The sequence below is a fragment of the Salmo salar genome, chromosome ssa18, assembly GCF_905237065.1.
Source record: "Salmo salar chromosome ssa18, Ssal_v3.1, whole genome shotgun sequence".
NCBI classification, from domain to species: Eukaryota; Metazoa; Chordata; class Actinopteri; order Salmoniformes; family Salmonidae; genus Salmo; species Salmo salar.
The window spans coordinates 69,004,942-69,077,030 of NC_059459.1; the positions used below are offsets into that span (position 1 = coordinate 69,004,942).

General features: G+C 41.0%; 1 protein-coding gene and 1 long non-coding RNA gene across 2 annotated transcripts in view; both read left to right on the plus strand.

The window, feature by feature from the left end:
- Positions 1-13,183: 13,183 nt before the first annotated feature.
- On the plus strand, positions 13,184-37,010 carry LOC106577835 (uncharacterized). The gene is made up of 5 exons (XR_001322206.2): positions 13,184-13,388; positions 30,589-30,733; positions 30,822-30,866; positions 30,983-33,017; positions 33,163-37,010. It is a non-coding gene; the product is annotated as an uncharacterized lncRNA (long non-coding RNA).
- A 33,883-nt stretch (positions 37,011-70,893) lies between these two features.
- The window catches only part of LOC106577833 (interleukin-8-like), a 5,480-nt gene continuing 4,284 nt past the window's right edge, over positions 70,894-72,089 (plus strand). Inside the window, exon 1 of the mRNA XM_014156195.2 lies at positions 70,894-71,155. Coding sequence (XP_014011670.1) covers positions 71,092-71,155 — 64 coding nt within the window. The 5' untranslated portion in view covers positions 70,894-71,091. The remainder of the gene's footprint in view (positions 71,156-72,089) is intronic.

Here is a 72,089-nt window from a genome sequence, read left to right on the forward strand (position 1 = left end):
AATTAAAGCCCAGCTGGCAACAGTTTAGAGATTGGACTTGTTTTGTTGTTTTTATATATGGATCATGTAGCTACACAAAGAGGCAACATTTTCTAACTATCAGTGTAGTTCAATCTAAACAACAGTTTATAGAACGGGCTTGAACATTAATGCATGGTTCAATATATGATCATGTTGAATTACAATATATTGACATTTTTAACCACAATATGCAACTTGTATTGATGTTGATAAAAGGTTAAATGTCCTTGTTTTATTTTCTCTTTTGACTTCTATGCAAGAAAAATATTTAAATAACCCAAATTAAAAAGATTAAAGTTAACAAAACGAACATATACAGTATATACTTTTTATAAATGTCCAGATAAGATCATGTGAAATCAAATAATTTCTTATTGCATTATCTTGTATGCCTACTTTGATTTCTATTCAGTAAAATGGATTGATGCATGCTGTCAAAATGGTAATTCTCTGACCATACAGTTCTTAGTTGTACAGCTCTGTGCTAGTTTCCCATCTGCCCTCTTTACAAGCCTTGTGGTGAGAGTCTCCCTAAAAGTAGTCTGGCTGATACCAAACTCAAAGTCCTCCAGACTCTCTCCTCTCTCTGTGTCATGTGGTCTGCACGTCAGCCAGGCTAACAGTATTCTCTTTTCCCCTCAAAGTGCCCATCAAAAGCCCTAAACCTAACCCTTATTCTAAACCTAACCCATGTTCTAAACCTAGCGTACTCCAACAGTAGCCTCTTTCCCCTCGGAGTGCCCAACAAAGGCCACCATGATATCAACTTCTTTCATGCTAAAATCTCTATTTATATTTATTATACCACAATTTAAAAATGAGCCTTAACTTCTTTGGGATGGGGGCAGTATTTTCACGGCCGGATAAAAAACGTACCCGATTTAATCTGGTTACTACTCCTGCCCAGAAACTAGAATATGCATATAATTTGGATAGAAATTTGGATAGAAAACATTCCAAAGTTTCTAAAACTGTTTGAATGGTGTCTGTGAGTATAACAGAACTCATATGGCAGGCCAAAACCTGAGAAGATTCCATACAGGAAGTGCCCTGTCTGACAATTTGTTGTCCTTCTATTGCATCTCTATCAACATTACAGCATCTGTGCCGTAACATGACACTTTCTAAGGCTTCCATTGGCTCTCTAAAGCCGCCAGAAAGTGGAATGGGGTGTCTGCTGTCTCTGGGCAAAGTACAGCAGCTGAGTTTAAGTGGTCACCCTGGGGACAGTGAGACTGGAGATGCGGCGTTCACGAGACTTCTCCATTTTTGTCTTTCAGCCTTTGAATGAAAACAATGTTGCCCGGTTGGAATATTATCGCTATTTTATGAGAAAAATAGCATAAAAATAGATTTTAAACAGTGTTTGACAGGCTTCTATGTACGGTAATGGAATATTTTGAATTTTTTTGTCACGAAATGCACTCGCGCGTTACCCTTCGGATAGTGACCTGAACGCACGAACAAAATGGAGGTATTTGGATATAACTATGGATTATTTGGAATCAAAACAACATTTGTTGTTGAAGTAGAAGTCCTGGGAGTGCATTCTTACGAAGAACAGCAAAGGTAAGCCAATTTTTCTAATAGTAATTCTGAGTTTAGGTGACCCCGAAGTTGGTGGATGTCAAAATAGCTAGCCGTGATGGCCGAGCTATGTACTCAGAATATTGCAAAATGTGCTTTCGCCGAAAAGCTATTTTAAAATCGGACATAGTGATTGCATAAAGGAGTTCTGTATCTAGAATTCTTAAAATAATTGTTATGTATTTTGTCAACGTTTATCATGAGTAATTTAGTAAATTCACCGGAAGTTTTCGGTGGGTATGCTAGTTCTGAACATCACATGCTAATGTAAAAAGCTGGTTCTTGATTGAACAAAACATGCATGTATTGTATAACATAATGTCCTAGGAGTGTCATCTGATGAAGATCATCAAAGGTTAGTGCTGCATTTAGCTGTGGTTTGGGTTTATGTGACATATATGCTTGCTTGGAAAATGGGTGTCTGATTATTTGTGTCTATGTACTCTCCTAACATAATCTAATGTATTGCTTTCGCTGTAAAGCCTTTTTTAAATCGGACAATGTGGTTAGATTAACGAGAGTCTTGTCTTTAAAATGGTGTAAAATAGTTGATTGTTTGAGAAAATTGAATTGTGGTATTTTAGTTGGTTTTGTATTTCGCGCCGTGTGATGCCATTGGCTGTTGGCTAGGGGTTCCGCTAGCGGAACGTCTGTCCTCAACAGGTTAAATATGTATTTATATTTAGAAATTGAAGCATGATGAAAATAAGTGTCTCAAAGTGAAAGTACAGTTTGTTACACAAGTAGCACAGCACTGTCTTCATCTTCATGAAACATACCCTACAATGTGGTGAGACTGTTGGTCGATGTGTATCCTTGCACCTGCACAAAGATGCTTTGCAGACATTTGCAGCCGTTTCTGTATTAGAAGACGGTAGAAAGCTATTCTAAACCAACTCTAGCCACATATTTCTGAGGAACTAGTCTTACATTTTTTAATATATATTGTGCCAAATAAGGGTTATTTGACTCGTAACGATGGCAGAACCCTTCTTGGTGCTCTACCTTTTTTAAAGGTTCTGTAAAGAGCCATGCTCATAAGGTTCTAAATATAACCTTTATGGCACTATAAAGAACCATTAAAAAAAGGTTCTATATAGCACTAAAAAGGTTTCCGCTATTGTTACAATCAGTTTTGGTGCTGTACAGAAACCTTTTTTAAAAGATCATTTAAAGAAACTTTATGGAGGATGGTTCTATAAAGAAATCTACTTCAAGAACCACACAAAGTTTGAGCATCACTGATTTAGATAACAGTTATAACACAAGGCCTTCACACAGCTTTAACAAGATCCCATAACTGACTAAAATCATGTTTTAAATATAATCACATAAATTGGAATAACACTCTCACTTACGGTTGAACAAAAAGAGCTGTAAGAAAACTACGCCCCAAAATATTCTAATGAGTCGCCGCCCCTAGATTTTAACTATCACTAAAAGAGGAAAGAACCCTTTTCTCAACTGCAAAGAACCATTGAAGGACTCAAAGGTCATTGTGGTTCCATATATAACCATATCCCTTACCAAAGAATCAATAAAGTTTTTGTATTTTTTTTTAAAGTGCGCATAGAGAGGACTATATATATATATATATATATATATATATAGACAACGCAGCGTCAAAAGGTTAAACCACACCCTTCCTCCCTCATACAGTAGCAGAAAACCTTTAGACACAGCTGAACAGATTTTACACATGACTGTGTAATACCGGTTATAAAACATTGAATTTGGAAATATTTGAGATCTGTGTGTTCGTGCATGCATACTTGTAGGTTATTTATTCATTATTTTTATTTAACCTTTATTTAACTGGGCAAGTCAGTTAAGAACAAATGATTATTTACAATGACTGCCTACACCGGGTTTATGGGAGTATGCTAGTCAGAAGTGCATGGGTCAGACTCAAACCCATGTGGACTTTGGTAGCCTCTGTACATTCCACAGATGTTAATACTGGACCACACAGGCCCCTCTATTCCAGTTTTTAACCTGTTAGGGCTAGGGGGCAGTATTTACACGGCCGGATAAAAAACGTACCCGATTTAATCTGGTTACTACTCCTGCCCAGTAACTAGAATATGCATATAATTATTGGCTTTGGATAGAAAACACCCTAAAGTTTCTAAAACTGTTTGAATGGTGTCTGTGAGTATAACAGAACTCATATGGCAGGCAAAAACCTGAGAAGATTTCATGCAGGAAGTGGCCTGTCTGACAAGGTGTTGTTGTTCTTGCCTCTGTTTATTGAAGGGTCAGGATCTTAGCTGTAACGTGACACTTCCTACGGCTCCAATAGGCTCTCAGAGCCCGGGAAAAAGCTCAACGATGTCGAGGCAGCCCCAGGCTGAAATACATAATCGCCTTTGCCAAGTGGCCGATCAGAGGACAAAGGAATTAGGCGCGTGCCCGAGTCGACCCCATGCTGTATTTTCTTTCGGCTGTTTACCTAATTGCAGATTCCGGGTCGGAATATTATTGCTTTTTTACGAGAAAAATGGCATAAAAATTGATTTTAAACAGCGGTTGACATGCTTCGAAGTACGGTAATGAAATATTTAGAAATCTTTTGTCACGTGACCCTTATTTACCATTCGGATAGTGTCCTGAACGCACGAACAAAACGCTGCTGTTGGAACATAACTATGGATTATTTTGGACCAAACCAACATTTGTTATTGAAGTAGAAGTCCTGGGAGTGCATTCTGACGAAGAACAGGAAAGGTAATCAAACTTTTCTAATAGTAAATCTGGTGAAGGCTAAACTTGGTGGGTGTCTAAATAGCTAGCCCTGTGATGCCGGGCTATCTACTTAGAATATTGCAAAATGTGCTTTCACCGAAAAGCTATTTTAAAATCAGACATATCGAGTGCATAGAGGAGTTCTGTATCTAGAATTCTTAAAATAATTGTTATGCTTTTTGTGAACGTTTATCGTGAGTAATTTAGTAAATTGTTAGTGAATTCGCCGGAAGTTTGCGGGGGGTATGCTAGTTCTGAACATCACATGCTAATGTAAAAAGCAGGTTTTTGATATAAATATGAACTTGATTGAACAAAACATGCATGTATTGTATAACATAATGTCCTAGGTGTGTCATCTGATGAAGATCATCAAAGGTTAGTGCTGCATTTAGCTGTCTTCTGGGTTTTTGTGACATTATATGCTAGCTTGAAAAATGGGTGTCTGATTATTTCTGGCTGGGTACTCTGCTGACAATCTAATGTTTTGCTTTCGTTGTAAAGCCTTTTTGAAATCGGACAGTGTGGTTAGATTAACGAGAGTCTTGTCTTTAAATAGCTGTAAAATAGTCATATGTTTGAGAAATTGAAGTAATAGCATTTCAAAGGTATTTGAAAATCGTGCCACAGGATTCAACTGGCTGTTACGTAGGTGGGACGATTTGGTGCCACGTAGCCCAGAGAGGTTAACTGCTTTATGAAAAGTCCCTGCTTTTCTCTGAAGCACAGGGCACCAAATAAATATAACTGATCTGTGGTACTGTCATGATGTTGCCCTCTTTGGACACAGCGAGCACCATCCCCCTACCTCTGCACCATCTCCCTCTGTCTCCTACACCCAGACTGCTGTGGTCAGAGAGGTCGTAGTCTCCTCCAGGAATTTATCTCCTCATGGCCACAGTATAGAGAGAGAGTGAGTTTTCATAGAGAAACCAAAGGAATTTCTTCCACCTCACAGAACTGGAGGTCCGAACAATATTTATGTTCTGGAGAATGTATAAAAGATGGGTGAAGAATCCAGCTACGAACTGGTCCGTTTGGTACAATTTTGTGAAACTCATGAGAGACAATACGGCCACATTACCATAATGCTGTTTATATAATAGCCTCAGTTATGAGGCTTACATCTAATTGTTGTATAAAATGAATGAATAAAGATGAAGCTATTTGTGAGATGATGGGATGCTGTCACGTAGAGTAGGCCAGAAGGCTAAACTGGAAAACCTAACCTCTATAAAAAGAAAAAGATGGCAGAGCCGCAAAAGTTCTTCTGTGCAAAGGTGTTTATTTACATAGTGATTCCGGAACAAAAACAACAGTACTGCCATCAAACGTATACCTTATGGGACAGCTTAAAAACAAAGCTGCCCCACCCACAGCTCAATCCAAAATGCCTCTCCATGAACTGAAAGAGAGGCTCCTTTTGTAGGGGTAGCCCCTCCCCTCAGAACAATTAACACTAATTAATTAAGCAATTACCTATTCAACCTACAGTTTCCATTTATCTAAACATACCAAAATATATACATTGCAACACGTTTATGAAACAACATCATAATATAACATTTACAAAATTACATCACTACTGACTGTCTTCCAATATGTCCATTTACATTAATGAGCTATTCCGGACAGGCACTACAAAGTAAGCCCAATTCCCTTAGCTCGGGTCCTTATCCAGCATACCTGGAAGCTACAGAGATGGAGAGAGAGAGGAACAGAACAAACAACGTGCTCATCCATAACATCGATAAGTATACTAAATATTGCTTATATTAAATATGAACACCTGTCTGTTTATTTCTTTATACCATAACCGGTTACTGAAGTAAGTGTGAAATGTATGTACTAAGATAGAGAAGCTAACTTGTGTGTCGACCCACATTGTTAACTTATCTGATAATGGAGCAGGGAGGAGTGATGAATGTGTGCGTGCGTTAAAGTACCAAATGCTGCCCGCGGCCAGTGACGGACTTCTACATCACATTACCTTCCTCCTCTCCTAAAGCGACCAGGTTTGGGAGCCTGGATAGGTAGTCTGCCGTGACATTCTCTTTTCCTGCCTTATGACGGACACAGAACCTGAAGGGCTGGAGCTCCAGATACCACCTGGTCACACGAGAATTCCGGTCCTTCATGGTCTGGATCCAGGTCAGTGCTCTGTGGTCTGTGTGCAGGTCAAATTCCCTCCCAAGGAGGTAGTAACGGAGGTTATCTAGGGCCCACTTTATAGCCAGGCACTCCTTCTCGATTGTCGAATACCTGGTTTCCCTCGGCAACAGCTTCCGACTCAGGTACAGTACAGGAAGCTCTTCTCCTGGCTCCCCTTGGGCCAGTACAGCTCCAATTCCCACAGCCGAAGCATCCACCTGCACGAGAAACCTCTTCTGAAAATCAGGGGTCTGGAGAACAGGGAATGAGCACAGTCGTTTTTTCAGTATCATGAAGGCTTCCTCACACTCCTCAGTCCACTTCACAGGGTTGCTGGCCACCTTTGAAGTGAGGTTGGTCAGAGGGACAGCGATGGTCGAAAACTGCGAAATGAATCTCCGGTACCATCCTGCCAGACCTAGGAAGGACTTCACCTGTGTCTTGGTTCTGGGTTGAGGGCTGTTCCTGATGGACTCCACTTTGTCCACCTGAGGTCGAACTTCACCCTTACCCAGCTGGTAACCCAGGTACTTTGTCTCCTGTTTTGCCCACTCACACTTCAGGAGGTTAAGCGTGAGGCCTGCATCATGGATCTTCCCCAGGACTCTGCTAAGATGCTGTATGTGCTCCTCCCAGGAGTGGCTGTAGATCACCACGTCATCCAAGTAAGCAGCACAGTAATCGTCACAGTCCTGGAGGACCTTGTCCATAAGCCTCTGGAAAGTCGCAGGGGCCCCATGAAGGCCAAACGGCATGACCTTGAACTGGAACAGGCCCATCGGTGTCCGGAACGCAGTGTAGGCCTTGGATTGTTCGTCCAGGGGCACCTGCCAGTACCCTTTGCAGAGATCCAATGTGGTGATGTAATGAGCTCTACCGATTCTCTCCAGTAAGTCGTCAATGCGGGGCATGGGGTAGGCATCAAACTGGGAAATGGCATTCACCTTACGGAAGTCCATGCAGACACGCAAAGAGCCATCCTTCTTTGGGACAATGACAATAGGGCTGCTCCATTCACTTGATGATGGCTCGACAACATCCATCTCTATCATGGTGTGGACCTCTTCTTTGAGGGCTACCACCAGCCTCTCAGGCACACGGTAAGGATGCTGGCGGACAGGGTTCTGGCCAGGCTTCAAACGAATGACGTGTTCCAGGACTTTGGTTCTTTCTGGCCTCTGACTGAAGAGGGCCGGATACTTGCCAAACAGCTGCTTCAGCTCATCTTGCTTGTCTTCTTCTAGGTGAGCCAATATGACCTCTGCTCGTCCTTTCCATGCCTCTGTGACCCCATCCGATTCATCCTCTTCTTCTACTCTGCGGACCAGAAAGGATTTTACCTTGGAGAGTTCCTCTTTCTCCTCCCAGTCTGTCTATTCTGAACACCATCCCCCTCTCTGGGCACATAACAGTAACCTGAGAGCTTGGATTTACGTAGCGGACACATTGAAGCCTTGTGCTCCTGCTGTCGGCAGTAAAAACAGGTCAGACCCCTCCCATCAGAGCGAACTGCATGATCCCTTACCTCCCTCCTCCCAGACACATAACCCCCAGAGTTACCTCCACCATCTCGGGTATCTCTGATGTCACTTGTGTCTCGAAGACTCCTTGGAGCGGGTGCTGCAGGTCGTGGTGGGCCCCCTTTACGTGCATTAAGGTACTGCAGCGCAAGCTTGGCCGCCATAAGCCCGTCCTTGGGCTCGTGCTCTCGAACCCAGGTTCGAATGTCGTGTGGTAGAACTTGTAGAAGTTGCTTGAGGATGATGACCTCACCGATCTCGTCCTGTGTCTTCTCCTCTGGTCGAACCCATCGTCGGTAGAGACCCTTGAGGCGGTGGTACGTCTCTGTCGGTGACTCACCTGATGGCGGCGATGCAGCTCTAAAGCGTTGACGGTAGGTCTCCGGGGAGATGTCAAACTTCACCAGCAGCGCTTCCTTCAAGCCCTTGTAGACGTTGGACAGCCCCTCATCCATTGCTGTGTAAGCCTCTAAGGCCTTGCCCGTGAGCAATGGGACAAGCCTGCAGGCCCACTCTGCCTCCGTCCACTGCCACGTCTTGGCCATTCGCTCAAACCTCAGCAAGTAGTTTTCAATGTCCTCCCCCTGCTGGTATGAGGGCATCTTTGGCTCCTTCCTCAAGAATGCTGGAAGATGAACATTAATCTCTATGGGCTAGGTGGGACGCTAGCGTCCCACCCGTGGTGCACTCCATCAACAGCAGGTGCATTTCAAGAGCGGCAAATTTGAATCCAAATAAATGTCAAAATTCAAATTTTTCAAACATACAACTATTTTACACCCTTTGAAAGATAAACATCTCCTTAATCTAACCACGTTTTACGATTTCAAAAAGGTTTTACGGCGAAAGCATAAATTTAGAGTATGTTAGGACAGTACATTTACAAGAGTTGTGTGTAATGTTTTGTCAATTCAAAGACAGGGTCACCAAAACCATAAAACCAGCTAAAATGATGCACTAACCTTTTACAATCTCCATCAGATGACACTCCTAGGACATTATGTTAGACAATGCATGCATTTTTAGTTCTATCAAGTTCATATTTATATCCAAAAACAGCGTTTTACTATGGCATTGATGTTGAGGAAATCGTTTCCCTCCAATAACCGGCAGTCAAGTCAACACCACAAATTAAATAATTAAAATTAGAAAACATTGGTAAAATATTATATTGTCATTTAAAGAATTATAGATTTACATCTCTTGAACCCAATCAACTTGCCAGATTTAAAAATAACCTTACTGGGAAATCACACTTTGCAATAATCTGAGCACTGCGCCCAGAAAAATACGCGTTGCGATACAGACTAGACGTCATGTTGGGGAGATCTAAAATCGAAAATACTATGTAAATAATCCATTACCTTTGATTCTCTTCATCAGATGTCACTTCCAGGTATCACAAGTCCATAACGAATGTAGTTTTGTTCAAAAAAGCTCATCATTTATGTCCAAAAATCTCCGTCTTGTTAGCACATGATCTTAGCCAGCCGGACTTCTCGTCATGAACGAGGGGAAAAAATATATTTACGTTCGTTCAAACATGTCAAACGTTGTATAGCATAAATCATTAGGGCCTTTTTTAACCAGAACATGAATAATATTCAAGGTGGACGAATGCATACTCTTTTATAACATATTGGAACGAGGGTACCCAACATGAACTCGCGCGCCAGGTGTCTAATGGGCCATCATCGTTCCATGGCTCTTGTTCGGTCAGATCTCCCTCCAGAAGACTCAAAACACTTTGTAAAGGCTGGTGACATCTAGTGGAAGCAATAGGAAGTGCCAAAATATTCCTCAGCCCCTGTGTTTTTCAATGGGATAGGTTTAAAGGTAATACAACACATCAGGTATCCACTTCCTGTCAGAAAATGTCTCAGGGTTTTGCCTGCCAAATGAGTTCTGTTATACTCACAGACACCATTCAAACAGTTTTAGAAAATTTAGGGTGTTTTCTATCCATATGTAATAAGTATATGCATATTCTAGTTACTGGGTAGGAGTGGTAACCAGATTAAATCGGGTATGTTTTTTTATCCAGCCGTGTCAATACTGCCCCCTAGCCCTAACAGGTTAACACTGCTGGACTGGTCTCCTGGTGCTGGGGCTGGCCTCATTACTGCTTGGGGATCCTGCTGTGGAGTTGAAGTCCCTGCTGCGTCAAGCCTTTGTCGTCGTGGTGTTGGCAGACCCAATCTTGGGCTCTCACTGACGAGTTCCGCTTGGTGAGGAGCTGTGAGGATAGATTGGCGTAGGACCCGGAACTCCTGCTTGAGGTCTTCGTCCCTCTTCTCAAGGCAGGTGAAAAGTTGCTGGAAAAGGGCTACCATGGTTGGGTGTGGTTCTGGTCCCCCAACTGCTCCTTCAGTCAGCTGGTCTCTTATGGCTGTATCTGCTGGTTCAACCGGTAGTTCAAACAGTTCTGGTTGTGTTTGGCCCCTTGGTCGGGCTCCTAGTTTCTCATAATTAACCTCTTCACGAGAAGATTCCATGGTATTCCACCAAGTTTCAACTTCAATTACCTTTTCTGACAGTTGATGCTGCTGCTGAGAATGCAATCCTGAACGCATTCCTTTACCTCTCTTGTTGGAATTCACTGATTTGCGGTGCGCCATCCCACTGCTGCCACCATATGTCACGTAGAGTAGGCCAGAAGGCTAAACTGGAAAACCTAACCTCTATAAAAAGAAAAAGATGGCGGTGTAGCCGCAAAAGTTATTCTGTGCAAAGGTGTTTATTTACATAGTGATTCCGGAACAAAAACAACAGTACTGCCATCAAACGTATACCTTATGGGACAGCTTAAAAACAAAGCTGCCCCACCCACAGCTCAATCCAAAATGCCTCTCCATGAACTGAAAGAGAGGCTCCTTTTGTAGGGGTAGCCCCTCCCCTCAGAACAATTAACACTAATTAATTAAGCAATTACCTATTCAACCTACAGTTTCCATTTATCTAAACATACCAAAATATATACATTGCAACACGTTTATGAAACAACATCATAATATAACATTTACAAAATTACATCACTACTGACTGTCTTCCAATATGTCCATTTACATTAATGAGCTATTCCGGACAGGCACTACAAAGTAAGCCCAATTCCCTTAGCTCGGGTCCTTATCCAGCATACCTGGAAGCTACAGAGATGGAGAGAGAGAGGAACAGAACAAACAACGTGCTCATCCATAACATCGATAAGTATACTAAATATTGCTTATATTAAATATGAACACCTGTCTGTTTATTTCTTTATACCATAACCGGTTACTGAAGTAAGTGTGAAATGTATGTACTAAGATAGAGAAGCTAACTTGTGTGTCGACCCACATTGTTAACTTATCTGATAATGGAGCAGGGAGGAGTGATGAATGTGTGCGTGCGTTAAAGTACCAAATGCTGCCCGCGGCCAGTGACGGACTTCTACGTCACAGATGCTATGTAATGATGTTAATGTGAGAGAATTGTATTTCTGTTTAAAGTTTCACTAAGTCATTGGCACGCCCCCAGGGGCACAGACAGGACTTGGCGTCATGAGACAACCCTTCTCGATGTTCCGAATAAAACCCCCACCTAGGTTTTCTATCACCAGACCAGCTTACCTCGATAACGAGAGGGCCAAGGTTTGAAAGGAGACCAGCTTACCTCCATAACAAGAGGGCCAAGGTTTGCGAGGAGACCAGCTTACCTCGATAACGAGAGGGCCAAGGTTTGAAAGGAGACCAGCTTACCTCCATAACAAGAGGGCCACGGTTTGAGAGGAGACCAGCTTACCTCGATAACGAGAGGGCCAAGGTTTGAGAGGAGACCAGCTTACCTTGATAACGAGAGGGCCAAGGTTTGAGAGGAGACCAGCTTACCTCGATAACGAGAGGGCCAAGGTTTGAGAGGAGACCAGCTTACCTCGATAACGAGAGGGCCAAGGTTTGAGAGGAGACCAAGCTTACCTCAATTACGAGATGGCTAAAGATTGCAGAGCATGCATTTCTCTTGCTGAACTTTTAACCATACCATGTGGTTAAACTCTTAGACTATCGATACCGACAGAATAAGAAGAAGTCTTTGATATTAATTACTAGTCTGCAGCTAGGAATTCGGTATCATTGAACGCGAAGACCGACAACCGCCGAAACATCTATTCTATAACGACATGAATGAATGAATGTCACTCTGAACTATCCATTCTGAGAGAGAGAGAGAGAGAGAGAGAGAGAGAGAGAGAGAGAGAGAGAGAGAGAGAGAGAGAGAGAGAGAGAGAGAGAGAGAGAGAGAGAGAGAGAGAGAGAGAGAGAGAGAACTTTTCAACAGAGATCACGACAACACACTGAGCGTAAATATATATATTGATTGCGATTATTCCCGAATGAGTGAGCGTTCAGGTGCAAAGGATTAGCATTTCAATTGTTATAATTATCAACTCTGTAGCGCCTTCTCAGCTGACCCCACTCCCCTTTTGTCTCACAAGCCGCCATACCAGTTTAGCCTACTAGGGGACATTCCTCTATCATTTCTTTGTAACCATATCTACTGTTTGTTATGCATTTCTGTGAATTACCCAAATAGTAAATAAATGATTTTAAGACAATTGATGTATGGATGACTCATAGTGAAGACTGGGTTCGTGCAGATAACCAACAATTTACGACGTTTGGAATGAGACTAACGTGAGGTAAATAATAATTCATTAATTCCAAGACTAATTGATCAGATATTAAAATATCTGAAAGTTATATTAGGAAAATTAATAACTTTGTAATCTGAATATTTTCCTTGGTGCCCCGACTTCCTAGTTAATTACAGTTACATGATTAATCTGTTTAATCGTGTAATAATAATTTCAGAGTTATTTGATAAATAAGTCTTCAGTTTTAATGATGCCAAAGACACCATGCCTAATATCAAAACAATGATTAAACATTTGCCAAAATAACAATTTAATTAGATTACACTATTGTATCTTTAAATATCCAAGGCTTATCCAAAATAATTACCCAATACTTCAAATCCTATACTTCTATTTGTAAAACCATTATCTACACATGCAAATAAGTAACAAAGTAATTTATATTTGTGCTCTTAGTGCAGATTTATCAGAGTGTAGCAACTGTTTAGGTTTTAAGATGAGACAAACCTCAATATGTCTGTGGGGGATATGAGAAGTCATGTGACTACGGGGAATTAGGAGGAGGAGAGAGCGATACAGGTTTCAACACGCCCTTCAACACGCCCAACACGCCCTTCCTCCGTCACAGCAGAATATGGAATATCCGTCATAAAACATTGCTTTAAAAAAGTTGAGTGAATGTTCTGTTATAGTAGAGGATACTTGTCTTCATGAGAAGATGGCTTCATTGTCTGGTGAGTGCCTGTTGATTGTGTTGAACAGATAATTAAATATAACATATTTTATATAACATTATGGGGTGTTTTCCCAGACAGAGGGTGTTATTTTGTTGTCATATTGTCAACAAATCAACATGAGAGAATTATTATGCCTAGTTTTCAAATTACCGGTTGTTTCTTTGAGGAAGATGTATAAAGTGATCTGTGCATTTGAAAAACAGCATAAATACACCAATTTCACATTTGCATGTAGAATCACCACTGTAAAGTTAGTTCTATTTTTAAAGGGATCCACTATGACTCCAAGCCAAATGACTGTTATTTGGTACTTTATACAGTAGAACATTATTGTGTGTAAGATGCAATGTGTGTGATAATTACAATGTAGAGACAGCAGGTGGCTTAAAAGCGTTGGGCCAGTAACTGAAAGGTCGCTGGTTAGAATCCCCGAGCTGACTAGGTGAAAAACAGATGTGCCCTTGAGCAAGTAACTTAACACTACTAGCTCCTGTAAGTCATTCTGTATAAGAGTGTCTGCTAAAATGTAAACAAAAACAAGTACGTCTTTGTGTGTCGGCCCAGGTCACCTTCAAGCCGTGAGCAACACAGGAGACAGGCCAGCAAGCAACGTTTTAGAGATCAGGGTTCTTTTTGTTAACTTTAGTAAATGGATCATGTACTGTAGCTTCACAAAATAGGCAATATTTTCTAACTATTCAACTTTTATTGTTGTTCAATGTAATTGTTTTGTTCTCACTTTTATACCTGTAAAATAATAACATTAACCACAATATGCATAATTTATTAAATTAGTTCAATGTCATTTTTTTGTTGTCTTGTCAGTAGGTGAGTGTAGCTGGTGCATGAAGTCAGGTACAGGAGAGCAGAATGAGTGAGTAACGTACTTTACTTAAAATAAAGGCACAAGGTAACAATACACTTGACCAATAACAATACGGTAAATATTACGCACGGGTGAAACACAGCACCCGTCGAAAAACCCAGCCATCATAAATCGAACTGAACGATAAATAACCCCACATGGGGGAAACAGAGGGTTTAAATACAGGAACAAATAATTGTGAAATGAAAAACAGGTGTGTGAAAACAAAGACAAAACCAAAACCAAAGGAAAAAGAAAAGTGGATCGGCAATGGCTAGTAGACCCGAGCGCCGCCCGAACAAGGAGAGGAACCGACTTCGGTGGAAGTCGTGACATGTCTCTTGGCGTTAAGGCAAAAAAATACTTATATCAACAAAATGATATCAAATCATTAAAATAATACATTAATATAATTGTGTGTGTTTAATGTGTATAATAGTTATCTAGGAATAAGTGTCTGCAAAAAATATTGTGTACGTAAGGTTTAGAGGAGTATGCGAGTCAGAAGTGTATGGGTCAGACTCAAACCCATGTCGTCTCTGGTAGCCTCTGTACATCTCACGGCTTTAACCACTGGACCACACAGGCCCCTCTAGTCCCCTGATGATGCTTTAACTGCTTTATGAAAAGTCCCTGTTTTTCTCCGATCACAGAGAACCATAAAATACAGCAACTGATCTGTGGTACCATGCATAAATGTATTAAAGCAATAATGAACAACTAATCAAATATAAACTTAATCAGATTACACTATTCCTGTTTTTATACATCGAAGGTTTATACAAACAAATTATCCAATACGTATAATCCAATACATCTATTTGTAAAACAATTATCTTATATTATATTAAATAAAAAAGTAATTCATATTTGTGCTCTAAGTGCAGTTTTATGATCAGAGTGAAAGCAAAGACACTGTACAGACTGTAGCAACTGTTCCTGTGTTCAGGCAAACCACTAAATGTCACTTGAAGTCACTTGAGTACGTGGAACGACAAAGAGAACTGGGGTCAAAATGTTTCATAGCAGAAAGATTTTTCACATTTTAAAATGACCTGTTGTTTCTTTGGGAAGATGTATAAAGTGATCTGTGCATTTGAAAAACAGTATAAACACACCAATTTCACTTTTGCATGTAGAATCACCACTGTTCTGTTATTTTTAGAACAAGCAACACACAGCCAGCTCACGGGTCTATCGGTGCCATAAGCACAGGGAAGAAGCACAGATAAGACAAGAACGCAAGAAGCACAGATAAGACAAGAACGCAAGAAGCACAGATAAGACAAGTGAAAACAAATGATCTCACTGGGGATGACTTGGGCACAGAGACATGTTTTTTTTTTTTGTCCTACCAGATCGGCAAGAAAGTTCTAGTGTATTCCTTCTGTCCTTCGACTGATGTTGAATGTAGACAAAGAGAAAAAAATCTTTGATATGGATGAAAATTGATTTTCCTAGTGTTTACTCTTTACAAACATTTAACTCAGTAGGTTAATACATTTTTAATGTACTGTAGATATTTTGAAAATGTTCCATGCAACATCTTCCAGCATTTAATCTCAAGGGTATTTAATCTCAACAGCTATAAACTAAATGTTATCACACAACTCTAACCATTTTGTTTGGTTTTATGGCTGTCATATAACCAAGGTCAGTGGTACTGTATGACAAGTTATGTAATTAATTGGTTCTACAGAGAGAACAAGGGAGACAATGGCTGTGTTTCATTCCAGGAAGATGTTCCCTCCCTTATGCTCTCATCACCTCCTCACAGACTGGATATGCCAAAACAATGTGGCAGGTTGTCTCAGATCTGTGATGTGGAGTGAAGAACGAGGGCATAGTGAAGTGAAGATTTTCCTGGAATGAAACACAGCCAACACCTGCATGGAACACTGACAATCTAAACATACTTTGTTTACATACTTCAGTACTAGTTGAGTTAAACTCTAATGGAAAGGATGTATGATGTCTACAAGGACCATATATATATATATATATATATATATATATATATATGAGAGAGATTTAATTTTGGAACATGCAGACACATCACATTTTCAAAAGCCACACCAATCCTACCTCATAACCGACAACCTTTAGACACAGCTGAACAGACTGTAAATCACTGTGGAATATCCATCATAAAAATCAAATTCAGTTTTACGTTCACGTTCTGTCATTTGAGTAGAGGATACTGACTTCTAGACTGTGGAGTCCTTGACTAGAGGAACTAGATTCAGATGGTTATTACCTGCGTTTTTTTAGAAGTCTGGGATGGACTACAAATATTTAATTTTCAGAAGGCTGAAAAATAGGCTTTTTAGGTGAGCTCTGATGCCGCCCTATGATAAGTAGTTCCCACTTTGTCAAAAGCAGGGACACAAAAGAATGATCTTGTCCATTCCCAGCGCCTCTCCAGGGTGCTGTTAGAGAGACACATCTCTGCAGCGCTCCACCAACGTTACGTCGAAAAAGATTTCTAACATAAATCATGTAGCAGATAGAGGATATGGTAGAAAGAGTATGTGGCCTTTTCTGTAGCCTACAGGCTGGAGATAAAAATGTATGACAATGTAATGAGACAGAAACTTTTTACATCATGCAGGTTTCTCCGATCAAATAGGCTAACCTAAATGGCGCCCAATCAAATAAATGTGCTGACATGTTAACAAACAACATATCCTAATAACAGGACAGGTCAAAGTAAAATGGACAATATGGAATGGACAATTAGGCTACTCACAACTGCTGTGTACGAGCTTCATCTCGTGGGCTAAATTGTCATGATCAGTGGTTTCAAGTTTGTATCTGTACATTTTTTACGAGCTGATCATAGTGAAAAATAAAATACTTCTGCATTTCCCACTGTGTAAACACATTACAAATAGGCTTGTGATAAATCCAGATAAAGTTAGATAACTGATATTCAGAGATGAAATAGCCAAATTGATTAGTCACAGGAATCAGGACTAATAAAGCCAATGCAATTGCCTGTTTTACAAACGGTGGGCCTATCACATGGATGGGAATACATAAAGTTCCATTGCAGGAGACATGGTAGGCTACACCCCAGTAAGCAGCAGGGGCGGCAGGGTAGCCTAGTGGTTAGAGCGTTGTAACCGAAAGGTTGCAAGTTCAAATCACCTAGCTGACAAGGTATTAATGTGTCATTCTGCCCCTGAACAGGCAGTTAACCTGCTGTTCCTAGGCCGTCATTGAAAATAAGAATTTGTTCCTAACTGACTTGCCTAGAAAAATTAAAGCACGGACTGACGCTGAGGTCTTTTGTTTGTATCCAGACCGGCCATTGTTTTTGGGGGTGTTTTAGAAATGGTAGGCCTACCATTCCTAAAATTACATTTCAGGCAACACTGTCCTCTAGGGCTTGATTGGTGTCACACTAACACATCTGAAACCAATAATCAACTAATCATGATCTTCAGTTTAGAATGCAATTAGTTTAATCAGCTGTGTTGATTAGGGACGGGAAAAAGTGTGACACCACTCCGGCCCCCGAGGATTGTAGATTTTGGGTTCCATGTAGAACCTTCTGTGGAAAGGGTTTTACATTAACCCAAATAGGTTTGTACCTGGAACCAAAAGGGTTCTACCTGGAAAAAGGTTCTTCAAAGGGTTCTCCTTTGGGAACAGCTGAAAACACTTTTAGGTTCTAGATGGCACTTTTTTTTTTTTTAAAGCGTGTACTACTACGACTACAATTAACAAAAATAATAATAATAATGAATGGGATTTATATAGTGCTTTTCAAGGACCCAAAGTCGCTTCACATTAGTTTTAAAGAAACGCAAGAAACCAAAAATCTAAACAAAAACAGTGCCCAAATAAACAGAAGAAAAACAGAAAGTATGAGTGCATGAGTGAGTGTGTGGATAGTGGGGGGGGGGGGGGGGGGTTATGGGTAGGCCATGGTGAAGAGATGGGTCTTGAGGTGGGACTGAAATAGAGCGATGGAGGGAGTTTCAGACTCTGGGTGCAACGCTGGAGAAGGCGCTGTTTTCAACGCTCCGGAGCTTGATTCTTGAAATGACAAGGTGGCCTGTAGTGGTAGAACGAAGGAGTGAGTGTACAATAGTTTCTGCTATTTATTATAGATTTTAAAGACAAAAGGTAAATCACATGAATAATTTTAAATTGTACCCTTAAGGTTCTCATGAATATAGCAAGAATCCTACGTCACAGTACTGTCACGTTCGTCGTACAAAGTAGACCAAACCGCAGTGGGAATGTGAGTGCTCATCTTCTTCTTTATTTAGAAGTTACGTGATACAGAAACACTGAAACAAAACAACAACGAAAAAACAGTCCCGTAAGGACAAAATGGCTATACGGAGAAACGACTACCCACAAATCCCAATGAACAAATACCCCTATTAAATAGGACCTTCAATTAGAGGCAATGAGGAACAGCTGCCTCCAATTGAAGGTCAACCCAATAAACTAAGCATAGACATAGAAGAATAGACACAGACATAGAAATAGACTAACATAGAACATTGCCCAAAAAACCCTGAAACACACTAAACAAACACCCCCTGCCATGCCCTGACCAAACTACAATAACAAACAACCCCTTTTACTGGTCAGGATGTGACAGTACCCCCCCCCCCCAAAGGTGCAGACCCCGGATGCACCTCAAACAAAAACAAAAATAAACCCCAAAACCAAAATAATCCCAAACTAAAGGGAGGGAAGGGAGGGTGGCCACCGTCACCGACGGTTCTTGTGCTACACCCCACCCTCCCCAATCCTCCTACTATGGAGGTGGCTCAGGCTCCGGCCCTAGACTCTGGGAGCTCCGGACTGGAGGGCGACTCTGGGAGCTCCGGACTGGAGGGCGACTCTGGGAGCTCCGGACTGGAGGGCGACTCTGGCTGCGCCGGTTCCGGACTGTAGGGCGACTCTGGCTGCGCCGGTTCCGGACTGTAGGGCGACTCTGGCTGCGCCGGTTCCGGACTATAGGGCGACTCTGGCTGCGCCGGTTCCGGACTATAGGGCGACTCTGGCTGCGCCGGTTCCGGACTGTAGGGCGACTCTGGCTGCGCCGGTTCCGGACTGTAGGGCGACTCTGCAGGCTCCGGACTGTGGGCCGTCTCTGCAGGCTCTGGACTGTGGGCCGTCTCTGCAGGCTCCGGACTGTGGGCTGTCTCTGCAGGCTCCGGACTGTAGAACATTGCCGGAAGCTCTGGACGGGGAACTGTCGCCGGAAGCTCTGGACGGGAAACTGTCGCCGGAAGCTCTGGACGGGGAACTGTCGCCGGAAGCTCTGGACGGGGAACTGTCGCCGGAAGCTCTGGACGGGGAACTGTCGCCGGAAGCTCTGGACGGGGAACTGTCGCCGGAAGCTCTGGACGGGGAACTGTCGCCGGAAGCTCTGGACGGGGAACTGTCGCCGGAAGCTCTGGACGGGGAACTGTCGCCGGAAGCTTTGGACGGGGTACTGTCGTCGGAAGCTTTGGACGGGGTACTGTCGTCGGAAGCTCTGGACGGGGACTGAGCACTGAAGGCCTGATGCGTGGGGCTGGCTATGGAGGCGCCAGACTATTTACACGCACCACAGGGCTAGTGCGAGGAGCAGAAGCAGGATGAACTGGACTGGGCTGATGCACTGGAGCCCTGGTGCGTGAGGCTGGTACTGGAGGTACCAGACTGGAGACACACACCCCAAGGCTAGTGCGAGGAGCAGGAACAGGACGTACTGGACTGGGCTGACGCACTGGAGGCCTGGTGCGTGGGGCTGGTAGTGGAGGTACCAGACTAGAGACACGCACCTCAAGGCTAGTGCGAGGAGCAGGAACAGGACGTACTGGACTGGGCGTGCGGATGGGCGAGACCGTGCGCACTTCCGCATAGCACGGTGCTCTCTTGATCCGTCGCTCCTCGTAATAAGCACGGGAAGTTGGCTCACATCCCATTCCTGGCCTAGCCAACCTACCCGTGTGGCCTCCCCAAAAAAGTATTGGATGTGCCTCTCGGGTTTCCTTGCCAGCCGTGTCCCAGAATAGCGTTTTCTCCAATCTCCTGCTGCCTCCGCTCTCCTGGCTGCCTCCACCTGTTCCCATGGGAGGTGATCCCTTCCAGCCTGGATCTCCTCCCATGTGTAGGATCCCTTTCCGTCCAATATCTCCTCCCATGTCCATGAATCCAAAGAGCTCCTCTGCTGCTCCTTCCTCCGCTGCTTTGTCCGTTGTTGGTGGGTAGTTCTGTCACGTTCGTCGTACAAAGCGGACCAAACCGCAGCGGGAATGTGAATGCTCATCTTCTTCTTTATTTAGAAGAAACGTGATACAGAAACACTGAAACAAAACAACGACGAAAAAACAGTCCCATAAGGACAAAATTACTATACGGAGAAACAACTACCCACTAATCCCAATGAACAAATACCCCTATTAAATACGACCTTCAAATAGAGACAACGGGGAACAGCTGCCTCCAATTGAAGGTCAACCCAATAAACTAAGCATAGACATAGAATGAATAGACACAGACATAGAAATAGACTAACATAGAACATTGCCCAAAAAACCCCGAAACACACTAAACAAACCCTGCCACAAACAACCCCTTTTACTTGTCAAGAGGTGACAAGTACATATAGGATTTGGAGACTATTGGTGCTCCTGAGTAGAATGGATCCCCATTTTTCTGCAAGACAATGTACAGAAAATTGTGTACAGTGCTATATGTACATTTATAAACTGGGTGGTTCGAGGACTGTTTTTTCTTCTTCTTGTGTTTCTTTTAAACTAATGTGAAGTGACTTTGGGTCCTTTAAAAGCGATATATAAATTGTCTGAATGCCGTATACTACTGGTATGACAAAACATTTATGTTTAATGTTGTAATTATGTTAGTAACGCCCCTCGGGGTTTGTGGTATAGTATATGGCCAATATACCACGGCTAAATGATGTATCCAGGCAATGCACGTTGCGTCGTGCATCAGTACAGCCCTTAGCCGTGGTATATTGGCCATATACCACAACCCTCAGGCCTTATTGCTTAAGTATATTCTATACACACAGCTGACTGCATTTCAGCTGATTCTACATATCAAATAAAGGGCTGAAATAATAGTGTGTGTACTCTGTAGAATTGGGTGTGTAATCTCTGTAGATTTGAATAGACTGTTTGTTGTCTTGAGTAGGCCCTACTGGAAATGGTTTTGTTGAAGGGAGCTTGTGCCCAAGAGCAGTTCTACCAGGTACTGAGAGAAGCAGACCCTTTCCTGGTAAAGGACCTGGAAGAGAAGACATGCTGACAAGAGCAGGCTGGTGTGTAATTAAGGATTCCAAACACAACCACTGAATTATATCTTAGTGATCAATAAACCATTATACTGTATATATTTAACCATTTAGGTATGACATTTATTTAATCAAATACAGTAAATGTTAGTCAGTTTTGTCACTTTCTTTTATATTTTGTTGTATTATGTATTTTCTTCCGTAGCCTATTCTGCTGTGTGACACTAAATAACATTTTTTTTAATCAAGAAATCATAATATATTTACTTAATGAACCATTCAGGAATGCAAATATTGCTATCATTACTTTTGGGGTGTAAACTTTGGTCAGGGATTATGGGTCATGAACCCAGATTGAGTACAAGGGTTTGGGTCATTCTTTATTGAAGCAGAGAGGAGGAAGAAGCAAAGCGAAAGGCTCCACTCCCGTCAAAATCTATTCCTGCAAGAATACAGAGATAAACCGACCAAGTGGGGATTTTTTGTATATACAGTTGAAGTCGGAAGTTTACATACTTAGGTTGGAGTCATTAAAACTCGTTTTTCAACCGCTCCACAAATTTCTTGTTAACAAACTATAGTTTTGACAAGTCGGTTAGGACATCTACTTTGTGCATGACACAAGTCATTTTTCCAACAATTGTTTACAGACAGATTATTTCACTTATAATTCACCGAGACCCAAAATCCTGTGGGTCAGAAGTTTCCATACACTAAGTTGACTGTGCCTTTAAACAGCTTGGACAATTCCATAAAATGATGTCATGGCTTTAGAAGCTTCTGATAGGCTAATTGACATCATTTGAGTCAATTGGAGGTGTACCTCTGGATGTATTTCAAGGCCAACCTTCAAACTCAGTACCTCTTTGCTTGACATCATAGGAAAATCAATCAGCCACGAAATTTTGTTGACCTCTACAAGTCTGGTTCATCCTTGGGAGCAATTTCCAAACGCCTGAAGGTACCACATTCATCTGTACAAACAATAGCACGCAAGTATAAACACCATGGGACCACTCAGCCGTCATACCGCTCAGGAAGGAGACGTGTTCTGTCTCCTAGAGATGAACGTACTTTGGTGCGAAAAGTGCAAATCAATCCCAAAACAACAGCAAAGGACCTTGTGAAGATGCTGGAGGAAACGGGTACGAAAGTATCTATATCCACAGTAAAACAAGTCCTATATCGACATAACCTGAACAGTGGCGGTTCTAGACCATTTCAACTGGGGGGCTAAGCTGGGGTCAGTTGTACTGTTAGAGGGGCCAGTTACATTAGACGTTATTGTTGTCATATCGTTTTCTTCACTGCATTGCAGGCATTAGCAGGCAAAAGACCATGTTCATAATTATTAGTGTTCCGTGTTGCCACAGTCTAATTACGGATGTAAAAAAAGAACGATAGCAAAAATTAGTTCTGTAAAAATTATTTCATACCCACCCCCCCCCCCCCAGAACTGTCGGTTTTAGATTTTAGTGATGTTATATATATGCAGGCCTCATCCACTACCCTGAGAGCACTTGATTCAGTGTATCATGCAGCCCTCAGGTTCATTACAAATCAGAAACGTCTAACACACCATTGTGATCTCTACAGCGCTGTTGGCTGGTCGTCATTGACCTTGCGTAGGCTTAAATCAAATCAAATGTATTTATATAGCCCTTCTTACATCAGCTGATATCTCAAAGTGCTGTACAGAAACCCAGCCTAAAACCCCAAACAGCAAGCAATGCAGGTGTAGAAGCACGGGGGCTAGGAAAAACTCCCTAGAAAGGCCAAAACCTAGGAAGAAACCTAGAGAGGAACCAGGCTATGAGGGGTGGCCAGTCCTTTTCTGGCTGTGCCGGGTGGAGATTATAACAGCACATGGACAAGATGTTCAAATGTTCATAAATGACCAGCATGGTCAAATAATAATATTCACAGTTGTCGAGGGTGTAACAAGTCAGCACCTCAAGAGTACATGTCAGTTGGCTTTTATAGCTGACCAATGAGAGTATCTCTACCGCTCCTGCTGTCTCTAGAGAGTTGAAAACAGCAGGTCTGGGACAGGTAGCACGTCCCGTGAACAGGTCAAGGTTCCATAGCCGCAGGCAGAACAGTTGAAACTGGAGCAGCAGCACGGCCTGGTGGACTGGGGACAGCAAGGAGTCATCATGTCAGGTAGTCCTGAGGCATGGTCCTAGGGCTCAGGTCCTCCGAGAGAGAGAAAGAGAGAAAGAGAGAATTAGAGAGAGCATACTTAAATTCACACAGGACACCGGATAAGACAGGAGAAATACTCCAGATATAACAGACTGACCCTAGCCCCCAGACACATAAACTACTGCAGCATAAATACTGGAGGCTGAGACAGGAGGGGTCAGGAGACACTGTGGCCCCATCCGACGATACCCCCGGACAGGGCCAAACAGGAAGGATATAACCCCACCCACTTTGCCAGAGCACAGCCCCCACACCACTAGAGGGATATCTTCAACCACCAACTTACCATCCTGAGACAAGGCCGAGTATAGCCCACAAAGATCTCCGCCAGGGCACAACCCAAGGGGGGGCGCCAACCCAGACAGGAAGACCATGTCAGTGACTCAACCCACTCAAGTGACGCACCCCTCCTAGGGACGGCATGGAAGAACACCAATAAGTCAGTGACTCAGCCCCTGTAATAGGGTTAGAGGCAGAGAATCCCAGTGGAGAGAGGGGAACCGGCCAGGCAGAGACAGCAAGGGCGGTTCGTTGCTCCAGAGCCTTAAACACTGGTATACACTGATTTATAAGGCCATGTTGGGTAAAATGCCATTTTATCTCTGTTCTTTTTTAGTTAGGTCAGTAAATAAGTATCAATTACAGTCCCATTCTGATTTGCTTCAAACAGTACCAAAAATTAGAACAGGTCATGGTAGAAATAGTTTTAGTTACTGAGCACCGTGGTCCTGGAATTCTCTTTTGAACATTTTAAAATGTGATGATCTAGTTTCGTTGGTGGAGTTCAAACACTTGATCCATGTATATATTATAGAAGAGTGTAATTGTATTTAGGCCAGCTGTTTTTAGTCAAGATGTTTGTATTTTTAAATGTAATATGTTTTTGTTTTACTGTGTGTGTTTATCGTTTTGTTTAATGTTGTGTGAGTGTATTTAATATGGTTTGTCTGAAACGTTGTTCCCCTTGCTGCTATTGGACCAGGTCTCTCTTGGAAAAGAGATATTTATCTCGATGAGAATAAACCTGTATAAATAAAGGTAAAATAAAAAAAATAAAAAATAAATGTACAGAGGCTACCAAAGTCGACATGGGTTCGAGCCTGACCCATGCACTTCTGACTTGCAAACTCCCCTAAACCTTCTGCACGCACGAACGCACCAATCTCAAATTTGTTTTGTCAATATTTTTTTGTGATATTCTTATGCTATAAAGTTATTATCCTCGATTGCTATTATACACATGAGACACATTAAATTATATTTGAGTCTTATTTTATTGATTTGATTTGGGAGATGTAAGTATTTTTTTGACATAGAAGTCAAAAGAGAAAACAAACATGGACATTTAAAATGTAATCAAATTGAATAAATGTTGCATATTGTCATTAAACAAAAAAAACATTACATTGAACTACACTAAATGTTGCATAGTTAGACAATATTGACTATTTTGTGAAGGTACATGATCAGTGTAACAACAACTCTAATCTCTAAAGTGTTGCTAGCTGGGCTGTAACAGGGCTATAACTAGGCTGTAACTGCACTCTTAGAAAAAAAGGTGCTAAGTAGAACCATACAGGGTTCTTTGGTTTGGTTTTTCAAATAACCCCCTGTTGTCACGCCCTTATCCTGCTCCCCCTCCCTGTCGCTCGAGGGCGCCAGGCTGCCCTCATTATGCACACCTGCCACCATCGTTTATGCACACCTGTCGCCATCGTTACGCGCATCAGCGCTTCATTGGACTCACCTGGACTCTATCACCTGTTTATTACCTCACCTATATCTGTCACTCCCTCTGATTCATTTCACGTGTCTGCATTAATGTTGTTTTGTTTCCCCAGTCCAGACACTGTGTTTTGTTTCCTGTCTGTCATTTATTAAATGTTCACTCCCTGTACTTACTTTTCGTCTCCCAGCGTCTGTCCTCACACCTGTATATCATTCTACCTAGAACCATCTATAAATTGTTTTTCCTAGAACCCTCTTTGAATGGTTCTATCAACCTTATTAGCCTTTAAAATGTAATAATTTATGACAATACATTACATATATCATAAGGCCTTTATTTGAGTGCCTAGTTATACCCTAACACAGTGGTGTTAGGACTCTCCTGGTTTACAGGCCACATCAGGCCTGCAAGTCACATTATGTGACAGTAAAACAAATCAATCTGAAAATTGTCGTGGAGTGAGATGTTCATCTCACTTCTGGTCTTCTGCGTCGGTCAATGTTCTTACTAGATTTGCTACCTTTCCAGCTACAGTCTGTTAGGCTGTAATCTAGGACTCACTTCTTGAGTAATCAATAGTTCAGAGTTCATACCATCTCACGTGTGGAGCAAGCTCTCACGTTTTCTGGCCTGTAGAGTTGAAATTAGAATTAGCCCTTTTAAACATGAGGACAAGTCCTCATGGTATTTGGAACTGACATGACTTTGGGTCATGGAGCTTTTATAGAAATGTAGAAAAGGGGTTGGTTCATAATTTCCTACCAATGTCTGTTCACTTGGGTGTGGCCACTGACTGGACACGAGTTACCATTAAAACAAACAATTTTCATTTTAGAAGACTTAAATCACATTATAATCTTTTCAAACGTATTATTACACTTAGTCAAACATGTTATCCAACCTTTAGATGCAAGCCTCATAATTAAGGACCTTGTATAAACAGAGTTGGGTTATTGTGGCTGTGCTGTCTTTTGAGGTGAAACAAAGTGGACGGATCGTAGCTGCCCCCCTGACCATTTACACATTCTTCAAAATAGGAAAATTGTTCAATTCTCAAATTCTGGGAGGTAGTAGAATTGGGCGGCAGAGTCCCTTTGTCTTACTGTGAAACTCTCTCTCTCCATACTGCATGGTCAGGGAGAGAAGAGTCTCTGCACAGAATTTATGATGTTGTTAAAGTCATAAAACTGCCACCTCCTAACAGGGGGGTTCACGTCTCTGCTAGAGGGCTAACCGTTCTTTAAATCATCTTTAAAAAACGGATCTATATATTTTTAGTGCTATATAGAACTTTTTTTTAAAGGCTCCATTTAGAACCTTATGAGCGTGGCTCTTTACAGAACCTTTAAAAAAGGTAGAGCACCAACAAGGGTTCTGCCATCGTTACGAGTCAAATAACCCTTATTTATGGACTCAGATTTGCAACCATCCGCCATTACACATTGTGTACGATTTGATAGGTAATTTATAAACCAGTCTAGAGCATGACCAGTAATTCCACAACATTTGAACCTTTGCACTAACACAGCATGGTCTGAAAAGACATTCCATGGGTGTAAACACTGGACCACACAGGCCCCTCTACTCCACTCCCTGTTTTTCTCTGAAGCACAGAGAACCAAAAAACACAGCAACTGATCTGTGGTACCATGCCTAATATCAAAACAATGATTAAAAATGAATGTGTTGATGAATGTGGACAAAGATAACAAATCTTTGATATGGATGTTTGTTTTATGTCCCATGCTCAATGACAAGATTATTTATTTAAAAGTCAATTACAACTTCCTCTTTAGAGCCATTTGTTGAGTAGCCTACCTGATAAAATGAGCTGAGTGTAATTGCGGCCCGCAAATCGGGACGTTCCTGCATGTGGGCATTCCTGCATCCCCTCTTTATACTTCTATTGGTCCATTTTTAAGTCAGGACCTGGTACATAGGCAGGATGCAGGGGGCTACAGTACAGTAGGCGGCAGTAAAGAACCATAACTTTGGACGCCAACCATTTCCCTTTTGACCCACATTTGAATCACATAGTAGACAATCCGGGGAAATACAGAATATCAAAAGTGTCACACAAGCATGAAGATGGCAAGCTTGAGAGAGGGCGTTCATGCAGGAACCAATAGGATGCTCTAGAGGGGGCGTTCATGCAGGAACCAATAGGATGCTCGAGAGGGGGCGTTCATGCAGGAACCAATAGGATGCTCGAGGGGGGGGCGTTCATGCAGGAACCAATAGGATGCTCGAGAGGGGGCGTTCATGCAGGAACCAATAGGATGCTCGAGAGGGGGCGTTCATGCAGGAACTAATAGGATGCTCGAGAGTGGGCGTTCATGCAGGAACCAATAGGATGCTCGAGAGGGGGCGTTCATGCAGGAACCAATAGGATGCTCGAGAGGGGGCGTTCATGCAGGAACCAATAGGATGCTCGAGAGAGAGAGAGAGAGAGAGAGAGAGAGAGAGAGAGAGAGAGAGAGAGAGAGAGAGAGAGAGAGAGAGAGAGAGAGAGAGGGCGTTCATGCAGGAACCAATAGGATGCTTGAGAGGGGATGTTCATGCAGGAACCAATAGGATGCTCTAGAGGGGGCGTTCATGCAGGAACCAATAGGATGCTTGAGAGAGGGTGTTCATGCAGGAACCAATAGGATGCTCTAGAGGGGGCGTTCATGCAGGAACCAATAGGATGCTCTAGAGGGGGTGTTCATGCAGGAACCAATAGGATACTCGAGAGGGGGTGTTCATGCAGGAACCAATGGGATGCTCGATAGGGGGGGGTGGGGTCATGCAGGAACCAATGGGATGCTTGAGGAATGCCCACAGGCAGGAACAGCCCGAATTGCAACACTAGGTAACTATAGTTGACAAACAAAAGGCCTACCAAATGTCCAAAATTATAATATATGGCCTTCCAAATGTCAGAAATTATAATATGGCCTACCAAATGTCAGAAATTATAAGCAGAAGGTTGTCTAAATTAAGGGTGAATGTAGCCAGTAAGCTATACGGTCCGTTAAACAGTGAATCAATTTTGTTTGGCCTTAGTTTTATGCAAACAAATGGTCCTCTTAAACATCAAACTCCCTTTTGTTCAAAGTTTGTTTGAGTTCAACCATTACCAAAATATGCAAACAAAGTATGTAATGTATTATTATTATTTCCTCAGTCTTCCATTCACGTGTTGGCTGTATTTCATTACAGGAAGATGTTCCCTTCCTTCTACCTTCGTTCACTCCCCTTGCAATAAATAGGCCTACATGTAATAACTTGTTGCCCCAAAAGACTAAATAAGGTAGTGCCCCCCAGAATAAGGTATTACATTGATAGAATGAATGCATTAGTAATCTAGTTAACACTGGTAAAGTTGTCTGTTTTGTTTAGGGACAGGGGAGAAAACGCAATAACTCCTAAACAGTGGAGAGATTGGTCCTGTACAAAATGTCCAAATATCATCAATTTGACCGGTTTTAAGGAAATTAAAAGCTGAGAAAAACAATAAAACATTTCTGATAAGACTTTTGTTCATCTTGGGTGCATAGTTTATGTGGTTGAAATACTGTCTGCTGGCATAACAGAGTCAAAGATAACACAGTACTGTCTGCTGACCTAACAGAGTCAGAGATAACACAGTACTGTCTGCTGACCTAACAGAGTCAAAGATAACACAGTACTGTCTGCTGGCCTAACAGAGGTCAAAGATAACACAGTACTGTCTGCTGACCTAACAGAGGTCAAAGATAACACAGTACTGTCTGCTGGCCTAACAGAGTCAAAGATAACACAGTACTGTCTGCTGGCATAACAGAGTCAAAGATAACACAGTACTGTCTGCTGGCCTAACAGAGTCAAAGATAACACAGTACTGTCTGCTGACCTAACAGAGGTCAAAGATAACAGTACTGTCTGCTGACCTAACAGAGTCAAAGATAACACAGTACTGTCTGCTGACATAACAGAGTCAAAGATAACACAGTACTGTCTGCTGGCATAACAGGGTCAAAGATAACACAGTACTGTCTGCTGGCATAACAGAGTCAAAGATAACACAGTACTGTCTGCTGACCTAACAGAGTCAAAGATAACACAGTACTGTCTGCTGACCTAACAGAGTCAAAGATAACACAGTACTGTCTGCTGACATAACAGAGTCAAAGATAACACAGTACTGTCTGCTGGCATAACAGAGTCAAAGATAACACAGTACTGTCTGCTGACATAACAGAGTCAAAGATAACACAGTACTGTCTGCTGGCCTAACAGAGTCAAAGATAACACAGTACTGTCTGCTGGCCTAACTGATATTATATATTATATTTCATAACCATATCATATTTCTCCACTCCTGTTCCCAAGACAAAATTAACATTTATTGTATAATTTTACTGCTGTTACTCTCCGGCTTGTACGAACTCAAACCCAGTCGCAGAGGAACACAGCAAGCAGAGGTAAGGGTAAATCCAGATCCTTACTAAAGCCTTAAACAGACAACAACCCATCACACCAGCGTGCACTAAACAAAACATAAGACCTGAACAACGCTGCAGGCCAACTGAAGATCCTAAATAGACAGGTGAAGAGAAATGGTAATTAAACACAGGTGTAACTAATGAGAACAGTCAGGGTAACCTGGAAACTGGAAAACCAGGCAAGGGTGCCCTCCAGAAGCAACCCAAGGAAACACACTCAAATAACAGGAACTGTGACAACTGCAAGAAATGCATACATCTGCAAGAGTTAATATTATATTATGCTACATGTGAGAGGTTATATGCCTATAGTCAGTGTTCATATTTCAGTTACTATTCCATTTAACCCATATGAACTTAAATGAGGAATATTCTGTTTATTCATGGACACAGGGGCACTCGTAAGTGGGATACCAAAGGTGCATGTAAACAGCTTATCCCAAATAAGACCTTAAGCAGGATATGAGCTACTATCCAGAATACTGTGTGCATGTCAACGTGGTTAATGATTATGCAACAACATTTAACTGCTGTGGGGAATATCTCAGCATAAGGTTGGTTTGGTGCTGTATCACGTATAAAGGCACCGAGGAGATGACTGACTATAATTCTAAAGCTTTCTTGACTAACTGTCAATAATTATTTCTATTCTCTCCCAGGATTAACATAACATGGAGAAGAACCAGGTTACCATTGTCATCGATTCAATTACCGGTAGAAACTGCAGCCAAACATTAACACAGTGGTTTTGAATTCATTGGGAGTCCTACATTGCAGTGGCTTAAATGGGATGTGGATCAAGTGGTAGGTTTCTTTACTTAGTTGCCACCAACATGTTCAGTTGTTTGTTAATTTATATATGATAAGTAATCCTACTCTGTTCTCTCCATAGCCTCTGAAAACAATCCATTGGTTGTAGAGGATGAGTCAGAAGATGGTATGTTATTTTAACTTATATTGACTTAATCACAATATTCTTTAATTTCTTTAGAAAAAACTTTCTAAAATCAATCTAACACTATTTTTGGTATGGCTTTACCCTGTCACCAACAGTTGTCACTTTTGAAGAACTAGATTTTGTGCTTATTGGTTGCCATGGGGCTAGAAAGAATATACCAGGAAACATCATCCTGAACAAAAAGGAATTCAATTACTGGACATCATGGAGAAAACAAGCTGTGAAGAAAGAGACTAAGCTAGGCAGTCGTAAAATTACTTTGATCCGCACTGCAGGTTGATCTGGGAGTTCATGTAAGGAGGAGACAAAACAGCAGATTATAGAATCTGTCCGGTCCTCATTTACAGATGGACCTAACGCTATCCTCTTGGTTATTAGAATCAGTTGTACAGACTCTCTAAAACCGACAATATCTATTTTCAAGAATGAGGAAGGAGAGAAAAGCACATATGAAGATATATTTATCGAAAGAGCATTGAATAATACAGTGGTGCTGTTCACAAATGAGGAAGAATTGGACAAATTGCATCTAACTATTGTCGTGGAATATTGCTTCAAAAATATAACACTCTTACAAGAACTTGTGAATTCAATATAGGCTTTAATACAAAGTAGCAAAGCCGAGCCCTTCCATGGAAAGACCCTACCACACGCAACAGAGCCGAGCCCCTCCATGGAAAAGACTAAATTCTCATATTACAGAGTCCTATCTTTATAGGATTCTGTCTTTGCATAACGTATAGAGTCCCCTCCCTCTATATGAAAATAGCTTCCCTAGACCGTTCTTCACAATTATCTCTCCGTGTCAGTTCTTGCTTGTTATCGCCTGATGACGCACACATCTGTTCCGGTTTGGATTACAATGGTGGCAGAACCCCCTAGCTTACACAACAAAAATAAATGTATTGTATATTGTTCACATGTCAGTCAATTTGCCACCACTCTTCTCCTGTCTCCTCCTGACAATAGTATGTTAGAAGGTGGAAATGTTATTATGTTCTCAGCTAATGCAATCTCTGTCATGACATCCTACTCAGAGACGGCATTTGCACTGCATGCCCCCACCTCTCTATCCGGCCATTGTACTCATTGTTTACATTAGTGGCTCAGCATATCAGCTGCCCCTAGTAGCCCCCTAGCTCTCTATCCGGCCATTGTACTCATTGTTTACATTAGTGGCTCAGCATATCAGCTGCCCCTAGTAGCCCCCTAGCTCTCTATCCGGTCATTGTACTCATTGTCCTTGCTACTTCCTGCTATTCAATCATGTTCCTTTAGCATAGCAGCTGCATCTAGCTTCTTTACTCCCACACTATTGAGAGATACATTACTGACTATAATCTTGAAGGGTTGATAGAGAAATGTGAAGGAAGGTATTGTGTTCTTTCTGACAAAAAGTCACGTAAGGTTCAGAATTCAAAGCTGATCAAGCAATTAGAGGAAATTATATCTGGAAACAGACATGAGAATTTCATGGACATGATGGAGAGGATAGTGGAGAAGATGACAAATCTAATAACAAACCATGAAAAAAAGATTGCATGACTTGAGGAAAAGCTGAGTAGTTTCAAGATTAACAGTGACTTGGAATCCTGTGAGAGGGAGATAGAAAAACTGCAGAAGACCATTAAGCAGAAGAATAAAGAAATGCAAGAAGTAAAGGCTTGTATTGAAAAGTCCCAAAGTCAAAACAGATAATCAGACACAGGCAAAAGAGGACAACGATCCACAACACCTGCGAGACAAAGCAATCAATAAGGACAACCTGATCAAAGAGTTGAGTGGAACTAAAGCACAGTTGGAAAAAGAGTTGAGGACAGCTGAAGAAGAGTTAAAGAGCACTGAAGGAAAGTGGCGGAGAACTGAAGATGAGTTGAGGAGAACTAAAGCAGAGTTGGAAGAACATCTGAGGACAGCTGAAGAAGAGTTGAGGAGAACTAAAGAAGAGTTGGAAAAAGAGAAGACAGCTGAAGAGACAAAGAAAACCATTGGAACGTTAAGAACAGATTTTTTTTAACTATATAAAGAGTTGAACAGGAAGTCTCCTACCTCTTATTGTATGGAAGAAATAAGTAAGAAGAATATCAAGGTTTGATAGGCCATATGAAATGACTCAACGGTCCTGTATTGGTAAGTATGCAAAAATTATTTTAATTCTCAGTTATTCTGGTAGAGGCAGAACAAGCCTCCACATATTTTTATTCAACAATAAAAATAGAAAAAAAAAGTCAGGTTGTTGCCCCTCTTCTTGATTTCACCCCTGTAACCTTTTCAGCCAACCCTTCTACCCCCACTGGTCAAGCCTTTATCACTAAACACATGGAGTTGGTGAACCGACTACGACTCTTGCTGCCCATACTTACGCGTCTCCATGTTCGAGGAGTTCTGAGTCAAGAGGAGATTGAGGATGTGGAAAGTAAACCCACCAAGTCCAGAATCGACCCTTGCTCAACATGGTTGTGCGGAAAGGAGCTCGTGCCCAAGAGTACTTCTACCTAGTCCTGAGAGAATCAGACCTTTTGTTGGTGGAGGACCTGTGTAACTCGTAAATAGACCCCCAGGTCTCAGGCAAGGTGACGTGACTGAGCAAGGCCTAATGTGTACCAAACAACGTCTGCACACAACACGCGGACACACATTTATCTTGCTCTCTCATCAATTTCATTTTACTTAATGTATGGTATTACTAAGGTTGCAAAGGGAGAGTATATTACTGGTAACTTTCAAAGTTTACCAGTAAACTACCAGAATGTTGGTAACTTTCATTTTATCAGATGACATCTAGTGGCCTTCTTGAGCACTTCAGATTATTACAGGTGTCTGTGATTATCTGTAATTATATCTGGCCCTCTCTGTGGCCTCATCAAATGTAAAATATATAAAATAATTTATCCCACTTTAAATGATGTTCAGCTTATAAATGCTTCAAAAAGCCTTTATAATGCCTTCGTAAGCGCTAAATACATGTGTTACAATGCATCTATAACCGTATGTCATGCTTTATAAAGGGTTCACAAATGTGGCTTAACTGTGTGTCATAATCACCAATGTCAAATGTGACATTGCACACTATGTCAAATGTGACATAAACATGTGCTTTATAAAGGGTGACATGGTGTGCTGCAGGATTACATTACACCTAAGAAACACTGACCTTGATGAAAGTCCCCAACATCAGGAAATTAAAAGTGGCTTTCTTCTGGAACCAAGTTAAAGCTTCCTCAGTACACAAACACACACACACACGAATATAACAAGCCATGCCGTGTGGTGCTGGGCCAAGTCAGGTCTTTGACACATTCACCCTCTCCCCCACTGAAAGATCAGTCACAAAATGTTGGCACCATTGTAACAGGTTGTTATCAAGCCCTCCAGGTAGGACTAGGCCTACTCCAAATCATCTTGGCTCTGACACACACAAACACAAGCTGTACAGGCCCATCAATCCATTTAAATATCTCTCACACCTTACAGTAACCTGTGGCTCATGATTGAACCTTCATAAATCAGCAGAACGTTTATAACCTATTTATTGACACTTTATGTAGTTTCCTGTAATGCTTAGTTTGAAGTGAGACACTTTCAGTCATTCATAACACATCCATAAAGAGTCTATATCGCATGACGCTGTATATAATTTCAGACCCCTTTGGTCATTACAATGATGTAAACACAAGTGTATTAACTCTAAAAGAAGCATCACAAATAAACAACTACTGTGTAAAAAAAAGTACAGAATGTAAATGAAAATAAAAACAAAAAGCTGTAAAACTAAAATAATTTTTGTCCTCCGAAGAGGGTGGATGGGCCAATAAATAAATAAAATGAACAGGTTTATGTAATTTGACAAAGTGGGTTATGTCACATTTGACATTGGGGATAATATCACACAGTTATTCCACATTTATGAACCCTTTATAGAGCTTGACATAGTTATTGATGCTTTGTAACACATTTATGTAGTGCCTATGAATGCATTATGAAGGCTTTATGAAGCCTTTGTAAGCTGAATGTAATTTAAAGCGGGATCAAATAGGTAAAATAAGATTATTTAAAAATAAAAAATAGAATGACAAAGCTGTAAAATATTTATAAAAAATAATTCCATTGTTGATTAGATGCATTTTTAATTGATTATGCTATTTTCTCGTAGGTTAGCGTTTTTCGCCATGAATCTTGTTCTGGAGGCAGGTCTGCAGAGTGGTCACTAGCTGGCACAGCCACAAAGTCATAAAATCACATTTTAAACCTAACCTTAACCACACTGCTAACCCTAATGCTTAACCATAACCTTAAATTAAGAACAAAAAGCTAAAAAATAAAACAATTGTCATACATTTTTACAATAGCCAATTTTGACTTTGCAGCTGGCCCATCTAGCGGAAATCTGTAAATTATGTTCCGAGGGCAAGATTCATGACAATAAACATCAACCTGCTATTTTATCTTGAACCATATAATCTATCAACTAGAAACTCATGGACAATATAGACACATATCCAAAATGTTAACTATATATGAATATTTTTTTTATTCAAGTATTACGGAAATTACTATAGATTACCATAGATTAATTAATTACCAAAAATCAAGAACATTTGGGTTACTTTAGGAAACTACCGGTAGCTTTGCAACCCTAGGTAGTACCTGCATTTATTAGCTCTACCTGAGAGAAACAAACTGTGGAAAGAACTGGAAGAGCCAGAGCTGGTTGGTGTGTAATAACGTGTTCCAACATCACCTAGGACAGGACATCATGCACTCTCACCAGTGAAACGCTGCAGTTATAAGTTTGAAGTTATCTGTGCTGTCTACCGGACGAAGAGCCTGTCAATTTCTAAGAAGAGGGGTTAACTTGAGACGGTTAACTTCGGACATGCATTCAGAGGGGTGAAGCATTTGACAAAATATACTCTTCAGAAAGGACAATATTCCTCACTTAACATGACAAGTTAATTATGTTTTATCTTTTACTGTACATGATCTGTCTGCAGCATTGTAAATGTTTAACTGTCTTGGTTAGGCCCCCAGGTCTCAGGGAAGGGGACTTGACTGTGAAAGGCTTATGTATAACAATCTCTACTACACAGGTGTACTAACTGAACACAACCAACTCAGGGTAGGTAAATAACCTGATCAGAACAACTTTGTGGTTGAAGCTTGACACCCCCTGGTGTGGTGGTGGAAGGACATTGTGGACAATGTTGTTTTTTTTAATCTTACTCTTTACACCAGGGATCATCAACTAGATTCAGCAGCGAGACAATTTTCTTGTTGAGTGGATGGTCCGGGTGGCCGGAACATAATCACAAATAATTGTAGACTGCAAATTGACTGCAAGAAACCCAAATAGATATAATGTTCGACTAAAACATAGTAATTTCAAACCTAGCTTACATTTGTTTACGATCATGTGTCTCTCTATTATGCGTGGGAATATTTGGGAACAGATTTCTTAAATTAAAATCACCTGGAGCTGATTTCCTGGTGTTTTTACAGTCTTTTGGGTACAACGAATTTAAAATAGAATAGAAACTAAATAAAAATAGTTTTTTTTTTTGCTCTGAAAAATTTTACACTGTATAATCTTTTGAGCCTTAATCCAAATCTCGAAATAGTGTCACGGATTCCCCCGGTACTGCTGCTCCTTCCCTGCACCAGTTCCGGAGGTCTACTTCACCATCCTCTAGGCACTTGTTATTACGGGTCTTGTAATGTGTATTTATTAGAGGTTTTACCTCGCTCTTTTGTTTGGGTTACATCCCTGTGTTTTTGCATACGTGTTTGTTTTGGGCTTCGTCACCGTGGCTTTTCATGGCATGTTGTATATTTTGGGTGTGGTATTAAACCCCCCTATTATGAATTAATCTGCCTGTCTCCAATCATTTATACAATGTGACAAATAGCTGTATGTTTCAACTTTATTTTTCTTGCACTAACACTCACAGTTGTCTTTTCTTACAGTACTAGCGCTGATTTCACTGATAGCGGCTTTATACATTTTTACTTGCAATGACTGATATCTTACCTACCTTAGATGAATTTATTGACTGCATGTCTCTCTGGATAAGAGTGCCTGCTAAATGACCTAAATGAAAATAAATATGAATGTCTGTCACTGTATTTTATAGTTTTGTCACTTCATGTTATATTTTGAGGTATCAGGTACAGTGATATGAAATGGGTTTTGCCCCCTTTCTGATTTGCTCTAGTTTTGCATATTTGTGATACTGAATGTTATCAGATCTTCAACCAAAACCTAATATTAGATAAAGGGAACCTGAGTTTACAAATAAAAAACAGAACCCAGCTTCTTACTGTGGAATGCAGTGTTTGGTTTTCGCCAGACATAATGGGACCCATCTTGTCCAAAAAGTTGACTCGTTTGCCAAATGCACCTGGAAGAACCTGGATGGACAGATGAGTCTAAGGTATAACTTTTTGGACGGCAGGGGTGCCATTATGCCTGGCAAAAACCAAACACTGCATTCCACATTAAGAACCTCATACCAACGGTCAAGCATGGTGGTGGTAGTGTGACAGAAGGTACCATAAATTCTGCCTTAATAGAAGGAACCATGAATTCTGCTCTGTATCAGAGAATTCTACAGGAGAATGTCAGGCCATCCGTTTGTGAGCTGAAGCTGAAGCTGAAGCGCAGCTGGGTCATGCAGCAAGACAATGATCCAAAACACACAATCAAGTCTACATGAAAATGGCTAAAAAGCAACACTTTTCAAGTTTTGGAATGGCCTAGTCAATGTCCAGACCTAATCTCTATTGAGATGTTGTGGCAGGACTTGAAATGAGCAGTTCATGCTTGAAAACCCACACGTCGCGAAGTTAAAGCAGTTCTGCATGGAAGAGTGGACCAGAATTCCTCCACAGCGATGTGAGAGACTGATCAACAACTACAGGAAGAATTTGGTTGGAGTCATTGCAGCTAAAGGTGGCACAACCAGTTTTTGAGTGTAAGGGGGAAATTACTTTTTCACACAGGGGCATTGGGTGTTGCATAACTTTTTTTATGAAATAAATTAAATAAGTATGTAATTGTTGTGTTAACTGTTCACTCAGTTTCCCTATATCTAATGTTAGGGTTTGGTTGAAGATCTGATAACATTCAGTATCAGAAATATGCAAAACTAGAGCAAATTAGAAAGGCGGCAAATAATTTTTCACAGCACTGTATTTTCCTACCATAGCCTATTCTGCTGTGACACTGAATTACTTATTCGTGATCAATAAAGTCTCTATCAATTCAGGTATGCAAAAATTATCCCTCAAAAATGTGCTATTTTTTGGTTGTTGTTGACTACATTTTGTTAAGTATAAATTATTATAGTACATTTATGACAGGGATTATGGACCATGAATCCAGTCTGAATACAGCTCTGTCTCTCTGTGTTCTACTTATTAGGTTCAGTGTTCCATCTGGCTCTTTGATCATCTAAGTGTTCTGTCTGGCTCTGTGTTCTGTTTGTCAAAGTGTTCTGTCTGGCTCTGTGTTCAGTTTGTCAAAGTGTTCTGTCTGGCTCTGTGTTCTGTTTGTCAAAGTGTTCTGTCTGACTCTGTGTTCAGTTTGTCAAAGTGTTCTGTCTGGCTCTGTGTTCTGTTTGTCAAAGTGTTCTGTCTGGCTCTGTGTTCAGTTTGTCAAAGTGTTCTGTCTGGCTCTGTGTTCAGTTTGTCAAAGTGTTCTGTCTGGCTCTGTGTTCAGTTTGTCAAAGTGTTCTGTCTGACTCTGTGTTCTGTTTGTCAAAGTGTTCTGTCTGACTCTGTGTTCTGTTTGTCAAAGTGTTCTGTTTGACTCTGTGTTCTGTTTGTCAAAGTGTTCTGTCTGACTCTGTGTTCTGTTTGTCAAAGTGTTCTGTTTGACTCTGTGTTCTGTTTGTCAAAGTGTTCTGTCTGACTCTGTGTTCTGTTTGTCAAAGTGTTCTGTTTGACTCTGTGTTCAGTTTGTCAAAGTGTTCTGTCTGGGTGTGTGTTCTGTTTGTCAAAGTGTTCTGTTTGACTCTGTGTTCTGTTTGTCAAAGTGTTCTGTCTGGGTGTGTGTTCTGTTTTGTCAAAGTGTTTTGTCTGTCTGTCTGATTGTCCCATATCTCTGGTCAGTAATAAGTACAACACACATGTATGTCCCATACCCAAATAGTCCACTAGATGTCATAAGAAGATTGGAATGAGAACCAGAAATATGTTTCCCTGCACAGACACACACGTACGTGTACACATACACGCGCACGCACAAACACAAGTCTGATCCTGGCTGGCTCGTCTCTAACGTTGTGGACAGAGCGTTTCACCCCCCTTAGGGTGGGACCAAGCAAGCTGACTGGCATCCCCGGGAAATGCAAAATATTGTATCCTCACGTGGACGAAGAGTAGCAGAAGTTTTGTTTCTATTCAGGTTGGTCTGCTCTCATTTACTCCCCTTCACAGATCTGATATGACTGGAGGTGTAAAAAAAAGGTGTGAACGCATATAAACCGACCGGTTTACATACATGTTGTCTCAGATCGGTGAAGGGGAGTGAACAAAGGCAGGGAGAGAGAGAGAGGTGCATGCAGATACAATACAGTTTCAAAAGGTTCAACCACACTCTTCCATCACTTTAGCGAAAAAATGTAAGGCCCATTTATACATGGTGCTAAGATGTGACCTTTGTCCTGATTGTGCCCACGTTTGAAGACCGGTGTAGACAATCAAAATTAACATTGATTTGTGATCAGATCACAATGTTTACGCATCCTGTCTGGATATCTCACAAGTGTAAATAGGGGGTGCTTATATTTGTCCTGTTTCACATGTGTGTAACCTGTACGAGTGTGTGGTGTAAAATGGAAATGTGTATTTTTTTCATATCCCACTCCCCCTGAGACACCCTCAGAGAGTGCGGTCAAGGCCAGGTATCAACCATTACTAACAGCAACCCTGGAGCAATTAGGGTTAAGTGCCTTGCTCAAGAGCAGATCGACATATTTTTCACCTAGGGGTTTTGAACTAGCATTTGAACGCTCTAATTATTTAAAAATAATATCTGTCAGACAATTTGCAAGCAGGGAGGGACAAGGAAATCTGGTCACAATGCAGACAAAGTGGGCGGGATAAGAGACACTTTAATACAATATGTACAACATCAGGACCAAGGATGCATAACAGCACCAGGTATAAACAAGGCTTTTGACACAGCTGACTAGATTGGAATACTGGTTATAAAACAATCTACAATCTCTTTGTGAGACGCGGTGTGGTGGTGCTTTGCTGCTGACTCTGTCAGTGATTTATTTAGAATTCAAAGCACACTTAACCAGCATGGCTACCACAGCATTCTGCAGCGATACGCCATCCCATCTGGTTTGGGCTTAGTGGGACTATCACTTGTTTTTCAACTGGACAATGACCCAACCCACTTCCAAGCTGTGTAAGGGCTATTTGACCATGAAGGAGAGTGATTGAGTGCTGCATCAGATGAGCTGGCCTCCACAATCCCCCGACCTCAACCCAATTGAGTTGGTTTGGGATGAGTTGGACCGCAGAGTGTAGGAAATGCAGCCAACAAGTGTTCAGCATATTTCGGAACTCCTTCAAGACTATTGGAAAAGCATTCCAGGTGGACCTGGTTGAGAGAATGCCAAGAGTGTGCAAAGCTGTCATAAAGGCAAAGGGTGGCTACGAAGACTCTCAAATATAAAATATATTTTGATTTGTTTAACACTTTTTTGGTTACTACATGGTTCCATGTGTGTTATTTCATTGTTTTGATGTCGATGGACACTACAAGGTGTTGAAAGCGTTCCACAGGGATGCTGGCCCATATTGACTCCAAAGCTTCCCATATTTGTGTCAACTTGGCGGGATGTCCTTTGGCTGGTGGACCATTCTTGATACACACGGGAAACCGTTGAGTGTGAAAAACCCAGCAGTGTTGCAGTTCTTGACACACTCAAACCAGTGCGCCTGGTACCTACTACCATATCCCGTTCAAAGGCACTTAAATATTTTGTCCTGCCCATTCACCTTCTCAATGGCACACATACACAATCCATGTCTCAATTGTCTCAAGGTTTAAAAATCCTTCTTTAACAAATCTCCTCCCCTTCATCTACACTGATTGAAGTGGGTTTAACAAGTGACATCAATAAGGGATTATAGATTTCACCTGGTCAGTCTGTCATGGAAAGAGCAGGTGTTCCTAATGTTTTGTACACTCAGTGTTTAACATTGCTTTAAAAAAAATGTTTTAAATTCACATTCTGACATTTGAGTATAAACCATTCAAAATCATGAACTCAACTATTTGGTTTGATGTGATATTTGATATCACAAGACGACTTATTTTAGCTAGCGATGGCTAAAGTTAGCTGAAGTTTGTAGTGGCTTTTCTGAAGAACTTAACCATGGACTAGAGTTTCTCCTGGCCCATAGTTCAGGGTGAGAAACCATCTAACATTAAGGTTGTAAAATAGTGAACTTCCCCTTTAAATCAATAAATGACCAGGTGAGGTAAGAGACGTAAGAAGGGCTAAAGAAGTTACAAATAGCATTATTTATGTAAGCTTGAAATATAACCAATTCTACAACTGATAACATTAAGCTGCAGGAAGTGGCAGTCTGGCGGTCTCCAAACGATGCAGGCTATATCAAAAGGTTGACATTTTCCTTGCCTCACTGAACTCCCAATGTGTCCTCTCTCCATAGACTGATACAAAGAACCCGGTTGTCAATGACTTGTTGATAAAAATCTAAAAGCTGGCATTCCATAGACAACATGTGGTGGGTGTCACCGAGCTAGAGATAGCCTTGAAGAGTTTAGAACAATGCCTCATTGTCTCATCTTCCTGGCATCTGGGAAACTAAGCCGGGTTAGAAGTAAAACAACATCCCGTGCAGATAACCAGGAGATGGACCAAGGTGGCTTATGGGAAGGGTAGAATTGACTGACTGAACATTTAGGGCCTATATAAGATCTCTAATTGTCCAAGTCTCTCTCAGTACTGAAATTTCCACTACAAGTGTCATTTGAGAAACTATTTATTATAAATAAGAATACAATGTTTCTGAACACATGAATTGTGAATAATGAGTGAGAAAGTTAGAGGAACAAAGATTATACCCCCCCACGACAAGCTAACCTCTCACCATTACCAATAACAGGGGAGGTAAAAAAAGAACATATTCAGTTTAATTTGGAAGTTTACATACACTTAGGTTGGAGTCATTAAAACTCGTTTTTCAATCACTCCACAAATTTCTTGTTAAAACAAACTTTAGTTTTGGCAAGTCGGTTAGTGTGTCATGCTTTGTGCATGACACAAGTCATTTTTCCAACAATTGTTTACAGTCAGATTATTTCAGATTATTTCACTGTATCACAATTCCAGTGGGTCAGAAGTTTACATACACTAAGTTGACTGTGCCTTTAAACAGCTTGGAAAATTCCAGAAAATTATGTCATGGCTTTAGAAGCTTCTGATAGGCTAAGTGACGTCATTTGAGTCAATTGGAGGTGTACCTGTGGATGTATTTCAAGGCCTACCTTCAAACTCAGTGCCTCTTTTCTTGACATCATGGGAAAATCAAAAGAAATCAGCCAAGACCTCAGAAAAATTGTAGACCTCCACAAGTCTGGTTCATCCTTGGGAGCAATTTCCAAGCACCTGAAGGTACCACGTTCATCTGTACAAACAATAGTACGCAAGTATAAATCCCATGGGACCACGCAGCCGTCATACCGCTCAGGAAGGAGACGCCTTCTGTCTCCTAGAGATGAACGTACTTTGGTGCGAAAAGTGCAAATCAATCCCAGAACAACAGCAAAGGACCTTGTGAAGATGCTGGAGGAAACAGGTACAAAAGTATCTATATCCACAGTAAAACGAGGCCTCTATCGACATAACCTGAAAGGCCCCTCAGCCAGGAAGAAGCCACTGCTCCAAAACTGCCATATAAAAAGCCAGACTATGGTTTTCAACTGCACATGGGGACAAAGATCGCACTTTTTGCCTCTGTTCTCTGGTATGATGAAACAAAAATAGAACTGTTTGGCCATAATGACCATCGTTATGTTTGGAGGAAAAATGGGGATGCTTGCAAGCCGAAGAACACCATCCCAACCGTGAAGCACGGGGGTGGCAGCATCCTATTGTGGGGGTGCTTTGCTTCAGGAAGGACTGGTGCACTTCACAAAATAGATGCCATCATGAGGAGAGAAAATGATGTGGCTATATTGAAGCCACATCTCAAGTCATCAGTCAGGAAGTTGAAGCTTGGTCACAAATGGGTCTTCCAAATGAACAATGACCCCAAGAATACTTCCAAAGTTGTGGCAAAATGGCTTAAGGACAACAAAGTCAAGGTATTGGAGTGGCCATCACAAAGCCCTGACCTCAATCCCATAGACAATTTGTGGGCTCTGCAATTTCACCGGATGTTGTCGTAGGTGTCCCGCTAGTGGGACATGCCCCCCAAACAGGTTTTAAGGACAACAAAGTCAAGGTATTGGAGTGGCCATCAGAAAGCCCTGACCTCAATCCCATAGAAAATTTGTGGGCAGAACCTAAACAGCGTGTGCAAGCAAGGAGGCCTACAAACCTGACTCAGTTACACCAGCTCTGTCAGGAGGAATGGGACAAAATTCACCCAACTTATTGTGGGAAGCTTGTAGAAGGCTACCTGAAATGTTTGACCCAAGTTAAACAATTTAAGGGCAATGCTACCAAATACTAATTGAGTGTATGTAAACTTCTGACCCACTGGGAATATGATGAAAGAAATAAAAGCTGAAATAAATCATTCTCTCTACTATTATTCTGACATTTCACATTCTTATAATAAAGTAGTGATCCTAAGTGACTTAAAACAGGGAATTTTGACTAGGATTAAATGTCAGGAAGCGTGAAAAACTGAGTTCAAATGTATTTTGCAAAGGTGTATGTAAACTTCTGATTTAACTGTATATGCCTCTAACTTTCTCACTCATCATAATTCACGATACATTCATGATTATCCGTAATGCATTCAACAAGTTTGTAGTCACAAAATGTAATAGTCATGATGTAATCATTGCGTGTTAGGAATATGCGACCAAATACTAAATTTTTGACTATCATTTGACTGTATCATTTGACTGTATCATTTGACTGCATCATTTGACTGCATCATTTGACTGTATCAGTTTAAATCCAAAACAACAAAACATTTGTGACTGTCCAAATACTTTTAGACCTCACTGTATATACTGTATGCTGTTTGCAAATTTAGAGAAGGAATCATGACATTTGTTTACTTATAGTTATCATAACATCTGTTATCAACTACTCCTACTTAACAAAATAAAACCTCACATTTTTCTATTTGTCTTTTCCCTGCTAAATCATCACCAGAGGTCCTGTTTAATCGTCTGGACTTTGTGATCATTGGTGGTCAAGATGCTGAGAGAGTACTGCAGCAAACATAATCCTTGACAAGACATTCACTCTCTGGACATTAAGTAAGAAACGTGTGAAGACTGGAGTCAGTCTGGACACTCAGATCGAGTAAAATGAAGATAAAACATCTGATAAAAGAGTCTGTAAAGTCATGTGAATATGGGCCCAACGCTGTTCTCTTGGTTATCAAAATCACATCTGACAAGTCTTCTTTAACGAGAGTGAGCAGAACATACTGGAATATCTGCTTACCACGAGAGTATTACATCCTACTGTAGTATAATTCACAAAAGGGGAAAACATTGCTAAATTTAGCCTCAGTGAGGAGATTATCAAAAATGATTTTAAAGACTTGATCGAGAAATGTGGACATCTCCATGACAACAAGTCACACCAGCAGCAGAGCATGGAGTTGATCAAGACATTAGAGGACGGGCCTCCCGAGTGGCGCAGCGGTCCAAGGCACTGCTTCGCAGGGCTAGAGGCGTCACTACAGACCCGAGTTCGATCAAGGGCTGTATTGCAACCGGCTGTGATCGGGAATCCCATAGGGGAGGGTTATGGCCGGGGGTGAGGGTTTGGCCGGGGGTGGGGCTTTACTTGGCTCATCGCGCATTAGCGACTCCTTGTGGCGGGCCGGGCGCCTGCAGGCTGACCTCGGTTGTCAGGTGAACAGTGTTCCCTCCGACACATTGGTGTGTCAGGCTTCTGGGTTAAGCGGGCAGGTGTTAAGATGCGCGGTTTGGCGGGTCATGTTTCGCATGACCCGACCTTCGCCTCCCGAGCACGTTGGGGAGTTGCAGAGATGAGACAAGATCAAAAAAGGGGTAAAAATTATTTTTTAAACCCATGTGAGAATTTCTATATGGAGCAGGAAGCCATCGATCCTGAGATTATAACATCGAAGAGATGTTATAATCTCACATGGGTGAACGCAAACATTTTGACAACAATTCAAAACATGAAGTCAACATGTATCATTGACGAATCCAAGGAGTCCTATCAGGAGATCACAGAACTCGAGGTGATCAATAAACAGAAGGATGAGGAAATAACAAGAGTAAAGTCTCTTCTTAGTGAGCCAAAAGTAGACGGTTAGACCCCAACCGATTGTCCAGAATCTCCAGAAGATGAACAGAAACCTCTGCTAGAAAAAGAAAGCAATGAGGAAACAAACGTGGAGAGAAAATACTGGATGGAAGAGGTGAAGAGGAGAAAGAAGAGGAGAAATAAAGAGATAGAAAAAGTTGAAAAAGCAAGCTGGCTATGGTACCATTTCAAAACCAGTGAACATGAATGGGAGACAGAACACAAATGGAGGCGTTTCCCAAACACAGTGCAGAACAAATGAGGGGCCAATCCATCGAAATGAAGACATTGAAATGAGGCAACTGCACACTAATAGTAAGTACACATTTAAAGTGTTTATATATATATTTGTGGAGGATTTAATCTGATTGTATTGTTTAACTAAGCCAATATTATACCGTAGGTCCCTTGTAAATGCAAGGAGATAAGACTTTTCTCCTCATCCAGTTTCAGCCCCATTCTCAGTATCCCCTTTAGCCAACCTCTCTATCCCCACTGGTCAAGCCTTTATCAAGAAACACAAGATGGCGTTGGGACTGTTGTAGCCCATACTCCTACGTCTCCAGGACAGAGGGGTTCTGATTGAAGTGGAGAGGGAGGAAGTGGTCAGCAAAACCACAATGACCCTGAAGAACCAGGCCCTGCTGGACATGGTTGTGCGGAAGGGAACTCATGCCCAAGAGCAGTCCTACCAGGTCCTGAGGGAAGCAGACCGTTACCTGGTGGATGACCTGGAAGAGAGAGCTGGTTGATGTGTAATATAGTGTTTCCAACCCCACCACCCAGGATAGGACACCATGCACTCTCACCAGTACAGTACTCCAGTTATTAGTTTGGAGTTAGACAGTTTACTTCACACATGCATTCAGAGGGGTGAAGCGTTTCTCGAAATACACTTCAGAAAGGACAATATTCCTCACAGAACATGACAAGTGACTTGTGTCTTATTTTTTACCTGAAGTAGGCTGTCTGCAACATTGTAAATGTTTAACTGTCTCGAATAGGCCCCAGGTCTCAGGGAAGATGACGTGATTTTGTAAAACAAAAATAAAGGTAAAAAATGCACCACTAACTAACCCTACACCTATATACCAATTATTTCATAAAATAAATAATAATAAAAACCCTTCCAACTAACCCTACACATTAAAAACCCACCACCTTATTCCACTACAAGAAACAGATCTTGACCCAAGTTGTGTGACACGGAATGCCCACTCCCTCTATGCAGAAGAAATACAAACAAATATAAGTCCACTACAGGTTACCTACACTGATTTAACTTCACCCAACTCTTTTCCCACCCACCCAGTGAAACTCCTTCCCCATCCACCCAGTGAAACCAAAAATGGATCCACCAAAAGGCAAGGATCCACTTTCTCCCCAAAATTTCACTCCTGCTGGACCAGATTCCTCTCATTCTGACTTTTCTTGCATTCTGGTGGCAACCCGACGTAACTGCATCTCATCCGAATGTACCAATCCAAGCTTCTTCTTCTTCTTCCTCTTCAAGGTTTATTGGCAGACTGCACCCAAAAGATGTATTGCCGCCACAATTTGTGCGAGGTGAAAACAAAAAGATCCCACAAAAAAGGGAACAATGTGCGGGTTGGAAAAGACTACAGACTACCAACAACAAAAATAACATCCTCTTCTTTTTTGTTAAAAACAAAAATCCAATCTGTACTCAGGCTCAGGGGCCTGGGAGGATGGGATATCTTCCAATGCCAGCATAGCTGTGAGAAGTAGGGGTCCTGAAAAATCATAGAAAAATATTCATAAAAAATGAAACATCAAATAAAAAGTAGTGCACTGTATTAGCTAACCAATATAGCCGTCATTACCATCGGCAAAAAAAAAATCTGCTAATTTAATCTCCTCATAAGATATCCGATGTACCGCCCTAACTTTTGTCACTTCCACCTCTTTCACACTTATAGGGCACTCCATGAATTCATGATCCCCACGATAGTTGCAACACACTATACACCGATCTTTAGTGTACATCATCCTTCTACAACATTTGCAGTTTTTGCACTGTAGAGGTTTGGGGACGAATGTTCTTACTGCACACCTTACATATTGTAGTCTAGCTTTATATGTGTAGGGAGGTGCAATTTGGATCAGGCGATGGGCACCAACCACTCCTTGGATTCTTTTCTTGAGATATTCAGCCTCAACTTCCATAGACACTTTAGAGATTGCTCCTTTAATAGGGGCCCTACTTCAAAATTCAAAGCATGTTACTTTGGAATTGCGATTCTTGCGAGTCCAAATGCAATTTCCTTCGGTTTTTCAGAAATACAATTAATCAGAACGAGCCCACTCCTGGTCACTCTGACTCCACTTTCCAATTACTTCACCTCCTTTGAGACCTCCAATGGATCTACTAGTAAATTCCTTATTCAGTTCTCCCAGATAACATTCCTTATTCAGTTCTACCAGATAACATTCCTTATTCAGATCTCCCAGATAACATTAATTATTCAGATTTCCGAGAAAACATTCCTTATTAAAATAACACAGTCCAACAAGAAACAAATCCTTATCCAACAAAGGCCTACTTTCATCATCCACTCCAATTTTAGAAAGCTTTCTTTCTGCTTCATTCTTTCAGCTATCGTTTTGCTCCATACATTCAGCTTTCTTTCTGCTTCATTCTTTTAGCTGTCTTTTTGCTCCATTCATTCAGCTGTCTTTCAGCTCCATTCATTCAGCTTTCTTTTTGCTCCATTCATTCAGCTGTCTTTCAGCAACATTCTTTCAGATTTCTTTTTGCTCCATTCATTCAGCTTTCTTTCTGCTTCATTCTTTCAGCTGTCTTTTTGCTTCATTCATTCAGCTGTCTTTCAGCTTCATTCATTCAGCTTTCTTTTTGCTCCATTCATTCAGCTGTCTTTTTGCTCCATTCATCCAGCTTTCTTTCTGCTTCATTCTTTCAGCTGTCTTTTTGCTCCATTCATTCAGCTGTCTTTCAGCTTCATTCATTCAGCTTTCTTTTTGCTCCATTCATTCAGCTGTCTTTCAGCTCCATTCTTTCAGCTTTCTTTTTGCTCCATTCATTCAGCTGTCTTTTTGCTTCATTCATTCAGCTTTCTTTTTCCTCCATTCATTCAGCTGTCTTTCAGCTCCATTCTTTCAGCTTTCTTTTTGCTCCATTCATTGATTCTACTGTTTTCCATTCATTGTCAACTTTACTAAATTCACTTCTCGATTCAGACTCAGTCTCTCAACTGAACTGAAAGCAGTTATCAAACAGAGCTGCGTTCAAGAGCGCTACTTCCCCTGTGCTACTGGGTTCTGTAACGTGGTTGAATCTCAGGCAGGGAGAGAAATGTTAGCCCAATCTATTGTATGCTATAAGCATGTTTCAACACGATTATTTTAAGTGTATATACTTATGCTGATATATGTATTATTACCTGAATATGTGCATACTGTGTATTCCACGCCTGTATATAAGACAATTGTACCAGTGAATTGTGATTGGTCTAAAATGGTACAGTCCAAGGTGAGGCCTGATGGGATTATATTTAAGCCCTGGGAGAATCTCAATTGCGTAATCATTGCGTCCTCTCTCCTCGCTTCCTTATCAACACCCATTTATTTAACTAGGCAAGTCAGTTAACCTGTTGGGGCTAGGGGGCAGTATTTGTACGGCCGGATAAAAAAACGTACCCGATTTAAACTGGTTACTACTCTTGCCCAGAAACGAGAATATGCATATAATTAGTAGATTTGAATAGAAAACACTCTAAAGTTTCTAAAACTGTTTGAATGGTGTCTGTGAGTATAACAGAACTCATATGGCAGGCCAAAACCTGAGAAGATTCCATACAGAAAGTGCCCAGCAGGAGTTTTTGTGAGTGGTCAGGCAGGGAACAATGACACTGGAGTGCGCGTCCACGAGAGGACTCCATGTTTTTCTTTCAGTCTTTGAACGAATACAACGTCACCCGGTTGGAATATTATCACTATTTTACGAGAAAAATCGCATAAAAATTGATTTTAAACAGCGTTTGACATGCTTCGAAGTACGGTAATGGAATATTTTGAATTTTTTTGTCACGAAATGTCACCCTTCGGATACTGACCTGAACGCACGAACAAAACAGAGGTATTTGGATATAACTATGGATTATTTCGAACCAAAACAACATGTGTTGTTGAAGTAGAAGTCCTGGGAGTGCATTCTGACGAAGAACAGCAAAGGTAATCCAATTTTTCTTATAGTAAATCTGAGATTGGTGAGGGCCAAACTTGGTGGGTGTCAAATTAGCTAGCCGTGATGGCCGGGCTATCTACTCAGAATATTGCAAAATGTGCTTTTGCTGAAAAGCTATTTTAAAATCTGACACCGCGATTGCATAAAGGAGTTCTGTATCTATAATTCTTAAAATAATTGTTATGTATTTTGTGAACGTTAATCGTGAGTAATTAAGTAAATTCACAGGAAGTGACCGCAAGCGTCCCACCTTGCCCAGGGAGGTTAAGACCTAATTTGTATTTACAATGATGGCCTACCCCGGCAAACACTGAAACCTCCACCGCTAGGCTGGTCTCCATTACAGGTTGTCTTACTGACCTTGAATGCAATGACCTGTGTCGCTCTGGATAAGAGTGTCTGCTAAATGTCAAGAGAGACTATGCACTGCATTTTATAGTTTTGACACTTATATTTTATATGCTATTGTATTACACATTTTCCTACAATAGGCTCTTCTGCTGTGTGCCACTGAGTTATTTCTTAGTGATCTATAATGTATTACATGAAAGTATCTGTATATTCAGGTATGCCATAAAATACACTGCTCAAAAAAATAAAGGGAACACTTAAACAACACAATGTAACTCCAAGTCAATTACATTTCTGTGAAATCAAACTGTCCACTTAGGAAGCAACACTGATTGACAATACATTTCACATGCTGTTGTGCAAATGGAATAGACAACAGGTGGAAATTATAGGCAATTAGCAAGACACCCCCAATAAAGGAGTGGTTCTGCAGGTGGGGACCACAGACAACTTCTCAGTTCCTATGCTTCCTGGCTGATGTTTTGGTCACTTTTGAATGCTGGCGGTGCTTTCACTCTAGTGGTAGCATGAGACGGAGTCTACAACCCACACAAGTGGCTCAGGTAGTGCAGCTCATCCAGGATGGCATATCAATGCGAGCTGTGGCAAGAAGGTTTGCTGTGTCTGTCAGCGTAGTGTCCAAAGCATGGAGGCGCTACCAGGAGACAGGCCAGTACATCAGGAGACGTGGAGGAGGCCGTAGGAGGGCAACAACCCAGCAGCAGGACCGCTACCTCTGCCTTTGTGCAAGGAGGAGCAGGAGGAGCACTGCCAGAGCCCTGCAAAATGACCTCCAGCAGGCCACAAATGTGCATGTGTCTGCTCAAACGGTCAGAAACAGACTCCATGAGGGTGGTATGAGGGCCCGACGTCCACAGGTGGGGGTTGTGCTTACAGCCCAACACCGTGCAGGACGTTTGGCATTTGCCAGAGAACACCAAGATTGGCAAATTCGCCACTGGCGCCCTGTGCTCTTCACAGATGAAAGCAGGTTCACACTGAGCACATGTGACAGACGTGACAGAGTCTGGAGACGCCGTGGAGAACGTTCTGCTGCCTGCAACATCCTCCAGCATGACCGGTTTGGCGGTGGGTCAGTCATGGTGTGGGGTGGCATTTCTTTGGGGGGCCGCACAGCCCTCCATGTACTCGCCAGAGGTAGCCTGACTGCCATTAGGTACCGAGATGAGATCCTCAGACCCCTTGTGAGACCATATGCTGGTGCGGTTGGCCCTGGGTTGCTCCTAATGCAAGACAATGCTAGACCTCATGTGGCTGGAGTGTGTCAGCAGTTCCTGCAAGAGGAAGGCATTGATGCTATGGACTGGCCCGCCCATCCCCAGACCTGAATCCAATTGAGCACATCTGGGACATCATGTCTCGCTCCATCCACCAACGCCACGTTGCACCACAGACTGTCCATGAGTTGGCGGATGCTTTAGTCCACCACCTCATCAGGAGCATGCCCAGGCGTTGTAGGGAGGTCATACACGCACGTGGAGGCCACACACACTACTGAGCCTCATTTTGACTTGTTTTAAGGACATTGCATCAAAGTTGGATCAGCCTGTAGTGTGGTTTTCCACTTTAATTTTGAGTGTGACTCCAAATCCAGACCTCCATGGGTTGATAAATTGGATTTCCATTGATTATTTTTGTGTGATTTTTTTGTCAGCACATTCAACTATGTAAAGCAAAAAGTAGTTAATAAGATTATTTCTTTCATTCAGATCTAGAATGTGTTGTTTAAGTGTTCCCTTTATTTTTTTGAGCAGTATATATAAACGATTACAACAAACTTCTATGAAATAAAAAGATGAACCCAAATGAAGCCAGTCAATACAGTCTGTTCTGTCTCTCTGCATTCTCTACTTGTTTGTTTCAGTATTTCATCTGGCTCTTTGATCATTTCAGTGTTCTGTCTGTCTCTGTGTTTGGTTTGTCAAAGTGTTCTGTCTGGCTCTGTGTTCTGTTTGTCAAAGTGTTCCTTCTGTCTGATTGCCCCATATCCTTGGTCCTTGGCTCCATAATCAGTAGTAAGTACAGTACGCGGCAGGTAGCCTAGCGGTTAAGAGTGTTGTTTGAATCCCAGAGGCAAGTAGGTGAAAAATCTGTCGACGTGCCCTTGAGCAAAGCACGCAACCCTAATTGCTTCTGTAAGTCACTTTGGATGAGAGTGGTTGTCAAATGTAAGTTAAATAGGCCAACATATGTCATAAGAAGTGTCGTGGTAATTCAGTACTGACTGTCATTTCTTAAAACAATCATCTTTATTTAATATCGATTAGTTATTGCAATAATGAAACCATCGACCCCACACTCCAAAGTGTGTTGCCAAGTGCTGAACTGATAATGAATAGGCCCTAAAAAATGATTAGTCAGTCATTTCTACCCTTCCCATAAGCCACCTTGGTCCATCTCCTGGTTATCTGCACGGGATGTTGTTTTACTTCTAACCCGGCTTAGTTTCCCAGATGCCAGGAAGATGAGACAATGAGGCATTGTTCTAAACTCTAGCTCGGTGACACCCACCACATGTTGTCTATGGAATGCCAGCTTTAGGTTTTTTGCCTAGCCATCACTTAACTCAGAAAGGGAGAGAGAGAGTCCTAAGAACCTTACTCTATTTCATAAAACAACCATTTGGTGCATAAATATAACATAATCTTGTATTCCTGCTACCACATAAGATTGGAATGAGGACCAGATTTCACCAGGATCATCTGAGAGGAACACGTCTGTTTCCCTGTACACACACACACAACCCTAGAATAACACCCTTCTCAGTTTGGCAACTCTGAGGACATTCTTAAGCCAACAAGTGCCTCATCCATGCGAGACAGTAGTCGGGGATAATCCTTCTAATGCATAATACCCCATTTATCCTTGGAAATAAGATGAAATCTCAGCATTATTCATAGATATTGTTTTAGTCACAGGCAGGAGCTGAACTCAGGTCTCCCACAGCAACGTCTTAACTGTTAGCCCAATAGAAAATCCCCCCTTGGGAATCACATCTGCTACAGTTTAAAAGAGAAATAATTGAAAGTGGCACTACTTTGAACTGAATTGAGTTGAACTGAGTTGCTATTTATTGAGTCACAGGGACAGCTAATGGATTGTTCTCACAAGGCCACACACAAATTACACTTTTTTTTTGTTTGTTTTGAGAGTGTTTAAACAAAACATTGTTTTATGTCAGGGCATTCCTTTACTAAGTACATCGTTTACATCATAGCACCCTTAGTCCAGCTGGTTCAGAAGTGTTTAGAAGTTCATACTGGGCACAGACTGGTTGAATCAACATTGTTTCCACGTCATTTCAAAGAAATTACATTGCTGTCTCTTTCCAGTGAGTTGCAACATATCTCATCCCTCTGACACTGAAATTCAGTCCTGAAAGACCAAAGTAGTCTGAGTAGTACCAGTCTGTTTGGTTCAAAAGCCTTTATCATTCATTCATAATCTTTGGAGTTTAATGTTGGCTAAACAGACTGGCATCCAGACTATGACCAATGACTCTGACACCTTGTTTTTTCACATTTCGTATTATTTGATCACAGCATCCCGTCCTCTCAATTAAGGCTGTTTCTTTTGTCCTGCCTAAGTGTGTGTGTGTGTGTGTGTGTGGTGCGTGCGTGCGTGCGTGCGTGTGTGCCTGCGTCTGGAGAGAATTTAAGCTCTTTTCAAGCTAATTTTGGGTGAAATTCTCAAGAAGAGGCCTGCTGTCCAAAAATGTTCTACATGGAAGACTTATCTTGCTTTCCCTCTACTCTGGACTGTGGTCTCTCGAGTCACTTTCACTGACCTCAGAACATATAAGATATTTCTTACCATGATGCAGCAGACAGAATCTAAACTGGAGATGAGAAGAACAACTCAGGAAAGAAAACTGTTGAACTCAGAAATTCACTGCAACTGAAGAAGAAGAAGACTAAAGCTAAGGCTTACTGGTATACCTTCTGATACAACATCCACACTGCAACTACAGTCTAAAGAGTCAAGATCATCATGAATACTGCAATGACTGTTATTGTTCTTCTGGTCTGCTCAGACGTCATCTACGTGATACAGAGTAACTGGCTTAAAAATCTGTCTGTAGAACTTTTGATGACAATTAGTACTATGTTTTAGTATTTAGTAGAACTTTGAACTTATGTCAAACTATAGAATTGTGGACTATGGGTGTGAACTACACTACCGGTCAAATTATTTAGAACACCTACTCATTCAAGGGTTTTTCTTTATTTTTACTATTTTCTACATTGTAGAATAATAGTGAAGACATCAAAACAATGAAATAACACATATGGAATAATGTAGTAACCAAAAAATTGTTAAACAAATCAAAGTATATTTTATATTTGAGATTCTTCAAATTAGCCACCCTTTGCCTTGATGACAGCTTTGCACACTCTTGGCATTCTCTCAACCAGCTTCACCTGGAATGCTTTTCCAATAGTCTTGAAGGAGTTCCCAAATATGCTGAGCAGTTGTTGGCTGCTTTTCCTTCACTCTGCGGTCCAACTCATCCCAAACCATCTCAATTTGGTTGAGGTTGGGGGATTCTGGAGGCCAGATCATCTGATGCAGCACTCCATCACTCTCCTTCTTGGTAAAATAGCCCTTACACAGCCTGGAGGTGTGTTGGGTCATTGTCCTGTTGGAAAACAAATGACAGTCCTACTAAGCCCAAACCACATGGGATGGCGTATCGCTGCAGAATGCTGTGGGAACCATGCTGGTTAAGACAGCAAAAGCACCTCCTCCTCCTCCTCCATGCTTTACGGTGGGAAATACACATGCGGAGATCATCCATTCAACCACAACGCGTCTCACAAAGACACAGCGGTTGGAACCAAAAATCTTCAATGTCTTCACTACTATTCTTCAATGTAGAAAATAGTAAAATAAAGAAAAACCCTTGAATGAGTAGGTGTTCTAAAACTTTTGACCGGTACTGTATGTTATTAATTTCTTGCAATTTCTACTAAAACGTTAAGGCCGGGTTTCAATCCATATAACATTGTCAATAATGCGCCTTTCAAAGGCAATGTTATCTCGTTGACTGAGATCAAATTTAAGGTACAGCAAACTCTGCAGATGTCAGCTCAATTGGAAATGACCTTAAATGTCAAGCTCACTGTAACATGGTTTCAGATTGAATCCAGCCTAAAACTAGATTAGGAAATTGTTGATGAACTTAGAGGGAGACAAAGGTGTTTTGTTTGACTTTCTGTTTCTGACTTTCTGCCGCTGCCCTGAAGTACATACAGGGGGGTGAATATCAGTTTAATCAGGAAACTAATCCATCACCCTCCTCACTCACACTGCTCTAAGGAAGAAGTAATGTGAGTTACTATACTTTACTGTGCTGTGTCTTAATGTACTATACCGTACTTAGACAATTAGATGCACAAACTCTCCAAAATATATATTTCAATGATGAAATTCGTTTTATTAAACATTCCCCCCCACACTATTTCTCTCTCTCTCTCTCTCTCTCTCTCTCTCTCTCTCTCTCTCTCTCCAGCCATGCTGGTTAAGAGTGCCTTGAATTCTAAATAAATCACAGACAGTGTCACCAGCAAAGCACTCCCACACCATAACACCTCCTCCTCCGTGCTTTACGGTGGGAAATACACATGCGGAGATCATCCGTTCACCCATACTGAAGCCTCTCAAAGACACGGTGGTTGGATCTAAAAATCTCCAATTTGGACTCCAGACCAAAGGACAGATTTCCACCAGTCTAATGTCCATTGGTCGTGTTTCTTGGCCCAAGCAAGTCTCTTCTTATTATTGGTGTCCTTTAGTAGTGTTTTCTTTGCAGCAATTCGACCATGAAGGCCTAATTCACACAGTCTCCTCTGAACAGTTGATGTTGAGATGTGTCTGTTACTTGGAACTCTGTGAAGCATTTATTTGGGCTGCAATTTCTGAGGCTGGTAACTCGAATGAGCAGCAGAGGTAACTCTGGGTCTTCCATTCCTGTGGCGGTCCTCATGAGAGCCAGTTTCATCATAGCGCTTGATGGTTTTTGCAACTGCACTTGAAGAAACTTTTGAAGTTATTGAAATGTTCCATATTGACTGACCGCCATGTCTTAAAGTACAGATGGACTGTCGTTTCTCTTTGCTTATTTGAACTGTTCTTGCCAGACTTGGTATTTTACCAAATAGGGCTATCTTCTGTATACACCCACCCTACCTTTTCACAACACAACTGATTGGCTCAAACACATTAAGAAGGAAAATAATTCCACTAATTAAGTTTTAAAGCACACCTGTTAATTGAAATGCATTCCAGGTGACCACCTCATGAAGCTGGTTGACAGACTGCCAAGCTGGTTGAGAGACTGCAACGCTGTCATCAACGCAAATGGTGACTATTTGAAGAATCTCAAATATAAATATATACTGCTCAAAAAAATAAAGGGAACACTAAAATAACACATCCTAGATCTGAATGAATGAAATAATCTTATTAAATACTTTTTTCTTTACATAGTTGAATGTGCTGACAACAAAATCACACAAAAATAATCAATGGAAATCCAATTTATCAACCCATGGAGGTCTGGATTTGGAGTCACACTCAAAATTAAAGTGGAAAACCACACTACAGGCTGATTCAACTTTGATGTAATGTCCTTAAAACAAGTCAAAATGAGGCTCAGTAGTGTGTGTGGCCTCCACGTGCCTGTATGACCTCCCTACAACGCCTGGGCATGCTCCTGATGAGGTGGCGGATGGTCTCCTGAGGGATCTCCTCCCAGACCTGGACTAAAGCATCCGCCAACTCCTGGACAGTCTGTGGTGCAACGTGGCGTTGGTGGATGGAGCGAGACATGATGTCCCAGATGTGCTCAATTGGATTCAGGTCTGGGGAACAGGCGGGCCAGTCCATAGCATCAATGCCTTCCTCTTGCAGGAACTGCTGACACACCCCAGCCACATGAGGTCTAGCATTGTCTTGCATTAGGAGGAACCCAGGGCCAACCACACCAGCATATGGTCTCACAAGGGGTCTGAGGATCTCATCTCAGTACCTAATGGCAGTCAGGCTACCTCTGGCGAGCACATGGAGGGCTGTGCGGCCCCCCAAAGAAATGCCACCCCATACCATGACTGACCCACCGCCAAACCGGTCATGCTGGAGGATGTTGCAGGCAGCAGAACGTTCTCCACGGCGTCTCCAGACTCTGTCACGTCTGTCACATGCTCAGTGTGAACCTGCTTTCATCTGTGAAGAGCACAGGGCGCCAGTGGTGAATTTGCCAATCTTGGTGTTCTCTGGCAAATGTCAAACGTCCTGCACGGTGTTGGGCTGTAAGCGCAACCCCCACCTGTGGACGTCGGGCCCTCATACCACCCTCATGGAGTCTGTTTCTGACCGTTTGAGCAGACACATGCACATTTGTGGCTTGCTGGAGGTCATTTTGCAGGGCTCTGGCAGTGCTCCTCCTGCTCCTCCTTGCACAAAGGCGGAGGTAGCGGTCCTGCTGCTGGGTTGTTGCCCTCCTACGACCTCCTGCACGTCTCCTGATGTACTGGCCTGTCTCCTGGTAGCGCCTCCATGCTCTGGACACTATGCTGACAGACATAGCAAACCTGCTTGCCACAGCTCGCATTGATGTGCCATCCTGGATGAGCTGCACTACCTGAGCCACTTGTGTGGGTTGTAGACTCCGCCTCATGCTACCACTAGAGTGAAAGCACCGCCAGCATTCAAAAGTGACCAAAACATCAGCCAGGAAGCATAGGAACTGAGAAGTGGTCTGTGGTCCCCACCTGCAGAACCACTCCTTTATTGGGGGTGTCTTGCTAATTGCCTATAATTTCCACCTGTTGTCTATTCCATTTGCACAACAGCATGTGAAATTTATTGTCAATCAGTGTTGCTTCCTAAGTGGACAGTTTGATTTCACAGAAGTGTGATTGACTTGGAGTTACATTGTGTTGTTTAAGTGTTCCCTTTATTTTTTTGAGCAGTGTATTATGATTTGTTTAACACTTTTTTGGTTACTACGTGATTCCACATGTGTTTTTTCATGGTTTTACAATGTAGAAAATAGTAAAATAAAGAAAATCCCTTGAATGAGTAGGCGTTCTTAAACTTTTGACCAGTAGTGCATGTTATTCATTTCTTGCAATTTCTACTAAATTGTTAAGGCCGGGTTTCAATCTGTATAACATTGTCGATAAAGCGCCTTTTAAAGGCAATGTTATCTCGTTGGCTGAGATCAGTAAATGTTGTACAGTAAACGTTGCAGATGTCTGCTCATTTGGAAATCACCTTTAAATGTCAAGATTGTTGTAACATGGTTTCAGATTGAATCCCCGCCTAAAACTGGTATAGGAAATTGTTGATGAATGTAGAGGGAGACTAAAGTATTTTGTTTAACTTTCTCTTGAATTCTCTACAGGGAGAACTATACAAGATCCTCGGTGCCGCTGCCCTACAGTACATGCAGGTGGGGTGAATATCAGTTTAATCAGGAAACTGACTTATTACCCTCCTCGCTCACACTGCTCTAAGGAAGAAGTCATGTGAGTTACTATGCTATACAGTGCTGTACTGTACTGTACTTACAGAAAATTAAATGCACACTCTCCAAAATATATATTTCAATGATCAATTACATTTTATTAAACATCTCTCTCCCCCCACAATTTTTCTTTCTCATCCCCCCCACCCTCCTCTCTCTATCAATCAGTGTCACACTGAAAACCGGAGGTTTGCTCTGTCTCGACCCAAATGGGAGCTTTGCCAAAAAACTAATTAAAAGACAGATCAAAGTGTAAGTTTGTATATGTATTGTACTGCACAAGATATGCTATAAAGTCAGAATCCTGTTATTCTTTGAGTTCTTTTAGTGAATTTAGTTGTTTGAATGAAATATTAAAGTTGAAATGGATTATGGGTGTGAACCGTATAAATAATGTACATAATGTACACTGAGTAGAAAACATTAAGGACACCTGTTCATTCCATGGCATTGTCTGACCAGGTGAATCCAGGTGAAAGCTATGATCCCTTAATGATGTCACTTGTTAAATCCACTTCAATCAGTATAGATGAAGGGGAGGAGACGGGTTAACTAAGGATTTATTTTTACCTTTTTGACAATTGAGACATGGATTGTGTATGTGTGCCATTCAGAGGGTCAATGGGCAATACAAAATATATATCTGCCTTTGAGTGGGGTATGGTAGTAGGTGCCAGGCACACCGGTAGGTGTCAAGATTTGCAACACTGCTGGGTTTTTCACGCTCAACAGTTTCCCGTGTGTATCAAGAATGGTCCACCAGCCAAAGGACAGCCAGCCAACTTGATACAAATGTGGAAAGCATTGGAGTCGACATGGGCAAGCATCCCTGTGGAACGCTTTTGACACCTTGTAGAAAGCTATGATCCCTTATTGATGTCACCTGTAAAAATCTACTTCAATCAGTGTAGATAAAGGGGAGGAGACAAGTTAGAAGTTACAAGAAGGATTCTTAAGCCTTTTTGACAATTGAGACATGGATTGTGTATATGTGCCATTCAGAGGGTAAATGGGCAAGACAAAATATTTAAGTGCCTTGAACGGGCTATGGTAGTAGGTGCCAGGTGCACTGGCTTGTGTCAAGAACTGCAGTGCTGCTGGGTTTTACATGGGCCAGCATCCCTGTGAAACGCTTTTGACATCTTGTAGAGTCCATGTCCCAACAAATGGACTCTACAAGGCCAACACTGAGCTACACAACAAACAAACACAATCTGACTCAGTTAGATGAATTTAGTGTTGCACGTGTCGTGACTTTACTATCATTAATGTGATGACATGCTATTTATCGAGTAATAAAACGGTTGAACTCAGAAATTCACTGCAACTGAAGAAGAAGAAGAAGAAGAAGACTGCAGCTGGCTTACTGGTATACTTTCTGATACAACAGCCACACTGCAACTATAGTCTACAGAGTCAGATCATCATGAATACTGCAATGACTGTTATTGTTCTTCTGGTCTGCTCAGACGTCATCTGCATGATACAAGGTAACTGGCTTAAAAATCTGTCAGAACTTTTGATGACAATTAGTACTATATTTTAGTATTTAATATAACGTTGAACTTATATCTAACTACAGAATTGTGGACTATGGGTGTGAACTACGTTATTCATTTCTTGCAATTTACTCTAAAATGTTAAGGCTGGGATTCAATCCGTATAACGTTGTCGATAATGCGCTTTTAAAGGCAATGTTACCTCGTTGGCTGAGATCATATTTAAGGTCCAGTAAACACTGCAGATGTCAGCTCAATTGGAAATTAGATTTGCTGTAACATGGTTTCAGATTGAATCCCGCCTAAAACCAGATTAGGAAATTGTTGATGAACGTACAGGGAGACTAAAGTGTTTTGTTTAACTTTCTTTTGAATTCTCTACAGGGAGAACTTTACAAGATCCTCGGTGCCGCTGCCCTACAGTACATGCAGGTGGGGTGAATATCAGTTTAATCAGGAAACTGACTTATTACCCTCCTCGCTCACACTGCTCTAAGGAAGAAGTCATGTGAGTTACTGTACTATACAGTGCTGTACTGTAATGTAATGTACTGTACTTAAAGAAAATTAGATGCACACACTCTCAAAAATCTATATTTCAATGATTAATTTCATTAAACACCCCCACCCCACTCTTCCCCCCCTCCCTGTCTCTCTGTCTCTCCATCAGTGTCACACTGAAAACCAGAGGTCTGCTCCGTCTCGTCCCAAATGGGAACTTTGCCAAAATACTGATTGAAAGACAAACCAAAGCATGAGTTTATGGATGTATTTTATTGCACAATCTATTTTATGAAGTCAGAATTATGTTATTATTTTTGTTATTTTAGTCAGTTTAGTTGTTTGAATTAACTACTAAAGTTTAAATATATATACATAGAATATTTTATTATATTTCATAAAAAAACTATATCTTTGTGTACCATATAGATCATGGGCCATTTACAGGTAACTCCCAAAATAAGGGAAACACTAGAGTATATGAGGGATACAAAGATTATTGAAAGCAGGTGGTTCAACACAGGTGTTGTTCTTGAGCAATTCCTAAGCAATTTACATCCCATGCTTAGGGTCATGAATAAAAATGCTGGGCAGGTCCAGTTGCCCATTATTTTGGCTACCATGGTTATGCCCCCATAGGATGACAATGACCCCATCCACAGGGCACGAGTGGTCACTGAATGGTTTGATGAGAATGAAAACTATGTAAACCATATGCCATGGCCATCTCAGTCACTAGATCTCAACCCAATTCTGGAGCGACGCTTAAGACAGAGTCCACCACCAACAAAACACCAAATGATGGAATTTGTCATGGAATAATGATGACGCATCCCTCCAATAGAGTTCCAAACACTTGTAGAATCTATGCCAAGGCGCATTGAAGCTGTTCTGGCTCGTGGGGGCCCAAAGCCCCATTAAATGAAAAGAATGTTGTTGTTTCCATTTTTTTGTCAGTTACCTGTATTTTCCTCGAATTAAATATGGTTTGAAGCTTAACAGGGTACAGTATCGATTCTTCCATGAATATATTATTCCATAAAGTTTTACAGAATACATGATCTATTCTGCCATAAATATAGTCTGCCATAAAGCTTATGTATTCTGCCACATAACTATCACGATTCAGGTAAGACCCAAGTGCAGACTGTGTTGAAGTAACAATGTTTATTACAACAACAGGGGCAGGCAAACGACAGGTAATGGCAGGCATGGGTCAATAATCCAGAGTAGTGGCAAAGGCACTGGACGGCAGGCAGGCTCAGGGTCAGGGGCAGGCAGAGTGGTTAGGCAGGTGGGCTCAGAGTCAGGACAGGCAAAGGACAAAACCAGGAGTTGAGAAAATAGAGACTGAGGAAAAGGAGGAGCTGAGAAACAAAACGCTGGTTGACTTGACAAACAAGATGAACTGGCAACAGACAAACAGAGAACAAAGGTATAAATACACAGGGGATAATGGGGAAGATGGGTGACACCTGGAGGGGGTGGAGACAAGCACAAGGACAGGTGAAACAGATCAGGGTGTGACAGTAACTCAGCTAATCAGCACACCATAGTAGCTTGGAATCTCCAAAGTAGCTTTGAAAAAAGTATAATTTTCAATTAATCGAAAATGAGACATGGAAGTCTGTACAAAGGCAAAAAGGCAATTTTTAAACAAATGACGTAAAATGACGTAAATGGATGAGCTTTTCTTAGTAATCTACTTGAGAACCATTTAGGGTTCAAATAACACTTTTGAATGAGTGAAGCTTTTAGAGAGAGGTTTAGTGCTTTTATATTTAATAATCTCAACCCACCCAATTCATATTCATTATATAGATAGGCAAGTTTTATTTTGTCTGGTTTAGCGTCCCAGATAAAGTGAAACATTTTTTGCTCATATGATTTGAAAAACAAATCATCAGGAGTAGGCAGCGCCATAAGTATGTGAGTAAAGTGAGATATGACTAAGGAGTTAATCAGGCAATTTTTCCATAAATAGACAGGTATTTACCTCTCCATGGTTGCAGGATCTTGTCTATTTTTACAAGTTTTCTATTGAAATTCATTGTGGAGAGCTTATTTATATCTTTTGTGATATGAATACCGAGTATGTCTACTTCACCATCAGCCCATTTTATAGGTAAACTGCAGGGTAATGTAAAAGTTATATTTTTTAAGGATCCAACACATAATATTGTACACTTATCATCATTAGGTTTTAGTCCAGAGAGTACAGATTAGTTATCTAGATCTTCAATGAGACATTGCAGGGATCTATCTTGCAGACTTAATATAAAACTTGAGTCATCGGCATACATGGACACCTTTGTTTTTAATCCTTGGATTTCTAATCTTCTAATGTTATTACTGGATCTGATTTTAATAGCTAGCATTTCAATGGCCATAATGAATAGATATGGTGACAGAGGACACACTTGTTTAACTCCTCTTGACAATTCAAAACTTTCTGAGAACTAGCCATTATTTACTATTTTACACCTGGTGTTGCTATAGATTATTTTTACCCATTTTATAAGACAATTACCGAAATTGAAAAAGATCCAGGCATTTATAAATAAAACCCAGTCTTACTTTATCAAATGCCTTTTCAAAATCCGCTATAAATACCATTCCCGGCTTCTTATATGTTTCATGATGTTCTATTATTTCTAGTAGTGTTCGTATATTATCTCCAATATATCGTCCATGTAAAAAACATATCTGATCAGGATGATCAATACCTGGTAAAACCCTTTTAATTCTGAGTGCTATGCATTTTGCTAGTATTTTTGTATCACAACATTAAAGAGTAAGGGGCCTCCAGTTTTTTAGATATAAAGACCCAGTCAATTTGCAATCTGGGTCTTGTTCTAATAATAGAGAAATTAGACCTTCCTGCTGAGTACCTGACAGACTACCATTTCTATAGGAGTAGTTAAAACAATCTAACAATGGAGCTTTCAGTATATCACAAAATACTTGATATACCTCTACCGGTATGCCATCAAGCCCTGGGGTTTTCCAGACTGAAAGGATTTAATAGCCTCAAAAAGTTCTTCCTCTGTAATTTGGCCTTCGCACTGATCTTTCTGTACATTTGTTAATTTTCCATTTTTTGTATTATTTGGAAATAATTCCTTACCATAATCTTCATTCAGTGGGAAAGGATGAGGTGGAAAAGAGAACACCTGCCTAAAATAATTAGCTTCCTCTTTTAAAATATCATTCGGCGAATCATAGATGACTCCGTCTTCAGTAACGAGTTTCTGCAAATTATTTTTGTTAGCGTTCCTGTATTGGAGATTCAGGAAGAATTTTGTGCATTCTTCTCCATTTTCCATCCAGTTTGCTTTATTTTTGTAATAGATTACATTAGATTGTTCTTGAATAAGTTCCTCAAGTTCTTTTTGTTTTTCCTTTAACTTATTTTGTATCTCTGTAGTATCGTTTTTATTGCTATCTACCTGTACTATTAGTTCATGGATTTCCCTTGTTAGTCTTGTCTCTTTAGCTAGAAACTGCTTTTTTATTATTGATGAATATTGAATTGAATGACCCCTGAAGGTACATTTAAAGGTATCCCAAACAATAAGGGGATTTGCTGAACCTATATTATACTGGTAAAATTCTAGTTATAAATTATTTTGTCTTAGCTTAAAATAAGTTGTCCCCCAGTAAACTTTGATAAAATTACCAATATCCCCGTCCACATGGAAAATATATAACAGTTATTTGAATGCCAATTGGATGATGATCCGATCGCATTCTGTCTCCTATTAAAACTTTTTTAACCTTTGATGCAAGAGAGAAAGAGACAAGAAAGTAGTCAAGATGACTAGGTTGATTAAGTCTCCTCCACGTATATCTCACTAGGTCGGGGTTTTTTAGTCTCCAAATATCCACTATTTCTAATGTGTCCATAATATTTGTGATTTCCTTAAGGGCACGGTGATGATAGTTTGTAGAGTGATTACCTTTACGGCCCATTGAGGTACTTAACACTGTGTTATAGTCTCGTACCATAATGATAAGATCATTTGTTGCCTGTAAGTTCAATAAATTGGTATAAATGTTTTCGAAGAAGTGTGGATCATCCTGATTTGGACCATATAGATTAATGAGACAAATCTCATTTTTTTCCACTTTCATATTCAAAAGGATCCACCTTCCTTGTGAATCATTCCTGACTATTTGCACATTCAGATCGACATTTTTGTTAATTAATATCACACCCTTTGAGTTCCTTTGTCCATGACAGACAATTATTTCACCACCCCATTCCTTTTTCCATGCAACTTCATCTAAGGATGTAGAGTGAGTTTCCTGTAAACAGTATATGTTATATTCCTTTTCTTTTAGCCATGTAAAGACTGATCTTCTTTTTTATAATCTGCTAAACCATTACACTTATAACTGGCTATACTTATTTCACCCCTTACCATAACTAGATACTATTCTCAGTCTAAATTGACCATAATTAGTGCTTGTAAAGTTACTGCCATCAGAGGTATTATGATGGTCAAAATTAGAGCTTTCAAATGTCTGATATTTACAATTCAAGAAATAGGTTCTAGCAATATTTGTTTTATTCCCCTTGCCTGTTTGCCTGTGAGCCAATGCCACAGATGTTAGAAAATTGAGACAAGATATTATGTGTGTAGCAAATCTGAGTAGGTTGATGTGTATGATATTGGATGTGATATAGTGAGAGTGTGTAAGATGTCTGTATAAGAGTAAGACTATAATGTGTGATGTCCAAATAAATAATAACTCTGCCAATTTGCATGGTTGAGTGTAGTGCGTATAGCCTTAATATTCATGATGATAATTGTAATCCATATTGTATCACCATCATAGTTGCATCATAATTACCTTTAACATATTTGAAATGCCCCTGTAGCTCAGTTGGTAGAGCATGGCGCTTGCAACACCAGGGTTGTGGGTTTGATTCCGACGGGGGACTAGTGTTTAAAAATGTAATAAAAATGTATGCACTCTACTATAAGAGCGTCTCCTAAATTACTAAAAATGTAAATGTAAATGAAAAACACATCCCTGCATTTCCATGGAAATTGACGTTTCACATGATCATGAAAGAGACCTTGCATTACTCTAGAGACGGCTTCACTACAGTACAAATATATTCTGTACAATATGTTATTATTCCCCAATGCCCCTATTCTGATATCTTCCCCTTGCTTGTTGTAAACATATATACATTTGTAGACAAATACATAAAAAAGATAGACAAACAATAAACACATTCAATTATAAAACAGTTCTCAACAATAGAGAGAGAGGGAGAAAAGAGACAAAGAGAGAGTGAGAGAAGAAAGCGAGATCAGGTGTGTATGTGTAAGCAAGCATGTAATTGAGTACGTGTGTGTTCATATTGTTAGGTTGTTATTTTTCAGAGCAAATAACTCACGGACACTAGAAAAGCATTAACCAAGTTTAATTCTGCCCAAAGGTTCTGTACAGCTGTAATTCAGAAAACCCCACATTTCTCCCATCACAGATATATATATCCCACTTAAGACACTCCTCCTTCTCTCCAATCCTTACATCTTATGGTTCTACAGGAAACGAGTAACATGATACTAAACACTTATTACTCCCTTCAGGGGATCTAACCTGACCTCCTGACCTCAACCCCTCCTTCACCTAATCCACAGATGTCCATCTGTCTCCCCTATAGCAATCCTTTGAGCTCCTCCTGTCCATCCAGCACATTCCACAGCTACTCTGTCTTTCTACAGATCTCACTCCTTAATATACTATGCGTCTGATCTATCATGTCTTTAATATCTCAATGTTCAAAATGTCGAATCCAACAATATCCACTTCATAATGTTCAGATATTTTTACAGTTGTCATACCTTCTTTTTTTTTCGTAACCTGAAGTCCCTGTAGAATTTAGTACAACCATGGTGTTATAGAGCTGTCTCGGAATAGCTGTCCATCTATAAAGAGTTTGTCCACAATGATAAAGGCACGCCTACCATCCTTCCTTTGTTGTCTTTGTACCGGATACAGTCTCTTACGACTTTCATTTATCTCCCTTGGAAATTTGTCATAGAGCCCGGATTTGGTCCCTTTAAGCTCCCTTCCCCTGATTTTGATCAGCTCCTTTTGTTGGTAGCGTTCAAATTGTGCGATGATCGGTCAGGGACCCTTGGTCTTGTTGCTCCGAGCTCCAAGTCTGTGTACTCGGTGGAAAGCCAACTTGTTTACAGTCTCTATAGGAAGTTTCAAGGCGGATTGCATGAATTCACTGATCGTGCCCTCTGGATTATTGGATGCATCCTCAGGAATCCCAGAAAAAAAATTATTTTCATGCATGCTAAGACTTTGTATGTAATAGCGACTCCTTCATCTCCCTGTTTCCTTGAGTAGACAATCCATGTTGGAATCGTGGATTTTTACCATGTTTTCTCTTTGGAGTGTGAGAATTTCACTCTGGCTGAACTCCAAACTCCCCCTCAGCCCTGCTACCTCCTCACACAACTTTTCCAGTGTTGCATGGATTCCAGCCAGAGCACTAGCCTCTACCTCAATGGTAAGTAAATCGTCCGTGTCTGTACATTCATCTGTTTAGATTTTTTTTTTTTCTGGTTAAAGTAATTTTGTGAGGTGGTCGGATCTTCCCATGATGGAGTATGTTGTTCCTCCATAGCGTAAAGCTGTTGGTACTCGTCGATTTCCCTCAGGATCTCCTTAGTATCCAGATTGGCTCTTTACTGCAACCAGTTGTTTTATGAAACGATAACAATGAGTCTTTCCCACAACGACGACAGGTGTCTGTAGTACAGCCAGCTAGCACTCGCGGAATCCACGCAAAAAAAGGAACACAAACTTGCAGTCCCAGACGTAAAGGCTAACTGCGTCGTGGAATCCTTAGCAACAAAACTTCTGTTCGGATTAAAATCAATTTAATGAAAATGTTTTAATATAAACAACAAACCGAGTGTAGACAGTACAATGTCCTGTTGCGAGCTCTGATGACGTATCTCTATGACGTGAACAGTTTGTTGGTGGGTGCTCAGACGGCACGATTTTCCTGTTTTTTTTTATTCATGGATAGCCAGAGGCATACTCCAACACTAAGACAAAAAAACATTTACCTTTGTTTGGTAAGAACAGAAGGATAAATACACATGTGGATATAGTCCATTCCATAATTTACAATTCCAACATTTACATAATTAACAAATGAAGTAACTGTGTTTAGAGAGTTGTTACATCCTGACCATAGAAAGCTTTTATTTTCTATGGTAGAGTAGGTCAGGGCGTGACAGGGGGTTTTCTAGTTGTTATTTTCTATGTGGGGTTCTAGTTTAGTTTTCTATGTTTGGTGATTGGTATGATTCCCAATTAGAGGCAGCTGGTAATCGTTGTCTCTAATTGGGGATCATACTTAAGTAGCTTGTTTCTCACTTGGGGGTTATGGGATATTGTTTATGTATAGTTGCATTGTTAGTCACGGTTCGTTTATTCTTTATTTGTTTTGTATTTGCATTACGTTTCACTTTACAATAAATTGTGTGGAACGCTACTCACGCTGCACCTTGGTCCGATCATTCTAACGAACGTGACATGAGTCCACCAGATCAGAGGCGATAGGGATGACCAGGGATGTTCTCTTGATAAATGTGTGAATTGGACCACTTTCCTGTCGTGCTAAGCAAGTAATGAGTACATTTGGGTGTCAGGGAACATGTACGGAGTAAAAAGTAAATTATTTTCTTTAGAACTGTAATGGGGTTGAAGTAAAAGTTGTCAAAGACATACAGTACCGGTCAAAACTTTGGACACACCTACTCATTTAAGGGTTTTTCTTTATTTGTACTAATTTATACATTGTAGAATAATAGTGAAGACATCAAAACTATGAAATAAGACATATGGAATCACGTAGTAACCAAAAAAGTATTAAAAAAATCTAAATATATTTTATATTTGAGATTCTTCAAAGTAGACACCCTTTGATGAATGCTTTGATGAATGCTTTGCACACTCTTGGCATTCTCTCAACCAGCTTCATGAGGTAGTCACCTGGAATGCATTTCAATTAACAGGTGTGCCTTGTTAAAAGTTCATTTGTGCAATTGCTTTCCTTCTTAATGCGTTTGAGCAAGTCAGTTGTATTGTGACAAGGTGGTATACAGAAGATAGCCCTATTTGGTAAAATACTATATTAGAGCAAGAACAGCTTAAATTAGCAAAGAGAAACGACACTCCATCATTACTTTAAGACATGGAGGTCAGTCAATACGGAACATTCCAAGAACTTTGAAAGTTTCTTCAAGTGCAGTTGCAAAAACCATCAGGCCCTGTGATGAAACTGGCTCTCATGAGGAACGCCACCGGAAAGGAAGACCCAGAGCTACCTCTGCTGCAAAGGATAAGTTCATTAGAGTTACCAGCCTCAGAAATTGCAGCCCAAATAACTGCTTCACAGAGTTCAAGTAACAGACACATCTCAACACCAACTGTTCAGAAGAGACTGTGTGAATCAGGCCTTCACGGTTGAATTGCTGCCACTGTGTCTTCCTATTGTCTCGGCCTTAGGCCTATTCAGTATCATCACAGTATCAAGGCATATGAACTAACAGATTATAGAGCAAACAAAGCAATTATCACAGCACATAGGTTGTAATATGATTTTTTTTTACCTGGCTTGGCTTCCACAGTGATTTTACCCATACAAAGGACATTGACTGGAGATATATTTTAAACAGTGCACATTCATTGTTAAGTAATTAGAGCCTATTGAGCATGGGCTGAAACCCACCGCATCCATAAAGGATCCCAACCTTTGTCACAGTTTTTATGAATTGGATGAAGATGAGAAGAAGCAAAACAAGGACCCCTTAAAAGTATGTGTTACCAAATGCCCTTTCAACTTGACTCAGATAAATTGCTCTTCAATCTTGTCCAAGGCAAGCGACCAATGATGTAAAGCTACTGAAGTGGACACAGAGTTGCAGTGAAGCTGGATAGACAGTTTAAAAACTGTTCAGAGTTTGGTTTGAATAAAGGACTGTGTTTCTCTTAACTATTGCTGGTTAGAGTTGGAGCAATCGTGATGGTGTGTCCATTAAAATACAAAGAGGAGGTTGAATTTAACAAGTGATAAAGGGCAGGTGTGAGAAATAAAGGAAACACTTACATAAAGTGTCTTCAATGCACTGGGGCATAAATTCTACAAGTGTCAAGGAACAAGTGTTTGTTCTTAACTGACTAGCCTAGTTAAATAAAATAAAATACATAAAAGAAAATCAGTTTGGCAACTCTGAGGACTTTCTGAAGCCAAAAAGTACAAGCCCCTCATTCATGCTTGAAAGTAGTGGGTGGTTTAGTAACACTTCCAATAAAGACTAATAACCTATTTGTCGTTGGAAATAAGAAGTTACCAGTGCTATTCATAGATATCGCTTGAGTCACAGGGATGTCAAAGGTTGGATTTTAAACCAGGTCTTCCACAGAAGAAGCCAACGTCTTTGTAATGGGGGGTGCGTAACTGGTGGCAGGGAAGTCAGACGCAGGAGAGCAGAACTAGGTAATAGCCGGAGCAGTTTAGTCCAAAAACCAACGGCATAAAAATACAACAGAATATGGGTACAAAAACCCAACGCGCACAAGAAAACAAGTGCACAAGCACTTACAACAAACAATCCCACACAAAGACATGGGGGGAACAGAGGGTTAAATACACTACAAATAATGAGGGAAATGCAAACCAGGTGTATAGGAAAACAAGACAAAACAAATGGAAAATGAAAAATGGACCGATGATGGCTAGAAGACGGTAACGCCGACCGCCGAACGCCGCCCGAACAAGGAGAGGAAACGACTTTGGTGGAAGTCGTGACAGTCTTAGTTGTTAGCCCAATAGGAAATGCCTTATTAGGAATTACATCTGCTACAGTAACACAGAGAAATAATTTAAAGTGGCAATACTCTTCCCTTCATTGAACTGAATTGCTATTTAAGTTAAAGGGACAGTCAGTGGATTGTCCTCACAAGGCCACACACACACACACACACACACACACACACACACACACACACTATGACCACTGACTCCCTGTTTTTTCACAATTTGTTTTATTTGATTAAAAACAAATCATAGCATCCCGTCCTCTCAACTGTTTCATTTGTAATGCGTAATGTGTGTGTTTGTCCTGCCTAGTGTGTGTGTGTGTGTGTGTGTGTTCCTGTGTGCGTCTGGGGGGTATGTAAGCTTTTTTCAATCAGATTTTTGGTGAAATTCTCAAGAAGAGGCCTGCTGTCTGGACATTTTTTACTTGGAAGGCTTATCTTGCTTTCTCTCTAATCTGGTAAGTGGTCTCTCGAGTCACTTTCACTGAGGCCTTATAAGATGTCTGTTGATGCAGCATGATGCAGCAGACAGACACTAAAGTTGGAGATGAGAAGTGCAACTCAGGAAAGACAAACCGTTGAACTCAGAAATTCACTGCAACTGAAGAAGAAGAAGACTGCAGCTGGGGCTTACTGGTATACCTTCTGATACAACATCCACACTGCAACTACAGTCTAAAGAGTCAAGATCATCATGAATACTGCAATGACTGTTATTGTTCTTCTGGTCTGCTCAGACGTCATCTACATGATACAAGGTAACTGGCTTAAAAATATTTCCGTATAACTTTTGATGACAATTAGTATTCTTTTAGTATTTTGTAGAAAATTAAACATATCTAACTATAGAATTGTGGACTATGGGTGTGAACCACACTACTGGTCAAAAGTTTTAGAACAGCTACTAGCTACTCATTCTAGGGTTTTTCTTTATTTGTAATATTTTCTACATTGTAGAATAATAGTGAAGACATAAAAACAATGAAATAACATACATGGAATCATGTCGTAACCAAAAAAGTGTTAAACAAATCAAAATGTATTTTATATTTGAGATTCTTCAAAGTAGCCACCCTTTACCTTGATAACAGCTTTACACACTCTTGGCATTCTCTCAACCAGCTTCACCTGGAATGTTTTTCCAACAGTCTTGAAGGACTTCCCACATATGCTGAGCACTTGTTGACTGCTTTTCCTTCACTCTGCGGTCCGACTCATCCCAAACCATCTCAATTTGGTTGAGGTTGGGGGATTGTGGAGGCAAGGTCATCTGATGCAACACTCCATCACTCTCCTTCTTGGTAAAATAGCCCTTACACAACCTGGAAGGTCATTGTCCTGTTGAAAAACAAATATAGTCCCACTAATGCCAAACCAGATGGGATGGCATATCGCTGCAGAATGTTGTGGTAGCCATGCTGGTTAAGAGTGCCTTGAATTATACATAAATCACAGACAGTGTCACCAGCAAAGCACACCCACACCATAACACCTCCTCCTCCGTGCTTTACGGTGGGAAAGACACATGCGGAGATCATCCGTTCACCCATACCGAAGCATCTCAAAGACACGGTGGTTGGATCTAAAAATCTCAAATTTGGACTCCAGACCAAAGGACAGTTTTCCACCAGTCTAATGTCCATTGGTCATGTTTCTTGGCCCAAGCAAGTCTCTTCTTATTATTGGTGTCCT